The sequence below is a fragment of the Palaemon carinicauda genome, chromosome 35 (assembly GCF_036898095.1).
Source record: "Palaemon carinicauda isolate YSFRI2023 chromosome 35, ASM3689809v2, whole genome shotgun sequence".
Taxonomy (NCBI): domain Eukaryota; kingdom Metazoa; phylum Arthropoda; class Malacostraca; order Decapoda; family Palaemonidae; genus Palaemon; species Palaemon carinicauda.
In genome coordinates this window covers 733,097-805,185 of record NC_090759.1, presented here as the reverse complement: position 1 = coordinate 805,185, position 72,089 = coordinate 733,097, and the positions used below count along the sequence as shown (strand labels likewise).

Sequence of the window (72,089 nt, the reverse complement as noted above, 5' to 3'; positions counted from 1 at the left end):
ATTTTGAGACTATTCATAAAGCTTGTGTGTTAAGTAATTTTACAAATATAAAAGATTTTTTTCCGAATTTTAATATTGATTTATGTAAAGATATAGGTTTATGAATAAATAACCACAGAAAAGATATATTTGAATACATTTCTAGTAAAAATGGATTTCATGTTTTTATCGTACGAAATATACAATGAAAAAAATTTTTAAACTTATTTGTGAATTTATTTAAAAAAAAAATGAAATAAAGAATGCACCAGACGATTTCTTGGACAAATTAAGAATGTTTTTGAATATAGGAGTCTCATATAACTATTCAGATGCGCGGAAAAATTATAAACTAAATCAGTATGATGATAAATTATTTATAACACCAAACACAGTGCCATTACTTTCTTATGATATGCACGCAAATTTGTGCCTGGAAATATATGATAAATTTGGGGCCCTTTATGGAGAAGCAGTTAGTACACATATTTCAAATATATCTCATGTATTACTTGATGGACTTCCAAATGTTATTATGTTGAACGAAAAAGATCACTTAAGATTTGATAAAAATATATCTAAGATAGCAACAAATCATTTGAAGCGGAGACAATTAAATATCCATAATATGCCAAACATCGACCCACTAAAGTATCCAGTATATATATTTTCAATGCTCGATTTATGTTATTGTTCACATTATACTTCCACGATGACAACATGATAGAACTATCTAAAAAGTTAACAGAACAACAAAATTGGATAGAAAATATTTTAAAGGACAAAAAGATTATTAGTGAGATATATGTAGTTATATCTAAACCAGAGCTTTTAACAATTGAAACATATAAATACGTTATTTAATATAGATCTGAAGTTTGATTACATTATTTCAAATCATCACAAATCTTATAATTATTTAGATGATGAAGTCTTTAATATGTGTGAAAATTTTATTACAAAATATTTTCCATATTCTCAAAATTTTTTTCGAGATCAATAGTTACGATTATATAATTTTAATGAAATATCTTATAGGCCTGTATTGGCAAAGTCTTACTTTCCTTGTTCCATTGATGATATATGCAATTATTACAAACACATATATAATTATGTGATGAGTTATGAAAATCTAGAATTTTTGGGCCGTAGTTATAATCATAATAATAACACATTGAATTTATACAGTTGTAACCTGGCTCCCAATGAAAAAGGGATCAACAAATATATAACCCTTACCAGAAAAGAAGAGAATGATAGTAATAATGAGAATAAAAATAATCATTGTTCATATTTTACAAATAAAGATATAAGTAGATCGTTTTGGATAAAGAAAGAAGCAATGGCAAAAGGAGAAGGACCAATATCTAATCGTACTCCAAATAAAGGGAATGAAATAGTCCCACATTACTGATTGATTTTTTTTATTTTATTTGTTGTCATCATTGTAAAGAATCTCATTATTCAATTGATTTTAAATAATAATACAAAAATAATTATTGGTTGTTGTAAGACAATGATATATAAGTTAACCAATCTTTATATGTATCGTAGTTTTTTATTGGTTTCAAATGTTTCACTTTCCCGTCTACGCTTCTGAAGAGCATTGGTATTATGAAATGAAGTCAAACTATTTTGATAATCTTGTAATAAAATTTGTTTAAAAGTTTCTTGGCTGGTTTCCATTTCCTTGTGCTAATTTTTTTTCTTTATAATCATCTAATTGTTTTATAATTATAGCATTATTTTTCACCAATGTTTTTAAATCATTTGAAATATTATACATATTCACACTTAACCCATTAGTTCCATGGTCAAAGGGATTTGAATTATCTAAACATATATTTAAAATGTTACTTTTTACTATGAACAATTTATCATTTGATAGCAATGGTTTTTCAATGGCTTTGTTTTGTAATTCCTTTTTTGTTATTTTTGTACATACATAGGCACAATTAGATATATTTTCGTCTTTATTTAACAAACAAATCTGATTATCATTGGCTAGGCAAATTCTTTCAGGGACCTGTTTTTTATCATACAAATCAAATAAATCTGTAAATATTGATTTTCTTATAGAGGTTAAAAGCGTCTTTGGGCGAAGGGTATTATTTTTTGTTCCTAATTCTATGATATCACTATCATTATTTATCAGAAATTTATAGACCGAAAGATTTTCAGTTTTTATTTCCATAGGAGGTGAAGAATTCATAAAATCTCCAATAATAATTCGAATGCGGTTATGTATATTAAATGAATCTATTTGCCCTTCATTTATTTCTTGTTCTGATGGAATTATACAATAACAAACATCATTATAACAAACCTTTCCTTTTTTTTTATTAAGAATATCCAAATTGTATCGAATAGATTAATGTTTTGTATAGCATTTTCCCAATATTTTATTACATTAGACTGAAGTAAATATACATCAATTGGATCCATACAACCGCTAAGACATCGTATAATAGGATCTCGATCTCGATGGTTCTCAATTTCATATACATTTGGAAAACCACATCCACGTTCTTTGATAAATTTGAGAATTTCTGTTTCTCTGACCCGAAATAAAGTATTTCTGGAAGGAAGATAATCTATTACTTTTTTCTCTTGAATTTCTTTCTGAGATGGAATTTTTATGAGGTATATACTATCCTCGTCATTCAATTTATTGAATTTTGTATATATTCCCATTAACCATACAACACAAATATTTCCATTCATAATATCCTCAAAACTCAAAATGGTTTGCTCAATGTCATAAATATTTTCATGAATATTATACTCTATAGTTTTTGTTTTTTTGTGGTCATGAATATTTTGCATAATATTTGTTGAAAGTTTCTAGACTTCACTTATTATATCTTCATTCAACTCTAGGATACCGTTGTCTATTTTATAACTCACATTCATATATGAATTATTTTTACTATTTTCAGTTATATCCTTAATAAAATTTTGATATTTGTTAATATCTAAATAAGGATTCTCCTTCAGTTCTGATTCCTTTATTTGTTCAATTCTGGTTTTTAGTTAGGGCTTTGAAATAGTTTTTTCTTGTATTTCATAACAAGTCGGGCATAAAATATAAAAATATGTTTCATCGTTGTGAGTATCGTTATATCCTCCAATTATCCAAAACTGGTCTTGGTTTTTATTAAGTATAAAACTGTTATAAGCATCATTTTTATTTGGCAATATCACCATTTCTCATTTAACCAATGAAAACATTGCATCTTTTCTAATTATTGATTGAATTTAGCCAACATATCAATTTCATTTTGATATTAAAAAAAATCTTATTTTTACATATTCATATATATTAAAATGTAGAATCTTATATTCAAGATGAAAAAATCAATACTAATACAAATATAGATATCTAGAAAATATGAACTTCATGGAAAATTTAAAGAAAATTACAAATAGAATTACCAACCCAAGTTTTTTTTCAGGTACCAGTAGAAATGCACAACAATAATATTGATTTTAATAATTATATTCCATTTTCTCCAGGACCACCACTACCACAGCCAGCAATTCTTAATAGTCCCTATCCACATGATACAAATCCAAATTACCCACAACAACAACAACAACAACAACAACAATTACATTTAGTCCCTTATCAGCCACCGGGTACTGATATAGTCCCATATACTGGAAACAATAATAATAATAATAATAATGATTTGAATTCTAATTTATTTTCACCACCACAGCCAGCAATTCTTAATAATCCCTATCCACATGATACAAATCCAAATTACCCACAACAACAACAACATCAACAACAACAACAACAACAATTACATTTAGTCCCTTATCAGCCACCGGGTACCGATATGCTCCCATATACTGGAAATAATAACAATAATAATAGTTTTCAGCAGTCTCTGCTACCAATATCATCTTCATCATCATCACCACCACCACCACCAGCAAATTTTCCAACACCTTTGACTAATAATAATAATAATCAAATGGTATTACCCAACTTGTACCAACAACCCACAGAGAAAACGAAAAACAAAAAATATTGTAGCGAATGTAATATTCGAAAGCGCAGAAATTCTAATACATCCAGTAACCCATTAAGGGACATGAAAAGAAGGGGCAGTATCAGCAAAAATAAAAAAAATAGAAAGATAAGTACAAGTAGTAATGATAAAAACGAAAGAAATAGAACTAGAAGAAAAAGTACCAGTGGTCAGGAGGGCACAAAAAGCAGAAAGGCAAGTACGAGTAAAAATAAACAAAGAACACCAATGCAAAGAAGGTCGTCGGTTTCTTCGCCCAATAACCGCAAACCCGGTCGCCCTAAAGGTTCAACAAATAAAATAAAAATGAATCCTATAATCTTAACTAATCCAAATAATGATAATGAACAAATTGGAAAAGTTGAATGTGAAATTAGAGGCACTAGACAACAGAAAAATAAAGTTTTATCTTCTTACAAAAATGTTAAATTAGAGAGGCCACTAATGGACGGTCAACTTAGCGGAGACTGTTCAAAAACACTTTTACAAAGTACATTCAAATCGTAATTCAAAAGTATGTTTCTGTATTTGATTGGCGTGTAAATAACAAAACTTTAAAAAACTAGGATAAGAATATAACAGAAATATTTGGTGATATTTATTTTTATAACCAGATAATAAAAAGATGTCCCTTATAATACAGTGAATAAGTTTTTTTCCTCATTTGATATTTGTTTGATATAAAATTTTTTATTGTTTTCATAAATTATATCATTATCATTACTATTATTCCCATAATCATATATATATATATATATATATATATATATATATATATATATATATATATATATATATATATATATATATATATATATATATATATATATTTATCATTAACAATTTCAAATTTTCTGTTTAGTTTATTAAGTAAAATTTTTATAAATTCAATTTTAAATTTAGTAGGCATATTTTTGTAAAATGATTGGTGTTTCGAGAGTTCTGGGAAAATATTCCAATGATTCATTGGATTTGATGTTATAATATGAACGGGTAAAATACTCGGGGGGTATACTTTCATATCAATAGATACATAATTTATGGGAATTTTTAGGAATCTAGCCTTAAATTTTCTTATTTTATTATCATTACCCAATTTCTTATAAGATAAACAAGGACCTGTCATTTCCATATTAAATGTATTTAATGAGAAAATTTAAGACACTTGATATATATACTTCTTAAATATAATAATAAAATAGACATTAATATATAATTATTATAAAAAGCTTTATTATTATAATCTTTATGATTATTCTGGATTCATTATAACGCCCATATCAATCACCATTCCATTTTTTTTTAAATACCATATAAAAAGGGCCTATTTATCTCGGTTATAATTGCATTGTTAACAGAATCATAACAAATTACAGCAGAAACAGAAGAACTTGAAACTCCACGGACATTTACTGTTATTTCATAGCTCGTAGTTAACAGGATATTTTGACATTTAAAATCTTTGTTTTTTAAAATGTTTGAAATGTCTCGGTCTTCATCAAATAAACATGATAGATTCCACGTTGCTTCTGGGCCAGCCAACTGAAGTGTTTCTTTTAAATTCATAGAGTTATATTTTACTTTGAATGTTGGTAGAATTAATTTAGTAGAAATTTTTTCTTTTAAAGTATGATGTAATGATCCCCAATCGATTTTTTCGTTTAATTTCATTAGTTCATCAAATGAAGCAATATTTTTCGGAATAGCAACAACTAAATATTCACCATTATTAAAATGCATTTGATATATATCAGCTCCAACTTCATAAGAAATGGTACTTTTAGGCAACTTTGAATAATCCCTGCCAATTACGCTTACGGTAATTTTTTTATTTTGGTTTATGGAAAACTCTCCCCGTCCATATTCTTCAAAATGGTCTTTCCAATTATCATCCAATTTTGTAACGCCCGAAATAAAAAGTTTTACATCATTTCCTATTTTTGGATCCATAACATTATTCATGTGGGTTTTTAAAAAAAAAAAATATTGATGCGGTGTATGGCTTTTGATGAATCTGATAGGCTTGTTGTTATATAATTATCTTGATAATGGTATGCCTAATTTTTCCCCTCTCGCATATACTCCCACTGCAACTTTAACTTTAGATTCTGCTGGTGGTTGTTGGTTAATAGCATCTAATAACTTCAGATTATTAATATATTGGGCAGTAATACCATCAGCACCAATTAACATTGGCGCTAGAGTTTTAATGATACCATGAACACCGATACCAACATTTCCTTTCTTAGATCCTTTTTCTATTTTAGCAATGACTGAAAACAAAGCGGAACACAAGTTATTATGGTTTTTTATAATTCCATTTTTTTTTGTGTGATAAATTGAATAATCTCCTTTTCTGTTTTTTTTTATTATTTGTTTTGTCGGTAGGCTAACTTGTTTGCTTATACGTTGAACTAAAGTAACATTTCAAGTGTGTGCATATTTCATATATATCAAGAAATTCTTAATTTTTAAATTATATTTAAATATTCACTATAGACAAAAGATAAAATTATTATTATTATATCAAATATTATTTCCCAATATTAAAAAAGAAAGGAAAAATTAACAATGATAATATTGGTGAAAATGAAACTTATATTACGCCATGTTTTGGGGGGATATTAAATTTTTAAATAATTTATCAATTTATCTAAATGCGTCTAATGTTAAACAAATCTGCGAAAATTATAACAAACCATATGCAATGAATAATTTTAATCCAAGAACTGGGCGTATTCATATTGGAATGCCAATTACCAGACCGAGAAAAATATTGAGAGAAGATAGTTTAAAAAATTACAAATCAATAATTTTAAAGTTCTGTCGCTAAAGATTACATCATTATGGAAAAGAATCTCTAATATCACCAGAAATGATTGAAAAATATGTTGATGATCATTTGAATAATGGAATAAAACAGTACCAAACTATAGCAACTGAAATTCGCGTTCTTAATAAAAATATTATCGTCCCAACAACGGGCTAAGAAATGGCAAAACCAAAACCCAAATTTTTATGGGGAAAAAATAAGTATAAAGTATGCAACAGCACTATTTCCAATAAACCCCAATTTACGCATGGAGAAATTGCTTTGTGTATGTTAAGATTATATAAAACTTGTCCCAATAGAGATCACGTACATAAAGCTTTTTTAATATATTATTCTGGATTAAGATCAGCAGAAGCGGATTCTTTAACATTTAGAGATATAGCACAAGGATATTCAAAAGATATGATTATCATACCAGTTAGAAAAGGAAAAGGACGTCAATTGAGAAATGTTGTTTTATTCCAAGGTGCTCCAACTTTATATAACAAAAAACATTTAATTCCATATTTGGCATTGAAGATTAAAAAGTTGCTAATAAATAATCCAAATAAAGAATCTAAAGATTTTCTAGACACAAAAATATTTGCAGGTTCAAATTATCCAGCATGTAGAAAGGCATTTCGTAAATGTTTGCAGTGGGCAGTCGATAAATTATTTGTTGAACGAGACCAAGATAACTCTGACGAAGATAATAACAATATTAATGATGACGAAGAAGAAGAAGAAGAAGAAGAAGAAGAAGAAGAAGAAGAAGAAGAAGAAGAAGAAGAAGAAGAAGAAGAAGAAGAAGAAGAAGAAGAAGAAGAAGAAGAGAATAACATAAAGGGGGCGGGGTTACATTCTTTAAGACCAGATTGGTCAACGTGAACATTAACTTTATTATGTTCGATAAACAAAAATCCATATATCGCCGCAAATATGACTGCACGCTTATTGGGACATAGATCCATTAGGTTACTTAATAAACATTATTTAAATCAAGGAAATAGCCTGAATTCCGAAAAGAGCCACATTCAATTGATTTTAGAAAAATTTAAAAATTACATTACAGAAGGCACTGAAAAGATAGTGACTGACGAAAATTATTCTCTGTCTGACAAACCCATCAAATTATTATTCGGTGGACTCAAGTATGGAAATATTGTTAAAGAAATACAAAGAAATAGAAAAAGGAAAAGAATTGGAAATTTAGCAGCGCTAAGTAAAGTAAAAGACGAGTGTTTTACTCTTCGTGAACCAGAGAAAGAAAATTATTATTATGATGATAACATAAATATAATATATGATGATGATGATGATAATAAAAATATTAATAATGATATAGAATTTATGAATGAAGAAGACTATACCATTAATAATTACACCAACGATGGGTTATTATTTTTTGGTGAAGATACAGAAAATCTAATTTATATTTAGTTTAAACTATTTTCAAAAGTATTTCCATACTTGATACTGATGATAATAATATAAATATAATATAACATTACGATTCACCTTTACAATTTGATGTTTTGGGTGTAGTAGTAGTAGTAGTAAATTCGAAATGAATACTAATCCTAATCCTAATGATATATTATGGCCATTAAGTTTTAATGGCCAACGGAATGTAGATATTTCTAGTGATTGAGGATTTTATTTTCACGTGTTATATCGAGACGACAACCATTTGAAAATAAGATTATTATATCGTGTAAAAAGTAATACTGGGAGTTTCAAGGATAATATGCTCTGTCCATAGATGGCTCTGCTGGCTGTATTTTAATATTTGCAGTTCCTGATTCCATCATCCTTGGGAAAAAATTTTCACCTGCAAGAAAATATTATTAGAAATAATGGCAATATCAGCAATATCCCAGAACTAATACCCTACGATTTTGTGAAAAAACTTTATAAACTAAAAGAAAAACCTGATAAAGTAATTGTTTATACTGGATATTTTTGTACAAGAACGTGGAATGTTGTATGTTAGGAGAGTATGCATTATACAATTGAACCAAGCTGGGTTAGTAGTGGGAGGCACAAATGCACAAATTATTTTCACATGAGAAACATTGAATCTTTACCAATATTTAGGCGTTTTGGCCCAGAAGAAGAAAAAAAATTCAATATATTTGTGTATATAATTAATAATTATCGTCATTATTATTGTAAATACTGTTTATGTCATTGTTTTCATTTTACTACAATATCAGCTCATTTTCGCTTGGGTAAATTAAAGAAGTTTTGTAATTATTATTCTTGTTTCAGATATAGACATTACTTTGAAAAATTTTATTCAAACTTGGTTGATACTATAGTAACCAATAATTCCACTCATAAAGAGGACGAATAAGAAATAATTACAAATGATCGTGTTCCAAATACACAATTTTTTTTCCTCTTTTGCATATATTTTCGTGATAATGATTAATATAATGAGGAACGAATCACAAAGTACTGATATAGAATTTCATGAATGAAGAAGACTATACCATTAATAATTACACCAACGATGATTCATTATTTTCTGGTGGAGATACAGAAAAGGAAATTTATATTTAGCTTAAACTATTTTCAAAAATATTTCCATACTTGATAATCATTTCATAGAATTATTAATTGATAAGAATTTGTATTATAATTATGGTTTTATAGTACAATAATAATACTGATGATAATAATATAAATATAATATAACATCACGATTCACTGTTACAATTTGATGTTTTGGGTGTAGTAGTAGTAGTAGTAAATTCGAAATGAATACTAATCCTAATCCTAATGATAAATTATGGCCATTAAGTTTTAATGGCCAACGGAATGTAGATATTTCTAGTGATTGTGGATTTTTTTCACGTGTTATATCGAGACGACAACCATTTGAAAATAAGATTATTATATCGTGCATTTTGGCTTTTTCATATGTTTAAAAAATTTGCTTTAGGCTCCAGAACTCGGAAAGAATTTATTGATAATGATAAGATTATTGATATAGATTTAAAAGATAATTCTTTGCCTTTCCCCTACGTATTATTATTTGCCATTGATGCTATTATTCGATGGAGAGTTTATTCTAAACTGCGAGAAAATATTATTAGAAATAATGGCAATATCAGCAATATTCCAGAACTAATACCCTACGATTTTGTAAAAAAAAAATTATAAACTAAAAGAAAAATCTGATAATGTAATTGCTTATACTGGATATTTTTTTTTTTACAAAAACGTGGAATGTTGTATGTAAAGAGTGTATGCATTATACAATCGAACCAAGCTGGGTTAGTAGTGGGAGGCACAAATTCACAGATTATTTTCACATGAGACTCATTGAATCTTTACCAATATTTAAGCGTTTTGGTCCATAAGAAGAAAAAAAATTCAATATATTTGTGTATATAATTTATAATTATCGTCATTATTATTGTAAATACTGTTTACGTCCTTGATTTCATTTTACTACAGTATCACCTAATTTTCGCTTGGGTAAATTAAAGAAATTTTGTAATTATTATTCTTGTTTCAGATATGTAAATTATTTTAAAGAATTATTTTCACACTTGGTTGATACTATAGTAACCAATAATTTAACTCATGAAGAGGATGAATAAGAAATAATTACAAATGATCTTCGTCCAAATACATATTTTTTTGTTCCTTTTTTTGTATATATTTTATGAAAAAAGACTTTATTTTCCATTGTTGTTGTTGATGAACTTAGTATTTAGAATAAATTGATAATGGAAGATAAATTCCATACATATTGACCATTTAAATTTGATGGTGAACACAAAGTAAACATTTCATGTGATTCTGGATTTTTTTTCGTGTTTTGAAAAATTATTTTATATACTAATTCTGTAGAAAATTTATAAAATTGTGTATATATATATATATATATATATATATATATATATATATATATATATATATATATATATATATATATTTATCTAATTTCATAGTTGTTTCATCCTTGAAACCCCCCTTTTGCCATACAAAGCAGAATCAAAAAGAAATACTGGAAGTTTCAAGCATAATATGCGCAGTCCATAGATGGCTCTGCTGGCTGTATTTAAATATTTGTAGTTCCTGATTCCATCATCCTTGGGAAAAAAATTTCACCTACTGGTAATGAGGGAAGAGTGAGGAGGTGGATCAGCCATATTGGCCATATCCTGGTCTTGGCAAATTTATTTAGGTACCTAGTTCAGTTATATGTAATGTTATACTGGCATAATTGCATTTGATATTGATATAATGTATACCATTCATTATTGCTTATAAAGGGACTTTAGATAAATGTTACGTTAGGTTTTTGATGGAATATTTTTCGTGGTTTGCAGAATCAATAGTTTTCAAAAACAGGGAAGAGTTGAGTAGGTTCTACCACATGCAGTCACTAGTGATTGAGGATTCCACTTCAGCCATCGGAGTTCCATTGCTTTGCCATATTTAATATTTATTCAATATAAATAAAGAATCTAATATTTTTAATTTTAAAGTTTCTTTATCCAATATTGACAATAAAGTTATTGTTACTCTGCTCTCGCTGCTCTTGTTATAAAAAAATTTAATTTTTTTTTTCTTTTTTTTGAAATGGTGCCCAACGTGGGGCTCTGAATGCTGTCTCAATACTGGTGGCACTTGATTAGCATTGTAGGAGTGATGGCTTTTATTTGAACTATTGTTATTATTGATCAGTGTACTGACTACTATAATTATTTCAAAATTTCTCTTGTTGTTAGGCTGCATTGACGTTTAGAATTAACTTTCGATTTTCTATAATCATGACAGACATTAAGCTTCTTGTTATGAGTCGGAAGTACATCCGCTCTCAAGTCACTAGACAATTTAATGGAAGGCACAAATTTTCTCAGTATAATAGCTCAAAGAAGTTAAATCTTGTTGAAAAACTTAAGAATTTTAAGGAAGAACTTAAAGGGCTTGATAGCAAGTCATATCTTTGAAGTGGTCAGAGAGCGAAGACGAAAATGAAATGGAAATTGAATTTAGCTCTAGTCAGGAATATGAAGATAAAATTTCTGAAATGTTGCTGCTCTTAGAGGTTAATGTTAATCGAAGCACAATTGAAAATCTGAATGAAACTCCTCTTAGTCTTATTAAAAGTCCAGTAGCACCTTTGCCTAAATTTAAGAGCTCTGATGATGAAAGTTTGGAATTATTCTTACAGCATTTTGAGGAAACTACTGGAAAGTTTTCTTAAACAGATTATGATAGGTTGTTGTTACTTAAACAGCAGGTTTCTAGCAAGGCTTTACTTTTGATAGACTCTTTAGAAGCAGACAAACTAGGTTATTCCCATGCAAACGAACTCTTAAAAACAGCGTTTGCCTCTGTTCCAACTCAAAAGTTTAATGTGATGAAACAACTTCGAGGGCTGAAGTTAGGATATGATTCAGAACCATTTCAGTATATTAGTAATATTAAAAAATTACAGGAAGCTGTTAAGACTTTAAAAATGGATATTGATGATGTTTTGCAGTACTTTTTCCTAAGAGGAATGAACGAAACTTTCAGAAATCAATTGATGCAAATTACTAACAAATCAAAGCCCACTACCAATGAAATTGTTGATAACTTTTTTGAAGCCAATGAACGGTATGAGAATGCAACTAAAATTTGTAAATTAAGTAAAAGTAAACAGCCTTCTGCTGAAAGGCATCAAGATAAACGAGGAATGAGTGAAAGTTCAAACTTAGCAGCAGAGGTTAATGTTAAAAGCTCCAATCCTTTTACTTCCTGCACACTTTGTAGTGATAAGGTTAATGGTGACCATCTAATCCATAAGTGCCCTAATTTTGCTACTGCTAAGGAAAAGATAGCTAGGTTGAGTATTTTGAATGGTTGCACTAAATGTGCAAGAATCGAGCATTTGGATAGCTCGTGCCATTTTAGATTTTCCAGAAAGTGTATATAATAATAATAATAATAATAATTCTTTATTTCCAATATTTACATTGGGTATTCATAAAATATAAGGCTACAATTAGTAAAGTCATCTTACAAATAGTTCAAATATTTGTTATTTTAGACATACAAAAGTTGTTATAAGAATCAGCAAATCGGCTAAAACTTTGTAATTGAAATAATTCATCAGTAATAAAAGAATATCATGAAATCAGAAAGTATTTACTTAGAATATAGTGAGTAAAAATTACTCTTGCCGAATAATGAAATACATTGTCATAGACCACATAAGTTGTGTTAAAAACAAGTCATGTACAAATCATATTAAAATAACACATAGTAATCAAATATGCATACTAGATTATAAGGAAATCTTAATTTGTAAATAAAAGCCATCTTATCCATAAATATTATCTAAAACTAATTCCAACATCTATAGAAGTACAGAAGTGCCATCAAAAGCACTTTTAATAAGCCAATTAAGCATAACATTCTTACATTAATCGGGACCATTTAAAATTAGTTTCTTCAAGTTTACATTAAAAGCAGCGAGAGAGGATTTTTGTTTAATTGTGCCAGGTACTTTATTGTATAATGCTGGGCCTCGAACTCTAAACTGGCGGGAGCCTATCTCTGTTTTCGCCCTTTCTACATATAGATTTTCCTGCTGTCGAGTAGAAACCCCATTAGCCTAACTGCGTGTACTGTTGGAAAATCGTATAACCATTCAGGAGTTATTTTACGTATTGTTTTAAATACCAAATTACAGACATCTATGGTATATTTGTCTTTTATCTTTAACCATTCTAATTTTTTGAGGTAAGGGGATATGTGGTCATGTTTTTTTACATTACCAACAGCCACTCGGGCGGCAAAGTTTTGAAGTTTTTGAACCCTTTTCATTTGTGTAGAGCCAGTTACTCCCCAAATTCTTAAACAGTAGTTGATTATACTCATAGCCAGCGACTGAACAACTATTTTACGCGTAGAGGAATCAAATGAGTCTTTTACTCAATTTAAATAAATTAAAGTGCCCATCACTTTCTTATAAATTTCATCTATATGAGTTTCAAACGTCATATATCTGTCAAAATAAACCCCTAGATTTTTTACAGCTTTCATGGGTTTAATCATATTTCCATTAAAATCTATTTGTACATTATCTCCAATTTCTGATATATATTGTCGGGAACCTATAAAAATGAATTGTGTTTTTTTCTCATTAAGAAGCAAACCATTAGTTAAGAAGTAGTATTTGGCCTTCTTTAGTATGCATTTTGCCCTATGAATTAGTTCGTCTATTTCACTTACATTTCCTTCAATTAAGATCCGGGTGTCGTCGGCATATTGGATGACAAAACAGCCGGGTAGTGATTTGACCAGATCATTGACATAAATTGCAAAGAGTATTGGGCCAAGAATAGAGCCCTGGGGCACACCAAACTCTACAGATTTTTGGGACGACACAGTTTGACCCATTCTAACTGACTGGGATCTGTTATGTAGGTAATTCATAAACCAAAGTGGATCTATACTTAGTGATGTACATTTATCAAATAATATATTATGGTTCACGCTATCGAAGGCTTTTGAGAGGTCAAGTAAAAGGAGTAGTGAGACTTTCTTATTATCCATGTTATTATAAATCTTATCTGATACTTTTAATAGAGCCGTTTCAGTTGATAATTTTGGCCTAAAGCTGTGTTGACTTTGTGAGATTAGACCATTTGTCTCTAAAAAATCAGTTAATTGAATAGCAATTATTTTTTCCAGAACTTTTGACAATACCGGTAGCAAAGATATAGGACGATAATTGGAGACGTTTTCCATATCACCACTCTTAAAAACAGGAATTACGTGGGGATTTTTCCATAAGTCCGGATACTGTTTAGTGGCTATGGATGTGTTAATTATAACTGTAAGGTAAAATGCAATAATATATAACCCATCCCTAATGAAACGCAAGCTAATCCCGTCAGATCCAAAAGCATTTGTGTTTTTAAGATTTTTTATAATTAATATGACAGTATTACAATCAACAGGAGTAGGCTTAAAACTATCTAATTCTCTAACTGGAATATTACGTACTGTTTCAGTAGAGATATTATATTTCCTAATTTCCTCTTGGGTTTTTTCGAAAGTTATTTTCCCGACCTCAGCAAAAAAATCATTGAATTTTTCAGCCTTAGAGTGTACATCAGTTACTGCTGGCAATAGCATAGAGCTCTTCTCTGTTTGTTGACCATTAAATATCATATTTTTTGTTATTTTCCATGTAGCAGAGACATTGCCTTTAGCTTTCAGATATTCGCTTTTGTAAAACTGCTTACGGCTTGCCGCTAACTTTGAATTTACTCTCTTCTTCAGGTCTTTATGTTTTTCTCTCAGAAGGATGTTAAAAGTTTGATTTTTTAACTCACTTTTCAGTCTGTCTCTTTCTTTCATGTCTCGCTTTATTTCATCTGTTATCCAGGGCGCAGGGGGACGAACGATTTCTTTCGTTACAACCGGAGCACAAATGTTTAGACAAGCTGTAAAGACGTCGTTTAAAGTTCCAACTTGGTTGTTTACATTGTCAGTATTTAAAATACCATTTAATATATTTACGTTATTCATGAGGAGGTTACAAAGAAAGTCTGGAGAATAATTTCGCAAACATCTAAAAGTTTTTAAAACAGGTTTCTTTTTTGGCTTACGAATATTCAGATGAGTTAAGATTGTCTCGTGGTCTGCCACCAAGCTTGGTATAATATCAATTTTTTTGTTATCATAAGTTTAGCATTTGTTATTACGAGATCAATTAAAGACGCTGATGTAGGAGTAACTCTAGTAGGTTTGTTTACTATCTGATCGAAATTTAGTCAAGGATGGCATTTCTCCTTTCTTTGCTTGTCAGATAATCATGAAAGTTCTGATGTCAGAGATTTGGTACATAATCCTAAAAAAGCAGTTCCTAACCCTAAGCAAAACGAGAAAAGTAAATCAAAAGATGTTCAAAATAGAACACAGAATGGGTTAGTTTGTCCAGGTAGTTCCTTTCAGAGTAATGGGGGCATATATTCGATTTTACCCACATTTTCTTGTACGTTGGGCCCTAGTAAAATAAGAGGATTGAAGGATTCAGGTAGCCAAGCTAATTTCATTTCTGAGTGTGCTTTAGAAAGTCAGTGTTTCAAAGTTGTTAAAGATAATTTTAACCTAGTTGTCAATGGGTTTAATGGAGCAAAATGCTATCGTACAAAGATAGTTCAAATTTCTGTTAAGATTGGGGAGACAGCGCATTATATAGAAGCTATTTGTGTCCCAGGTATTGATATGAATTTGAATTTACCCGGCCTTGGTAAAGTTGTTGAAAGTTTTAGAAATTATGGTTATAAGCTTTCAGATGAGTTTCTTGATGAGGCTAGAGAAGACATATCAAACATTCAGTTTGTCCTGGGTGCAAATTCAGCTCATTGTCTCATGGAAAAGAAGGTTAGTTTTGGTTATAGTGGTCAGTGTGTGTACTATGAAACAAAATTTGGTATTATGTTAATAGGAAACACTGAGAAATTAATTGCAAATTTGAAATTTCTCCCTAGCCTGCATGATGATACTCATTTACTTTTTGGCTTGGTAGCTATGTTTAAGGGAGCTTCTCGTGAAACTGTAAGACGGCATGTTACTTCAGTAATACCTTTCTTAAGCCCTGTGACTAATGACAGTGAAGAAAAGGCAGATATTAACCCTAAGCGCTCGAAGCCCGGCTCCCAGCCGGCTTTCCCGAATGGTAGGTTCCGACCGAAGCCCGGCTCCCAGCCGGCACGTATTATAATTGCTTTAGGAGGCAAACTAATAATGTTTCCTTATTGTAAGAATCCCAGAATAAAACTTGGTTTTATATCTTTCAAGAAATGTTATTTTTGTGAACAAAAAACCTGTTTTATGTGTCAATTTTCTTCTTAGAAAAACTGGCTAAATGAACAGCAGATATCACGATGTTATTCGGCGCAAAAACGTGGGGAAACCAGCCAAATTTGCTGTTTGTTTCGCGTTATTCAGGGTTGACAATCCTCTCTGTCGCTATAAGCCGCTAATCCCATACCATACCCCTATAAACCCAGGTACCCAAACACTCAGATGATCATACACAGGGCAGAATAATTGTTTCGCTGAGTTGTAATTGATTAGTATCGAACGCATTGCTCAGTTAATCATGTCTCTCCGACACCGGAAGTTTCTTGAAAACGAAGAGGAAATCTTAGAATACATTTTAGGACTGACTTCTGAATCGGACCTGATGAAAACAATTCTTTTATCATCAAATGACGAAATTGGGCCGATGAAAATAACTGGAAAGAGTTTGATGAAGAGAGGCATGAATTACTTGGCCAAAAAATGATTACAAAAAGAAATATACTTAATTCTTGTATGAATCCTGCAATATGAATTTTGTCTATTTTTATTATAAGAAATAAATACGTTTTTTCGCATGTTATTTTGTTAAAAACATTATTATTATTATTATTATTATTATTATTATTATTATTATTATTATTATTATTATTATTATTATTATTATTATTATTATTATTATTATTTTTATTAGAATAAATAATTCCAAATTATTAGACCTGTATGATTTACACCTCTAAGATGAATGAAATCTTTATTGATAATTAAGAAATTATATTTGGACCACTTTGACCGAAAGAAAATGACCAAACTATAATATGTTCTTTACGTTCGACTCTGTATGATTTGTAAATTTATTCCTATGAAAAAAAGGAACATTATTATTATAGTTCTTTTTTACAGAAATCGGAAATATATACAAAGTTCCCCCACCCCCCAAAAAAAGCATTCATACTAAATATACTGTCCATTATAAACCACATATAAAAAAAAAATATGATATATAACATTACATGTATTCAGTATGTAAGGTCATATATTCCTCATTTGTAAACAAAAGGCCACGTAGTAATTTTGGGCTGGTGGTGAGAAGTGGTCACACCCTTGACCACACCAGGTACAAGGTCGGCCATTAGAAATATCCTTGGTCCTAGAAACGTCAAAAGAGAGAGAGAGAGAGAGAGAGAGAGAGAGAGAGAGAGAGAGAGAGAGAGAGAGAGAGAGAGAGAGAGAGAGAGAGAGAGGTATTAATTTTGTGAAATAGGATGTGCAAGTCCTTATTTCAAGAAATAAAAAAGTAAATTAAATAGAGAAAAGTAAAAGCTACAATGACAAATCAAATAAACAAGAAATAAAGGTGTGGTTCATAATCCTTTCTGACCTAAGACAATGTTTACAACCTTGACTCACCAAGGCAGGATTATCTCAGGTAGAGAATTATCGAAATGGGAATACCAAAGACAACAACTGAGTCCTCGTATCTCTTAGCTTGTATTTCAAGAGCCTTTCCAAAGATCCCATACAGATAATGGTAAAACGCATTTACACGTGGCTGCAAATGGATATTTATTTATGTAACTTGAATGAAATTTCTATGTGTATCAGGTACTTCCCTCCATCAATATATATATATATATATATATATATATATATATATATATATATATATATATATATATATATATACATATATATACATATATATATATATATATATATATATATATATATATATATATATATATATATATATATATATATATATATATATATATATAGATAGATATATATGATGTGATGATAGAATTCCAGCATGATTACCAAGAACAGATAATACTTGGTTTAAAAATGTAGTTTATTTTTTAAACTAACATCATGATAAATAGCCCGCAATATCAATTTTAATACGTATATCAAGGACGATATATCATAACTAAATGTTTGTAATAGTGAAATACAAGTAAAAGTTAAACAGCAGTTACATTCTACATTATTCATAGAATCTGTGGGAATATCTTTAAGAAAACTGGATCCACTTGGGTGTATTTTTGATATACGCTCATAACAAAGAGCTAAAGTCTCTATATGATATTGCAGTGGTTTTTTTTTTTTTTTGTTCTTGTGGGGGAGTATTCAGATAAATATCTATCATTTTTAAAATATCATGGTTTTCGTTTTCGGATAATAGTTTTACAATATCCATCATGTCACTATAACTATTAGCTATTTGTTTCAAAATAAAATATTTGGTTAGTTTAATTAACTCTATAGTTTCTTTTTTTTTACACAATTCGTTTGTTAGATATAAATGCAATTCTCTTTTAGACATATTTGCAAATTTTCTTTTTTTGGCCATCAAAATATCTGATGAACATAATATATTTCCCCCATCACCAAAAAAATGACCATGTACCATGCTTTGTTTAATTTGATCTTGAATTGAAGAACATTCTGTTTGTGAATGATTATCGATGGATTTTCTTTCATCGTGTAAAATTTTTAGCCTTTCGTAATTTTAAATTTTTTCTTCTTCTGATATACTGCTTAGGAAAAATTGTTTATGTAAAAATTTACATTTCGGAATATGTTCCATTACGTCATTTAAATTATCATCTATGATGCCCTGCTCTTTCTCCCTGTTTTCATAGCTATTTGAATTATTCTTCAGATATTTACTGTAACCGATTGAAAAATTATTTTCTTCGTCTTCTATATTGTACATAGGTATTGGTTTTAAGAGGACCAAAGAATCGCTCCCATTTAAACTTAATCCAATTAAAATGTATCTGTCTTCGAAAAGTTTGAGAAATGTTGGTGGCAAGCTGTAAATTTTACTTCCATTCTAAAACGCTTCAATTTTGCTTATAATTTGGTTTATTATAGATCCAGTATTTTTATTAGTTGTACAATGAATACGATTAGAAAATATTATACTTTCTTCTTTCGTCAATAATTCTATATTCAATTTATTATTATTATTATTATTATTATTATTATTATTATTATTATTATTATTATTATTATCATTATTATTATTATCATTTTTATTATTATTATTATTATTATTATTATTATTGTTTTTCTTCTACAAGTTTTCATTATATTTTTTCTTTTTGGTGGCGATAAAATTTGATATATGACTTCGTATGTTAGCGATATAATATATTTCTGGTATATGGAGCGGTATAGAAGCCACAGAAAGAGATGATATCGAACATTTTTTCCACCTGAATTCGTCCAAAATTACCAATTTACCATTATTTATATTATTATTAATAGTTCCTGTTTTATTATTTTGTTTGCTTCGATTATTTTTATTTTGGTTGGTTATACTTTTGTTATTATCCTTACCCCCCCCCCCCTTCATTAAAGCTACTGCTATTGCCAAGTAATATTATTAGCCGATAAATAATAATATCGCAGCAATAATAATGTTGGGTATAACGATATTTCTTGATGCTCCTTGGATTGTAAAAGTTTGTGGTATATTAAAATGTTTGATTATTTGAGAATCTATTTCATCATTAAAACTACCTTTGTGGTTGTCATCACTATCAAGTTTGTTTTCATCATAAGTTTGTGTTTGAGATATATTATAATTTTTTTATTATACTTATTGCCTCCTCGATTTCCATAATGTTTTCAATTATTAATAGATGTTTGATACATAAGATGACCCAAGATTTCATAGAGTCATCTAAATTTAATAAATTTGGAAATCTGATATATTTGTAATTTAAATGGTAATAAATTTGTAAAAATTCTTCAATGATAATTCTACTATTTTGAGTATTATAAGTTATAATCATTTTAATCCATTCTAATAATAACAATGAATGTGATTTGAAATCATCAGATTGTTTTAATAATAAAAAGTATATTGACACGAGGAAATGTATTGTGTGTCTCAGTTTTTCGCGATCATATAATTGCAAAACGTGTTCTAAATTATAAGGAAAGAGTGAGTCGTTTTCGAAAAGTGTGGCGTTTATAACATTATTATTATACGGGTTTGTTTTTATTGTAATTAGAAAATCTTCGTCGGTTTTGTATTCATATATTTGAAAATCATCACCAATAATGGTATTTAAAAAACATGTATTGTAAAAATCTTTTAATATACTATAATTTGGTATTTCTAATATGAATATATTCCAATGGGTTTCTTTTTGATGATTATTATAATATGTAATGTCTTTGTCATTACATATACAATTCAAAACTATTGGATAGTATGACATATTTAAATGTGGTATATCCTGAAATTTCATTACATTAAAATTAGGAAATATGCTCTTATATATTTTGAATCGGATATTAGAATTTGTTCTATCGACGAGATATCCAACGTGGGTATACAAATGCATACTTGAACTTGAACAATTTGGTAAAAACCAAGAATTTAAATTTTCTTTATTGTTGTGCCACCTAATAAGGTTAAATGTCCTTTTCCATGCATTATTCTTATTATAAACATTAGTATTTTCTTTTCTCTTCCAATCCGGAATGCCATTATCAATTTCACGTGTACTAAATATATTTTCATTTTCTATAAAACTTTGTATGATTTTTTCTTCGTGCTCTAAGGAGGAATTCAAGTTATCATTATGAAGAAATAAATTTAAGGAATAAATTTTTGTATGCTTTGATATGGGCTTAAAAATATTAAACAAATCAAAAGCACTATCCAAATCAGCAATTAAAGGACTCTCAGATATAAAGGTCCCGTCCTTGTAGCAACTATAAGGCAAATATGTACAATCTATTTCATTTACATTGAAATTAGAATCTCCATATTTTTCTGATCCGAAGGCACTATAATTGGCCGTTGGATAAAAAAAAATATGGTTTTCTATGGCTGCGTGTAACATATTATAAAGACAAATTAAATCATGATATCTCATTATCAATGAAGGAATTTCAATATGAAATCCATTACTAAAACGTTTGCCCTTTCCTAGTATATATATAGAAAAGTTAATTATACCTAAGCCTTCGGTTATTAAATATAGAACTTCATAGATTAGATTCTCGTTATATTTTTTACATTTATGTCGAATATTATGTATGAAAAAATATTCCGGCGTTCTAGTTCTATTTTTACAATATGAAAATATTCTTCCAAATTTAATAGTGTATTACTTTCAAATTTAAATTCAGAGCCCTTTAAATCAAAACCCAAACAAAAATGTTGTAAATCAAGATATTTTCTTTGAATCGAAATAGACCCGTATAAGCCACGAGGAACAAAATGGTGATCTCGTATAAATTCATGTATTTTATTTCTTAGGTTATCTATACCTAAACAATAGACACTTCCGCACATATTTTGATATATTCCAAAAAAATTTAACGGAATATATGTTTCATTGCATTTTTTTGTGTTTTTGTTTTGGATGATAATTCCGTTATACATTAAATCTGATGAAGTCATGGATTCATATAAAGAATTAGAATCATTAACTCTTGCTTTGCGTTCATTTATTTGAATATTTTGTTGTCGGTTTTGATTAATGTCATCATTACCATACTGCAAAATTAAAGTCTGGGTATACATGATAAAAGTAACAATAAAATAAAATTTTGGGGTATACTACATATATATATATATATATATATATATATATATATATATATATATATATATATATATATATATATATATATATATATATATATATATATATATATATATATATATATATATATATATATATATAATTAATTTTGAATTCATTCATTCATTTTATTTAGTTTTTTTAATATATATAAGGGATTAACGTGGTGTCCTTTGGTAATCAATGACTATATATGTACTAAAAAAGAATATACTCAGATTCATAACTAACTGTATACTGTGTAAAATATAAAATACGATTTTATCTATATAATTGTCATGAGAAGCAGCAAAAAAATGAATTATTGTTACAAAAATCAAATATATTGATAATATCATACACATTCGTATAAATGCATAAACAAATTCCATTTTTTAGATTTATAATTTATGATTCATATTTTTTATAGCTATATATAACTATATATATTTATTTACTTAATAATAGTTTCATTTGATTTAAGATTATGAAATCTTTGTATTTTGGCGATAATGACGAAGAAAGTAGATGTTTGATAAATGAAAATAACGTAATAATAAATGATGACGAGGAAAATAATCTTTGGTCAAAACAAGACTAAAAAAAATACTAAACTATACACAAAAGTCTTATGTTGAGTTTATTTTTATTAAAGAAATCAATGATTCATTTCAGGCTTCAAAAAACATTTATTATAATAATCTTAAGCGTAAAATATTTCCCCGTAAATCTTAATTTGATGATTATATTTCTTCATTTCAAAGAGGATAAAATATACTTTTTTAAACACAATTTTATGGTTATATATACACCATTAATACAAAAATTCAACAAAGTACGCTACTAGCTAACTTGCAATATAGAAATAAATAATCATGAGCATTCCTTTTTCAGATAACATTTCAACCCTTTCAGACAAAATTGAAGGTGATGAACTCGAGGAACAGGAAATTAGGATAATCGATGATGAGAGTAACAGCTATGAAGACAACAAAATTTTTGATTCTACTGATGTTTATTATAACTGGCAAAATCACCCGTTGAATTATAATACACATAAATTTTCATTTACACAAACATTAAACAATTCAAATGTGTATGTGAGAAAATCTATTTATTTGGAGGATCAATTAAATGATCCAAATGTCAACAGTTCTTTTATTTTTGATTATTTAAAAGACATTTATGCATTATTTAATAGGACCAATGAAATGAATGCGGAAAGGGCCTTTATGCTTTTAGATGTACAATTATTTAAATATAATATAGTAGGAATAAATGTTCAAAGTTACAGGGCCGTATCACTCAATCGGGGGGGTGTTATCAAAATTTTTGATAATAATAATATTGAGGATAAGGTTTATACTTTACGTATCCCGTTCCTATCCATTCTATACCATACAATAATATTAAAGAACACGTTGAAAGATTTTTAAATGAATCGAATAACTTTTTATCACATAACGAGCATTTAGAAGAAATATTTGATGCATTACCTAATGATAGTACTGTATATCCAAAAACGGAAGAAGATAAATCCCTTGGCTGGGAAAGTTATCCCGAGGATTGTTACTTTGAATTTGTTTATGATGAATTATGAGATATATATTATAGAAGATGTTTACATTTTGGTGACAATTTATGTCAAATTTTTTATTCTCAATATACGCAACATCCAAAACTCAGAATGAAATTGAATCTAGTTTTTGAAATGTTACAAAAACATAATCATCTCTATGTTTTACATAATGTGTTAATTGAACATAATATTATAAAAGTTAATTTCCCCAAAAATGAGGTTACACAGTTGTCTTTTGATTATAAAATAAATAAAAATGTAATAACAGTATATGATATTACTAATGCAAATGTAAAACTACAATATAACTTTGAACCAACGATTGTTACTTGTAGATACCGAGATTTATTTGATTAGATATTTTTTATTAGAATTAAAAAATACAAACGATGAATATTCACCGATCATTTATAATTGTTTGTCTTATCCTTTCCATTATCCTCATTATGTACTATTTAGCTGAAATATTTATAAATCCAGTGGGGATAGGACTTATGGGACCAAAATATAATATAATTATTAAGGTCATCCAATTAATATTGATATCACCTATTTTTATTGGTACAATTTACTATTTAATAAGAGACAGAAAAAATGTAGAAAAGGATTTTTATAATGATAGTTTGATGAATAAAGAGCAATTTTTCCAAACTTTCGAAAATCCTTTTACGAAAACACAGAAAACGAAAACACAATTGAAAATATATCTCGTAATGATCGAGCGTTATTAAGATAATAATTGATTAATTATAGCATGAGTATACAACGAATATTTCTAGTACAACTTTTCAATATTGGATAGAAAAATTAATTCATCACACTTATTATTAACCAATAATAGATATATTATATCATATACTGTAGTATTTCTCGTAATTATTGCTTTTATGTTCTATTTGGATTATCTTTTTAAGGTTAGAGGCAATACTAAAATTTCCGGAATGAAAAAATTAGATTTAATCATTTTTCTTTTTTTTTAATATTCTTTTGTGTTGTTGTTTTTATTTGTTTGGTGTTTTAAGAGAAAACTTAAAAATAATGATTCTTATCCTCATATCCAATTGTTTTTAGTTGATATAATAGAATTATCTTTTTTTTCTCTTTGATTCTACAATATTATTATTAATTATTATTATATTCTAGTATTATTTTTTTTTTCCAAAATTTTTAATGTTTATATACTGTATATTACAAATGGTTTAACTTTTATTATTATCAATATAATTAAAAAATTCAAGTAACAAAAATATTAAATGAAAGAAATTATTTTTTTTTTTGTATTATATTTTCACGTGGTAAATTTTTTTTTTTTAATAAATCAAATTATAGATTTGGCAATAATATTTACGTGATGCATATATAAATGGAAGGGCGGCAAAGTTGACTCGAGTATAATAGCACTGTTTTCTATCATAAACACACGTCTGTGATTTGCTACTGCCGTTATACTTTTTTGTGGAGCAATTTACAGAAAAAAAATATTAAGCCAACCAACCAACCATAAACACCCACAACCACAACGAGTTAATGGATTTGGGTCAAATCAACTTAAATGCAAAATTATGCACCTTAAAAGAAGACGAAGATGATCCTCATTATTTTTTAAAGTTACCATCATTAGATTTAAATGATTTAGAAGACGTTTTCAATATAGCAATGATTGATGTATCAGGTTCTATGTGCTCGTGTTGGAAAAATCTTATGAGTAGATGGAATAATCATATAGCTCCGAAACTTTTGGGAACTACTCACGTATACACCTTTAACAACGTTATAGAAAAAATACCACAATGTGAACTAAACTCTGAAGATTTTAGTGGGGGAATGACAAACCTTACAGGCGCCCTCTCTACAATCCAAACTGAAATATATCAATGTAGAGAAAAGAATATAAATGTTTTGTTAGTTACAGATGGACACCATACCGTATCGTATATGGATACTCCTGAATCTATTATCAAAGGCATGAAACTTCCCGAAGAAAACATGTGCAATGTTTTCATTCTTGGTATTGGTGGCAATTTTCCAGTTCAATATAGCATAGACATACGTTCAAAATTACATAATGGTCACGAGAATATACCTTCATTGTTTTGGGCTAAAAACGACCATGAGATACAGGAAGTGATAAAGAATATTGGTGATGAACTTTCTCGGAGCAATCATTCCTCCGTGGTAAGTTTGAATATACCGGGATTTTTGTTGCCGGGATCTTCAGCGCAACATGATTTCCACGAGGGCGATTGGATATATGTGCCCCACGAAATAGAAAATCTTGATCAATTTCAAATAAGATATAAAAATTGTATTGGGACTTTATGTTTAAAGCCCATAGAAGGCACGGTAGAAATTATGGAAGAAATATTTTGTCAATGGCATTCAACTCTTATTAAACTACACACACTAGATAAAACCATACCAAAAGGTGTAATAGATTTAGAAAAGAAAATATTTGAATTTTACATAAAACAAAAACCCAAAGAAGAACATAACTATTCTATTAAACAGAGGATAAAAAATAACCAAAAGAAGCACGAAGATAATATACCTTATGAAGATCGGTTTCATCAGCAAATACGTAAATTGGAAAATATTCTAACGCATGCAAAATATGAAAATGAAATACAATTAGCCAAAGATATACTGATTACATCTGTTGTTAGAAATAAATATCAAGAAAAATCTTTTCGACTTAAGGGACATACCAACGTGGATTATCATTCAGATGTTAAAGTATTTCTTCAAGTTCTCTCTCAAAATATGGAACAAATAAAGAATATTAGCATATCACCAGACGAGTGCTGCCGCATTACAAGCGGTTCTACAATAACTGATATTCAGGATGGAGATTTAAGAGAAATGATTGAAACATTTGATAAATTTGATTTTTTTAAATCATTTACTATTTCTGGAATTCCGGTATTTGCATCAACGAGAGATTCTGTATCTTTAAACCCCTGGTCATACTCAGTTAAAAATATAGTAACATCACCCTATAGTATAATGAGTCAAATAGCATTAGAATCTTATGGTTCCGCACACATGCAGGGGGATCATAAGAAGGTAAAAATTAAATATAACGACCAACGAACAGAATTTAATGCCATTATTCCAATATTTTCTTCTGAACATGCCAAAATTATTCAACCAATTGTTAATACTAAGATATATGCAAGTGCTCAACATTTGTGATTACAAAAAATCCGCATATTATTGATTTTGACATACATATAGCCTCTTTGGCTGTAGTTTGAATGAGAAGTTTATTCGAAATTCAAACCTTTCCTATCCCAGAGCACGTAAAAAATCGTATGGAAAACATTGAGGCTACAGCAGAGTTGTATATGAATAACAGGAGATTTATCGTTTATTGTAATGCGTTATTAAATATTACCACACAAGCATTAATGACTGAAAGCGCAGAGATAATTCCTTCATATAACAAAACCATAAAATGCGAATCTCTTATTAAACCAGTATTTTTCCTCTTTATGAAAACAAAAAAATCTATAATTTCAAATAACGATATAATTGGTATAATGAAATTAATACTCATTGAATATATTGGACGTTGTATTACAACTGCAGATAGATCGTCAAATAAATATTACTGTAATTTCTATATAGAATCATTGGATGAGTTGATTACAGATTTGATTAAAAAGAAAACATCAAATCTTTATAATGAATATAATTTTCAGATTATACTAGAAAAGTTTTATACTTCAGAAGAAGTTTCTAAGGCTGCTAAAAAAATTACGAACGAAAGCGGTGATTTATTGTACAACTTTGTACCAAAAGTATACATTGACAAAATTGAACAATTAAGAAATGTAGCATCTGCGGGTGATATCTCTTGGCAAACACTGAAAATTTTTTTGCGTTATATAGGTCTAAATGAACTTGAAGTTGATGATTTATTCAGCGAAGAGAATATTTTTATTTATACATGCCACGCCTTAAGACACACATCATCCCGTATTCGTATGCAGAGTCCAATAGAGGATTTTGATTGGAGCTATACGTTTGTTTATGAAAATATTAAAAATGAACTATATAAAATTATTAGCGATCAGTTTCAATTGAATTTTACAAAAACTATGGAGAAAGCGTGGATCAAGGCATATCTAAACGCACACACCAAAATAGTAGAACCAATGACGCGTCAACAAATTATATCCGAGGCACAAAAAAGGGGGATTGATGTTATGAATGATTCGTTTGTGACCGTTTATAATAATTTTCGAGAATCAGGATTACTTTCAAATGCTTGTCAAACTCGGGCTTGTCCCTATTATTTGGTCCCACGCAAAAATTACAATAATCATGCTAGTGTAGAAAGGAAAATGAGTAAGAATTTCCTTCACGGCTTACATAAAATATGTTATACATATCCAAATGATACCGGGGATGAAATTATGACAAAATTTAATTCACCAGAAATAACTATGGATAATATGAATGCTGTACGATATTTACAGAAAAAATATCAATGCTTATCGCTGGAAAGTTTAAATTAACTTACTTTTGTTTGTTTATCAGGGGCTTGAATATATAAAACCACACCCCACAACACCCTATAAAGCTAAATGTAATAATAACCCCACCCAAAATTTTGAATTTATTTTGATGACAATAATTACACATTAATCCATACATAAAAATGCAAACAATAATGGCAAATAAAGCTGTTAATTTTAATATATACAAATCATAATTTTTTCCTATAATTTTTTGCCTTAAATCTAAACTTGTAATATCGTAAGTAAGCTTTTCAATTTCTTCCTTAATCTTATTTGTGCTATTTTCTAGAATAGATTCTGTTGATATTGTATTTATTTTGTTTTTACTGCTGTCGTTTTGAAAGATTGTGAACATTGTATCCGTTATTGATAAATCGTTATAATCTTGAATGTTGATGTATTGCCCCAAACTGTTTACTTTTAATAAAAAAATATATTAAAAAAGGAGCGCCATTTCTTCATTCGGATCTATACCCGTTCTTCCAATGTCATTAATATTTTCAGGAAATGTGGTATGAAAGTTGATGATACATATGTTATAGATAAATTCTGGTGTTATGAGGGGAGATATTATATTCCTTGAATATTTTTCTTCGTCTTGTTGTTGATTGGTAATAGAAATATAAAAAAGTGGTGATAAAAATTATCCCTTTTTCTTTTCATTGTTTGATGCTAATTGTTTTAAAATTGAATCTACATTTTCCTGGCGGTAAAGTTCTAAGTAATTACGAGATAATTCGCGATTAAACCCACCCACGTTATATTGTACGAGAAAAATTTCTGGAATGATTGTTAATACACCCAAAGACGAAAATGTACTAGCTGCTGAGCTTAACATTGTTAAGGATTTGATAGCTAATTGAATCCATACTTCTGAAATTATTGTTCTTAAAATAACAGCAGTTAAACGCATACCACATTCAATTAATCCTTTCATTCCAACTCCAATTGTGTTTATGTTTTTGTAGTAATCATAACATAATTCTTGGTATAATATTTTAAAAGAAACGCCAATATAACGGGGGATGCAAGAATGCTTTCTTCGATCAAAATAGTCTCGCCCATTGAGCAAATTTTTTCTAATGCAGCATTCCCAACATCTTCCCCCACCTTTGATGATATAATAACTTTATAATGGCCTACCATTAAACCACCCACATCTCTTTCGTTTTGGGGCTTTATGAATGGTTACATTTTCGAGTCTTTTGACTATTTTATCTGCTTTGTTGGTAAAAAATCCCAGTTCAATCTTTTTTTGTTTGATCTTTTTCTCGGTGTAACCGGGGTTTAGGGAAAATTCGTTATCGTTATCATCTGTTGTGGCAGATTTAATAATATATGTAATAGGTATTGTAGATAACTGAACTATATCTGAATCAGACAATTGATTCATAACTGCATACCCAAATACGTATCCTAATACTTTCCAATGCGCCAATTTTTCACAGGTATCCGTTTCAGCATTATAATCTTTACGAAATCTTTGACAATATTCTTGGTTATATTTTATATTTTGATATTGCACATCCCACGACAAAGGTGGAGCATCCACCAATCCAGACATATCACACACCTTGGCTGGATCATTAGCACGAAGCTTTAAATAACTTTCTTTGGTTAAAAAAGATGAAGAGGGGGATGATAAATTAAAAGATAATAAATCCTTCTCTTTTTTATCTGTATTATCATCATTTATTATCCATCTTGATGATGGTAATATAGCAAATCTTTTTAGATTTGTCAATTGCATACCACAAAAACAATTTTCAATACCACTACCATCAGGGTAATGTTTCTCTATGGAAAATGTTTCAAAAAATATTTCTGGTCTTTTATTAATAGCATCTAAAGAAGAATTCTTGATTGTTTTAGTCAATTTAAAGTTTCCTGCGAGAAAATCATTAAATTCCTCGTAAATTTTATAGCAGGCTTCACTACATGTTGGTATATTGTCATTAATAATATACGATTCGAGACATGGTTTTTTATAATCGTGTTTATAACACTTGAGCATATTACAACCCAATGTAGTAAACTCTGCAACAAAATCAAAGGGATATTATTTTCTAAATTAATCTGGAAAATTTACTGGTATTGGAGTAATATCTCCCCAAGGAAAATTTCGAATAATTATATTTTTTAAATATTTGGCACCTTTACGAGACCTTAATTTTTCAAACATTTTACGCAAAAGAATTCTATCGGTGATTAATAAACCTTGTATGATATCATTGTGCGTGGGTAATGGATATTCAAATGATGGAGGGGATGTTGGTGAATTATGGAAAATTTTTCAATTACATTTATTATTTCTTATAGACAAACAAAGGTTACGACAGAATAAGTATAAATAACCATTTACTTTTTATTCTGCGAAATAAAAATTTAAAACTATTTTTCCCAATTTCCTTGTCTTTTTTGAAAATCATATCAAAATAAAACATATAGAAAACATTTCAAATTGTTGATGATATTTAAACTGGTTGTTTATTCCACTATCATATATCATTTATCTTATTCTTTCTTTATAAAAAAAAAATGATTATTGACCATAAAACGAGAACAAAAACAACGATAATAATAATACATTTGGTTATACTCTTGGTAATTATTGTCATTCTTCATATCATATTTTCAAATTTTACTAATAAAAATCAGATATCACTGCTTTATTTAGATAAAAACAATAGTCAACAAATATTACAAAAAGAAGATAAGGGAGTGGAAATATATAATGTATTACCATACACCGCAACAACAAATAAAGTGCCTTCTTGGAATATAGAAAATGAACACGAACACGAGAACGAAAAAGAAATTAATCCTCCTTTTTTCGCTTGTTCCAAAAAGGAAAATATTTCAAAAAAATCATCATCATCACTTTTTCTTAATAATAATGAAGAATGTTTAGACATAAAATTTCCTATATATGATAAAACATCTCATAATTTATTATTATTTCCTAAAATTAATCATAAATATTTAATACCCAATAGTAAAAAAATACCTTATCATAATAAATTTGGTGGATTTGGTTACTGTGGTTTGGGGAAATTATTATTTGATTGAAAAACTAGTAATAACTAGTCTTGTTTTTGTTATGCTCCAGAATATTTTTTGGAGGAGAAATGTGCGATGAACCTCACCAAAAAAATTTTAAGGAAAATAAATGTATTAAAGTTGCACATAGAACTAATATTCCTAATGAAAATATATCATCCTTTAATCCTTTTATTGATGGCATCTGTACTCATTGTATTTCTCCAGAAACTCAAGTACCCGTTGTTAACGCAACATTTCCTTTGTGTAAAGAAATTAATAGTGAGGTAGAAGAAAATGAAATTATAGTAACAAAAAATGAAAATTATTTCAAAGATCCATGCAAATATGATGCATTAAATCCTCATTTATATAACAGCCCAAACAATAAATATGTACCAGGTTATGGTTGTGTTTGTGATTTTCATAATGGCTTTGTTGAAAGGATATTAGAAAACAGCAAGAGCTCAAAAAAGAAGAAAAAGACGAAGAAGAAGCGTCAAATGTGTGCATTAAAATTGGAAAAAAAAAACACAACTTCATTTCATACAAGTACATTCTTATAAAGAAATAGAAAGTCCATTTAATATTATTTTTCCAAACAAAAAAGAAATTTTAGTAAAACAACATTCTTTGAAAAAAGCAAACAATCATGATTGGTTAAATAGAGTTATCAAACCATCAAGAGAATTTCCAATTCGTCATATGCATCACCGATATAAAAAATGGCCGGTCGTTCATAAGAAATTTTTAGTTAATCAATATACTCAAAAAGAGTTAACCCATCCAATATCTGCCCTTAGATTAGCAACGGGAAGAGGATTTGAAACCAAACACTGGTATGAAACAACTAATAATCGTTTTTTGAATAATGCAGTACTTGGGCGTCCTATAGTTTATACATTTCATAATAACAACACACCCTGGACGGGAAAAGTCTTTTTAAATCCATTGGGAGCAGTTTATCGTCAATATTATGGAGCTACTATTTTATCAAAACAAGGAGAAATTGTAAAATTACAGTTAAGGGGTTATAAACAAGAAGAGTATCCCGATAATTCTATTATCACCTTAACGCCCAATTATAAAACAGAAATGATGGATAAAAATCAAATTGTATACGTTCCTTCGATTTTTCTTACTTACAAAGTAGAAGATTAAGTAATTAATCAACTAACGCTTTTATACATTATTAAAAACCTGCAAAACAATATAACGGTATTAATTTAACAAACAAACATAGATGTTTATAATCACTATACTCTTTTTCCTATTTATAGCCAAATTTATAATAAATTGTTACTTAAACACAATTACTTGGAAAATTATTTTATGTCGGTAACAATTATAGAAAATATATACTGTATATATATATTACAGTGATATATATATATATATATATATATATATATATATATATATATATATATATATATATATATATATATATATATATATATATATATATACATATATACATATATATAAAACTAATAATTTCTATTAATATCAATAATATTATTGTCTATAGCACTTACATAATGTATGAAATAAAAGAAATCGCTGGAGATTTGTTTACGTGTCCAAAAAATGTATCATTGGCACATTGTGTTTCCCGGGATTTTTACATGGGGGGTGGAATTGCTTTAGAGTTTAAGAAAAAATTCGATAATGTTCAAAAACTTAAAGACCAAAATTGTAGTGTGGGTAATGTAGCAATATTAGATGAAAATGAACGATTCATTTACTATTTAGTAACCAAAGAAAAGTACTGGGAAAAACCTACATATATGAACTTGTCTCGTTCTTTATTGTCCATGAAAAATCATGCATTTAAAAATAACATATCTAAAATAGCGATGCCCCGTATTGGGTGTGGAATAGATGGTTTAAGCTGGCCAAAAGTTAAAAATATTCTTCATGGTATTTTTCAACTTACAGACATTGAAATAAATGTTTATTATTTATAAGATACCGAATAAAAGGATTTGCTTTATTGTTGTTATTCTGATATTACGAGAGAAATAAATGGAGGGGGGTGCATGATTAATTTATCATTTCCCTCTAATATTTTTTTGGTTTTTTCATATATATTAAAAAGATTTTTTAAAGTTTGATATTAAAATAATCCACATTATGATAAGCATAATAATTATAAAGAATAAAACAATTTTATAATATTTCATATATCTAGTTTTTTTATTTTACTTAAAAAACATAAGATGAAAGTAGCCTTCTTGTCTTGATTATTAATTACGTATACTTCTTGTGGTTAATACAATTCTCATCATGCAGGTTTTTATAAAAACCTTAACAGGCAAAACCATAACAATAGACGCAAACCAGTCTGATACTATAGAAAATATAAAGTATAAAATTCAAGATAAAGAAGGCATTCCAGCAGACCAACTATGCCTTATATTTGCAGGCAAACAATTAGAAGACAACCGGACTCTTTCTGATTACAACATTTAAAAAGAAAGCACCATACATCTCGTCTTAAGACTAAGGGGGGGGGGGGGGGGAAGCACCTCATAATAAAATAAAAGTTATTAAAACTTAATCCAAACAACATATTTTTGTACAAAATTTTCTCTGTATTTTATTATCATCCCCCCATTTGGGTAAAATCATTTGTATATAATTTTGCTTTGATAGTGATTCATTTTCTTCTTTACTAAATTTTTCGTTTAATAACTGGTACTCATATTCGGATAATTTTAACCCAATATTAATATCATTACCATAAGCTTGATTTTTATAATAATCTTTCTCTGTAAGAATATCATTATTTTTTTTTTTGACTCTTCATCTTCGTTTTTGTTTTCATTTGCGATATCCATTACTTTTTTTATGTAAATTGATTCTTTAATATTATTTTCTATTATTCTGTGAATGCATGATTGAATAATGGAGGAAAGGCGTGAATTTTCATTAATATTTTTACACTCATTTGCAAAAATATGGGCAAAATCTTTGGGGTAACTGATATATTATCAACATCAAGAAGATTTTGATTCAGCAATTCACCTTCTAGATAATCTCTTAATTTATTTTCCAATGTTTTTGTTTTTATTTTGCCTAATTTTTTCATGATACTCATTGGTAACTAATTCTATTTTAATGGTATATGTATTTAAAATAAGTTAAAGAATTCAGTATAATACTTTTACTCATTATTACTTATATACTTAATTGATTGATTATATATAATATAAAACTACCAGAAAGACATTATTTTTTTTTATTTATTTACCAGAAGATCCAAATCCTTTATTGCCCCTACAAGATTCTATTTCCCATTTTTCATTTTTGTTGCTTTCAACTAAACAGATATCAAATCCCGAAAAAAAAATTTATTTGGGCAATCCTATCCCCAATATTTATTTCAAAAGAATTATTTGGATGAGAATTATACCACCACTTTTATAGGTCCAGTATAATCCGAATCTATCATTCCTGCAACAACATCTGCATAATTATTCAGAGCTATACCAGACCTAGATTTAATCTCTCGGTGTATTTTGGAAGGAAATTTCATACATATACCAGTATCAATGGCAATTCATTGACCGACAGGAATATTTTTATTTTAAGCACTATATAAGTCATAACAAGCCGCCCCCGCTGATCCTTTAGTAGGACATTTAGCATTGTCTGAAATTAACTTAAAGCTGACTTTTAGAATATTTTCCTCCATTATAATTATTTCTTCTGGGTGTGTAGTAATATGACTATAATACCAAGAGCATTACCATTTATATGAAATATTTTTGGGCGATAATAATAATATTTATAACCTATTGTGGCAAGCCAAAACGATCGCTAATTTTTTTTTGACCAAGAAAATCTATTTCTGTCTTTTTACGCATATAAAAAATAGGACAGTCACGATTACTGCATATAACTTCTTTAATTAATGATCCTTGACACCTTTGACATTCAGTCCAAAATTGATTGAATTTTCTTTCGAGTGTAGCTTATTTTTCTATGTGGTGTGTATACAAATCTGTTTCGTGTACTTTACAATTATTACATAAAGCGTTATATTCTACATCATCGGGTACTATTTTTCTTTTTAATAAAGGAATTTTACAATTTATACAAGTTGGATGTATTTGAAAAAATTGACTTAATGGTCCTACTTTTTATTGGTAAACTCTTTTTTTGTGTATACTCTCCTATTAATATATAAGATTCAGTTTTATCACCGAGAATAGGTTCAAATATTCTAATAAGTGGCTTACTTAATTGATGTTTTAAATAATAATCATAATCTAATGGAATATTATTTTCTAATACATATATTGGATCTTCGGCCCTTTCATAAATAGGACTTTTTTTTTAATCCACATATAATAACGTATGAAATTCTATCGTCAAGTTTTGGAGTGCTACCGGCATCTCTTTTTCTTAATTTGATGGCTAGTTCATTGTGAATTTGTTTTCCTTTATATTCTTCTCCTTTTTTTGTTAATTCCTTTGTAATAACTAATTGAGAGATGTCAATCTCATTACAAAGTAATTTTGATATGGTTTGTTTGACAAAATTAAGGGCTTCTATTGGGTTTCTATCAATTAAGATTTTTTCAGACAATTATTTATGACCTTAACCACGAGTGGGCAATTGTCTCTACGAATTGTTTCTAGCCCCTTGCAATCTATTTTATCATAAGTATTAGCATTTGTATAATAAAGACCAGCATATCCTTTTTTATTAATAAGCAAGTAAGGGAAATATATTTTTTCAAAATCAAGTTTGATTGGCTTGATAAAAGACTGAGTCACATGATTCGCCGCCTCCTTGCCCAAATTTATGGCCTCTTCTAAAGTTTCAACTCCAAAATTAATCATAACACAATCGGTATCACCATATATAACTATAGCATTGTTATATTTTTCTTCAATCTTGTTTTTGGTAAGAGAAATCATCGTTCTTCAAAACGCCGTAACACTTTGTGATATATCTAAACACGGCAATTTACCAATTTGTGCGCCCGTAAAACCATAAACAGAATTAGCCAATATTTTATATGCCAGTTGTCTACCATCAAAGACTTTCTTTTTCCATGGATCTTTTTCGTTTTTTAATGCAATTTTCGCCTTCTTACGAGCAATTAAAAAGGATTCTAAAATTTCTGGAATTAATCCCTTGCGCTTATGACTTTTTACAAAATAATTATTAGAAGGTGTAATGATATAATCGTCAGCTTCCAGAGTCATTTGATTAAAATATCTTTTATCAATAAAGGTTGTATAACACAGATTTTATGCTATCATTATCGATGGATATAATGATACAAAGTCTAAAGTAACGATTGGAACGTTATAATATCCTCTTTTTGGTTCAATAACTGTAGCTCCTTCATATTCAAAACTCTCCTTTTTATCAAACACCGGTAATACTAAATTCTGTTCTTTGGCTTTTCTTAGTATTTGGGAAAAAATTTTAATCTGTTGTCCTCTATTTATAACATATGATAAAGGAATGCCCGTTACGCGTGCCATTTCTATATAATTGACTACACACATCAATTTATTCAATAATTTTAAAGGAAGAATAGAATCTTTTAAACAATATTCTGCCAGTCTTTTTCTAGTCTGATCATTACCATTTTGTAATTCAGAAATTATAGAATGATGAACATCTTCTTTTTGTTCGTTAAGAAAATGATAAGATACAGAATTTAAAGAATATGACCGAAGTTTGTGTTCTTTTAGTATTATTGTTAAAAGGTCCATTAAACACCGTCCATCTATGTTAATGATTGTGTTATTTCTTTTTCCTATTTGTTTGTTTTGGGTTATGGTATCTAATATTGTAGATTTTATTCCTTTTACCCTTCCTAAATGAGCAAATACTGGCAAGTTTAAATGCTTAGCGTGGTTAAGTAAATATGGTAAATCAAAATTATTAATATTATATCCAGTAATGATATCGGGGTCAATAAACAATAGGAATTTTGACCAATTTTCTAACATTTCTTTTTCTTCTTGAAATGAAAATATTTTAGAGCCCACAATGGGAGCACAACTATTCAAAGTAAAAACAACACTTATGAATGGCTCATTCTCTCCGTGCCGCATAACAACATTTCCAATTTGTATGACCGGATCTATTTCGGGTTCTGGAAATATTCCCCGTCTTCCCCCACACTCAATATCAAAAGATAATATTCTGAGTGGGGCAATAGACGCCCATTCTCCTTTGGGTTCATAAATAATTATTTTTTCCCACTCAAAAACGTTAACCTCTAATTGACAAGTAGTATTTTTAAAATTTGTCTCATTATTTTTTATTTCCCACTCACCAATAGGTAACTCGATCCAACAACAACCAGGCATCTGAGCATCTGTCATAAATCTAAGTGTGAAATCAACATTTGATTCGTAAACCCGAAAGTGAGTGGGATGTTTATCTATCACTAACCCATTTTCAAGAATAATCTGAGCTATAGATATTAATTTTGGTAAAGCCACAGTAACTTTAAAAAAACACAATGATGACGATGATTTTTTTTCTTGATATCCATATATACTTTGTTTAAACACCCTATCTACACTTAATACGTATTCCTTTAGTTTAATTTGATCTTTTGTTTCATTCAAGTAGATTTTTCGATTCAGAGCTCTTTTTATTTGGTCTGAATATGAAACTTGTTTTTGTGAATCTAATAAATTGACAGAAACATATATATATAAGGAAAAAATCCAAATACATTACAACAAATAGTATTCCCAATATCATTTAATCCAAATAATCTTATTATGGGTACCTGCTGCTGCTGCTGCATATTATAACCACCATATTCCTTTTTTCTTACCAGATAACCAATATAACAATCAATATCCATCTGCTGAAAACACAATTTATTTGTATTGGGAGTTGATAATGGTGCTGCTGGCCTATTCCATTCTTGGGGGAACCTATTTTTATTATCACCATTTTCAAAAAATGCCACAATTTGCTTATTTTACAACTCATTTTAAATTATATCTTATGAAAAACTATTAAACGTAATACCAATTTCATGTAAAGCCGTTTAAAAATAAACGGCTATATATATATATATATATATATATATATATATATATATATATATATATATATATATATATATATATATATATATACATATATATATATATATATATATATATATATATATATATATATATATATATGTATATATATATATATATATATATATATATATATATATATATATATATCTTTTAAATTACCAGGAAAATAAATTTAGATTAAATTTGTAAATTGGGTACCTTTTTTGTTATACTAAAAAATGGCAACATATTATGCATTCCTTTTTAATAAAAAATGTTTACAAGAAGAACAAAACAAAGATGATTATGATAGCATTACCTATTATATGTTAAAACCCAAAGACTTGGCCTCACGGATGACATATAATATAAAAAACATGGCCATCAGTTTGAAAGTATTATTATTTATTGTATAACTGATGTGATAAATTTGAAAGAATACGCTATTTTTCCTGAAGTTGACTCATCTGGTGATTATTTCATGATGAGTGTTTATGGATTTATGACCATATTTTTAAAAGAAATTTATAAAGAAGATATTTACCGAGACGTAAAAAGTATAATTGGTGTTTTCATCACCACACAAGAAATTTATGATAAGGGTAAAATAACTCCACCTTATAATGAGGTCAATTTAGATGATGAAAAAGACGAATTAAAAAATGAATTTGAACGTGGATCGTTCGGGTCGTGTTCCGAGATTACAATTTACCAATATTTGTTAAAAAAAACATCCAATAGCGATAAAAGAATTGAATGGTTTGAAAGAGGTGAAAAGGTTGATAATACAAAATAAAAATGATTTTGTTGGACGGGTGGATCACAAAGTTATACCTTATATTGATAATCAAATGTTTGATGTAAAAAAAGTATCTCTTAAAAAATAATCCTTTCGGTAGATATTTCATGATTTTCATTAAAACATAATAAAACATTATCAATGTCGATATCATTAATATCATCATTAGCACGTGTAAACATTAAATTAGAAAAATTAATACACCCGAATGAAAGCAAAGTATTAAACTGAATATTAATATTATTTATTATTTCATCTATTAAATTTGCGTTAAAAGAACATTTTGCATAAGAAATGTTAGAATAAGTATCCGAATTTAGACGACTTAACTCAAATAGCCCCTGCCTGTGTTGTTCGGTTACAGAATATTCAGAATGGGAATTATAGGAAATGATAAAGGACAGGAAAAAAAGTTTCGAATTAGTATTATTTTCTTGTTGTTTTCTAAAAATTTCTAAAAGGGACACAAATAACATATAATCATCTAACCACGTTTTAGGATCTAAAAAAATTATAACAATGAAATTATTAATATAGTTACAATTCAGGTATTTTTCCAAGTTGTATATTTCGTCTTCTAGAAATAATTGTTTATTGTTTTTTTAGAAATTTTCATATATAAACCAAGATTTTCATCTACGTCCTTTAAAATCTTTCTTTTCGTTATTACTTTTTGGTTATTTATTATTAATATCAATGTTTTTTTTTGTTTTTATAAGAAGAATTATTATTATTTCGGGGTGTGGTATGAAAATAATGATTATATGTTGTAGTGTTGATATCATTATTGTTATTTTTTGGATAACAATAACAACAAAAGGAAAACATTTTTTTAATATTAAAAAAAAAACAAAGTATGATTATTTCTGAAATATTATTGTGGGTTATATTTATAATCTATGTAGGACTTTTCTGTAATTTATTACAAAAACACTTATTTAAAAACATTTTTGATGAATTATATCCTCTTATTGGTCTTTATTTTGCATTGCCTATATCAAATCAATATTCTGATCATTCATATTATAATGTATCGGTGTTTGCTAATGAAAAGGAATGTACTCTTGATTTCATGATTCATATTATGCCACAAGATTTTTATTTCTTTTTGAATGATAATAAATTAATTTATCACCCCAAAGAAGAAGAGTTATCTGAAATGTGTGATCATGAATTTCGAAAAGCCTTTCTCATTTTATTAGACAAAAAGGACGATGATTCAACCAATGTCATATATACTCAAAATATATGTCTCAGAAAATTAGATTACTTAAAAATTTATACAAAAAAAAATTTTTTTACAAAACATTTGATAAACTACAGAATCCAGAAACGATAATAAATCTAATTTTGAATTTGATAGACAAGGGAAAAAGTTTCAGAAAAATTCTCAAACATGCCAACAGATAATAACTAATCACGAAAAAAAGAAACAAAATTGTTAACTGAGCTGAAATATTCACCTTCACATGATATGTCAAAAATAATAACCGAAAATGGAGAAACTTTTATGCAATTAGATTCTATGTACGAGTATTATGACTACAACAGTGGAACGAAAAAACAAATTGTTGATTTTGAAAAGGACGTCGAAATCATAAATTATTCTAATATTAAAATTGCCGACATTGATCATAATTTAAAGAGCAAACTACCGATTTCACCTTGTTTATTAAAATTATATTCAGGAAAAATAGTAGTTTTCATTCCTTATTGTGAATTAATTGATATTAGTCAAATTTAATTTGGAATATAATTCTAAAAATTTGATGGTAGATATAACACAATTTCCGTTTTCATTTTTAGGTAAAATACAATTGTTGGAGAAACATATGTACGAGTGGTTTTTTTCGTATAATTTTCCTGATTTTGAATGAGAAGTTTAAAATGTTCATGAAAAGGACAATATACATTTCTAGTATCATTATTAATATTATTATTATCATTTTTCGTGTTGCTGTGCATATGTAAAATATTTTTACATTTCTGGGTAGCCAACGAAAAATCATTTGTTTTGTTGTTCTTGTAATGATTATTATTATTATTATTATTATTATTATTATTATTATTATTATTATTATTTTTATTATTATTATTATTATTATTATTATTATTATTATTATTATTATTATTATTAATATTATTATTATTATTTCTTGGAAACTTTTATTTTAAGTATATAGAATTTTTCATCGTCGACATATTTTTCTTCTATTGAATAATTTCCCATTATTATGATGATGATGATGATGACGAAAAAGAAGAGTATAATAAGTATTTATTGTAATTTGCAAAACCCTTTATACTTAATCCTCAAATAACTATTAATAACTTTTTTAAAATTTTCTGATAAATTTGAAATTATTTCATCATATTTTATATTTTCCAAATCAATGTGGGTTTTATTTGTTAGAGTATTAACAATTTTGTTGTGAAAGCACTCTATTCCTTTAGGATGATATATCAATTCACCGCTCATGGCTATTGATGTATAAATTAAATCTTTGGTGTCTGATATATTGTAAGTTGATAAAACTAAGGGCACAAAAACACTTGGATTGATTATTATATATAAATTTATAAGATTATTGGCATCATCATAATTTAATAAAAAATAATAATAACGCGGGGAATTATTATCCTTGTTTTCTTGGTTGATTCTCAATTGTCCTATTATATAGAATTGTTTACCTTCTTTGTGATTGAAATATATTGTATTTATATTATTCGAAGAAAGACTATTTATTATATCTTTTTTCTTATTGTTTAATAAACTTTTCTCTTCTTCTATTATGAGGATATTTTTTTCGTTTTGATTCATAAATTCATTTATTTTATTAACAACACCTATATCTGGTCTCGTTGGGGAATAAAATATCCCGTCAATATACGCTGACATTTTTTGAATTTAATGAAAAAATGGCAGAAAAATCATATGAATACGAATTCAATACAACACCACATCATATTACTGAACGTTTTAAAAAAATATTTGAAGAAAAAACCTTCAATACAGTAATATTAGGTATAAACAGATTTTACATATGTCCTATAAATACACCAAAAGATATGTTAGAAAACAAAAACAAAGAGGATTTTTTAAATTATGGTAATATTAACAAAATCTATTATATATTAGAGGAAAATGAACGAGATACGAGTATTATAACTGTCATATTTAAAACCGACCAATATTTTATAAATTTATATTTAGTATTTAATAATAACATCATTGATTATAAAAGAAGTTATATAATCATGGGGCAAGACCCTTCCTTAAATATATCTCTAATGATTCCTTCCCTTCTCTCAAAAAATGATAATTGGAAAAGGTTATTTTATGGTGTTTTTTTTGGAGCATGGGATACAAATAAAGTAAATAAGAATACATTGCTTTTTAATACAAGAAATACAAGAGAAATAATGAAAAAGTTATATTCTGACATAGTACCTTTTCCATACATCCCTTATTTTTATCACCTGGTTTGTCACGCAGAAATGGAATATATTTTACAAAAAGATGAACCAGAAGAAGATGACCCATAAATTAATATTGTTAATAATACTCATAAAAATGGTGGAAACTGAAACCAAAAAATGTTTTTATGTATATTATATATATATATAAAGTGGATACATAAAACACTTGAGTCAGTTGGCCAACTATTTTAATAACAACCAAAAAAGAAAATATGTCAAATAAAACTCAATTATATGGATTTTGGGATTCGCGTTTGTACCCATCAACAGAATACCATCGTCTTGTTATATATTCTAAATTTCGTGATAATATTATGAATGCTTCAAGTGGAAGTACAAATTTTATCTCTTATTGAACAAATTGCAACGTGGGCAGTAACTGATGGAGGTAAAGTTACAAATGGGGAACAATATCTAGAATCAATAGACACCAACACGAAAGATACAGAAGGAAAACCAATATTTCTGTTATTTATTTCTATAGCTAAAATCATGGCACATGAAATGGCAAATATATTCATGCCCGCAGTAATTGATCATTTTTGTCAACAAATTGGTAGAGAACAAATAGATATAAATTCCTTGAACCAAAAAATTAATTTTCAGATATTATTTGATACATTTTCCCCTTTGGTTATTGCTAAAACATTAGACAACCTTTCTCATTGTTATCAAGGTTTATTATACAATTATTTTTTTAAACATTCATGGGAAGTTAGGTTTCGTATAAACAAACTTAATATAACAGAATGGTATATTAATCCCCATCGCGTATTTTATGATGTCAATTTATGTTATGAGCTAATAGAGCGATTAATGTATAAAATACGTAAATTAAAATTACCCACTATTATCGGATGTTTTGAGCCAATTTTAAATCCAATAGTATTTTGTTTAGAGTGGATGATTGATGGATTTTTTCATGTCATAGGGCCTTGTATTTTAGCTGGAACTCGTGATTGTAATTTTTTGAAAGTAAATGGGGCATTAATGCATGGCTTTATAGATGTTACTACACAGATAGATATTGATCCAAAAACAGACATCCTTTTTAGCATTTTTGGGACATTTATCAGATGCAAACTTTGAGCAGGTTATTACTAACTGGTTACCAATATTTTCCCAAACAAATCAAAATAATTTTGATCATTGCTCTGCTGTGTTAGAAATGTTGGTCGAAAATGTTATTCATGAAGGAGATTTGGCACATCTTATTTGTGAAAACAAAGAAGATATAGTTGATAGTTTTGAATATTTTTCTGAAAATAAGTGGTTGTGTATGTATTTAAATTCGAACAAAATGTCAACCGCCACCCTTGAAATGGCTAAGGTGGCCATATGGAACGAGCATTGGAGATTATTCAGCCACGTATTAGAAGATGGGAATTTTAGTCCAGGAATTATAAAACATTTAGCAGTATTTTTAAGTAATAAAGTTATTGGAATTGAGAAACTATTGAATAAATATCATATGTGGTTACCAAAAAACGCCAGTGATACCGGAAGGATTAACTTTATTGCAATATTGTATCAAAAATGAGGTTAGTAATTTTTATCAAATAATAAAACTAAGTCATATGAAAAATAAATTGAATGTTCCTGGTTTAGATGGCCTAACTCCCATTATGACTGCCTGTTGTGTTAAAAAAAACGAATTATTTTCAACTTTTATTAAAAGCTGGGGCCTCTAGTTTTCTAAAATCTTCAACATTAAATCAAACAATATTTCATAGGATTGCTACAGCAAAGGGTAATAAAAAGCTACTATCAATATTGAAAGATTGGCAAGATAGAAATCCGCTGATGATGCTTCCAGATATAGAAATTCGACAACGCGATGGAAATTTGACGGCACTACAACTAGCATTACTCTTAAAACGTAACGATGTTGCCAGACTATTATTGTCTTTGTTTCATAGCTCACCTACAAGTTTATTTGGTAATTCTAGCATGTTTAATACGGCCGACATGATGTTTCTTTATAATAATGCTACAGGATTACAAATAATCAAATCAGTATCATCATCGTTCATTCCCAATTTAACACGAATATATGGTTCATATTTGGATGGGACAATAGAACGCCCAACCAATATGGAAACGTGGCCAGTTTTTATAATTCCATGTGAATACATTTTGACAATATATGATTTTCCAATGTCCCCAAACGAAGAATCAATCCGTCATACTTTGTGGGGTTTAAGTGATAAACGAGATAGTGAATGGGTAACCAATGGGGAAATAGAAGGAAAAATAGAAAGTTGTCCAATTTGTTTAGATGACATGAAAAAGAATTTTATAACAGAATGTGGTCACAAGTTTCATCCATTTTGTTTATCTCGTTACTTTTCTTATAATAAAATTTGTCCAGTATGTAGATATGATAAAATAATAAATCTTCCTGTGTTTCGCAATCAAAATAAATATCCCGCCAAACCACCCCCACCATTGTTAAATGAAAGACTATTAGTTAACCCCCCCTCAACTAACACAATATTACCTTAGAGAATTCTTTATAATTCAGTTCATTTTTGTAATAGTTATAAATTTACCCCACCTTTTATTTCTGGACATATTTTTGAATGCTATTTCCTTGTACATCAAGAATGGGTATCTGAAACTAAATAGTTTAAATAAGAAATATATATTTGTGGTACATATATATACATACCTTGTTATATTTCAAACAAAAATATAACAATGAAGAAAGAATATGTTTACAACTTTAGCTTGGTAACTCCAGAGATTTTGGGGTTTGTTTTATTTAGTAATAATAATACATTAACGGACCTGGGAATAAAAATATTGTCAGCGTATGCGGCGCATAAATTTTCCATGAAATGTAATAATGGATATTTTTATAAAGTATCAAAATTAGAAAATGAAAAACTATTGACTGAAAAAAAATTATTAAAACAAGTAATTTTAACCTTTGATGTTATATTGGTAGAGATGAATGAAGAAGATAAAATGAATTTGATTGTTAGAGAAAATGAACAAATCATGATGGTATCACAAGAACATGAATATAGAAGGTATGTTAATGAAAACCACCCATTATTAATAAAAAAATTTAAGGGGACTTGTAATGATCTTTCGTGTATGACGTTCTTTAGTCGAGAAACAGAAATCCTATTTGATAATTATCGTTTGTGTATCAATCCAATAAAAAAAAACGTATAATATTCAATATAAGAAAATGAGAGAAAAAAAGGAAACTTTTGTACGAAATATATTGACTCGTGAAATGTTATATATAAACGATGAGGGTCCCGTGTATAAAGAACCTTATTTCATTATATTGGCAAATAATAACAGTATCATAGGTTTAGCTTCATTTCTAGAATGTAATAACTTTGCTGTAAAGACAGTTTATATTGAACAAGGCCCCATAAAATTATATCAGCGAATACAACCCGATAATTATACACAATCCTATCCATTTATTTTAGAGTACGAAGAAAGTTGTGTGAATAAACAAACTTCTGATATATTGACTTATTTTGCTATGTGTTGGAGATTAAATGCTTCTGTTTCTAAAAATGTAAACAAAATTAATAATGTATTAGATAACTGCATATCTGCATCGAGTAAACGGCACCATGTAATTAATGAAACCACAATAAAAAAATCTAACATACTCATGAAATTTAATGGTATTCCCGCTACATTAAAATTTTACGCTTATCATTTTGTTATAAACAATGCAATGATGAGTGAATCTTATGAACACTGTATACCCGATAATATAGTTTATGTATTAAAAGATTACATATTTTTAGTTGAATGTAATTTATATAAAACTAAAAATCATTGCGTCATCCCAAAACCCAAACCTATGGTTATTATTGATATTCAAACAAATGCATTTATAGCAAAAGATAGAATGAAATCTATTCACGACCTAAGAAATTACATAGCTTCTTATTTATATGATTACTTTATATTTTTTCAGGGAGAGACGTGTAAAGGGATTTCTTTATGTAGTTCTTTACAACCAAAACATCAGGCCATAAAGATGATCGATAAAAACATTTACGAAGTAAAATTAGATGCTTCTTCATCATCAAACGAAATTTCTGATATTATTAGGGAACGCCCAGATAAATATAAACTAAACAGTAGTTATATAATCAACAGGCACTCCAAAAAATGAATTGAAGTGTGTTAATTAATAAATAGATGAAGAAAAACTATTAAATAATGTATAATAAAACACACACACACACACACAGGAATTCATAAATTGTATTTGTATTGTGGTGAATTTCCAAATTCCAACAATAACTATTATTGTTTGACGAAAAAAGATTAGCAAATGTATTAACCCTGGATAGGTACGCTCCTTTGACACCCCTTTAAGGGTATACTCGGACGCGAGCGACCCCGACGCCAAAAAAAATTCCTGAAAAATCAGTTTTTGCAGTAACCTCCTTTTTTCTCTTGCCAAAAAAAAACTTCAATGAATGCTTAAAACAACTGTAAAGATAAATACTACTCATCTGCAGAAAAACTATTTATTATAAATATTTTAAAAAATTAAGTAGAAAAAAAAACCTGACATAAAAATTCATAAAAAAAAAGTTTATACATATATACACAAATCCTTTTAGGAATTAATTCTTGAATGTTTAGGACACATCTTGATGTATTTTGGATGAAGTCAGACCCATGGAGGTGAAGATCTGAAATGAGAAAAAAGGGTAACTTTTTTTGGCCAAAAAAATTTGTCCAAATTTCATGAATTTTTTTGGGTACCCAAATGAAATAGGAAGTGGCTAATTTTTTTTAGGGAATAAACATATGTTATCCTAAAATAGAAATATGTAAAAAAATCTTCATTATTTTGTAAATTACATTTATATCAGGGGCCATATCTAAAGGTCATTTTTCGAGTACTTAGAAATTTCGTAAAAAAATACATATATTTAATATATAATATGATATTTATGCAGGTAAAAATATACCAAAATATCACAAATTCTATAGGGAACCAGAATATATATAGATAGGGCAACTTACGCTTCGGATATGTCCACAAAATGGCCGCCAACCACACTGACTCAGACTCCCTAATCTGCCACTTGAAATGTAGGAAGGGTATGTCAGTTTCAAGGTGTTATTTACTAATCTAATTATTCTTGGATATGCATAAAAATTGTATGGTGGGTTGCTGGATAATTGTCGATTATTTTACGACTATAAAATTAAAATTCTGACCCAAAAAAAAAATTTTGAAGGGAAATAAAATCGAAAAAAAAAAACAAAAATGTTAAACAATATAATATTTTAGCTAAAAAAAAATTGATGATATTCAATCAAAAAAGAAGTAAACAAAATTTTCCGACAAATAAACATCTAGAGGAATCATTACTCTGTGATAGTTCCTTAGTACGTAGTAATTTTGAAAGAAATGGGAAAAAACGAAAAAATGGCAATCACAGGAAAATCGAACACATACCTATATATACGCCATATCTGGCTAAAAAAAAGATAGGCATGGGTAGCCAGATCATCTAGAAACACTTTCCAACACTATAAAATTATAAGTTTTGTGACACTACTTGCCAATTCCTTACGGTAACATGACTGAGCAAAAAATGCAAAACAAATAAAAAGGGGCACTCGCGGAAAAATGGCTAACATTCTAATATACGGCATTTCAGAAAAAAAAAATTCAGCCACGTGCTAGGCAAACCATCAAGGCACATTTTCCGACAAATAAACATCTAAATGAATCATTACTCTGTGATAGTTCCTTAGTACGTAGTAATTTTGAAAGAAATGGTGAAAAAATGAAAAAATGGCAATCACAGGAAAATCGAACACATACCTATATATACGCCATATCTGGCTAACAAAAAAGATAGGCATGGGTAGCCAGATCATCTAGAAACACTTTCCAACACTATAAAATTATAAGTTTTGCGACACTACTTGCCAATTCCTTACGGTAACATGACTAAGCAAAAAAATGCAAAACAAATAAAAAGGGGCGCTCGCGGAAAAATGGCCATTCTAATATACGGCATTTCAGAAGAAAAAAAATTTCAGCCACGTGCTAGGCAAACCATCAAGGCACATTTTCCGACAAATAAACATATAAATGAATCATTACTCTGTGATAGTTCCTTAGTACGTAGTAATTTTGAAAGAAATGGGAAAAAACGAAAAAATGGCAATCACAGGAAAATCGAACACATACTTATATATACGCCAAATCTGGCTAAAAAAAAAATAGGCATGGGTAGCCAGATCATCTAGAAACACTTTCCAACACTATAAAAATATAAGTTTTGCGACACTACTTGCCAATTCCTTACGGTAACATGACTAAGCAAAAAAATGCAAAACAAATAAAAAGGGGCACTAGCGGAAAAATGCCCAACATTCTAATATACGGCATCTCAGATAAAAAAAAAGACATGCACGTGTTAGCCCAACCATCAAGGCACACTTTCTAACACATAAACATGAAAAAAAAATCAATAATATACGGCAATTCCTTACTACGTAGTAAATTTTTACAAATTATGAAAAAAAAAATAGAAATTGGCTACCGCAGTTAATTACCCAATATACCAATAACTACGTCGTATCTGACAAAAACAAAGTCACGCATGGGTAGCCAGATCATCTAGACACACTTTCCAACACTAAAAAAGCAAAAGTTTTACGACACTATTTGGCAATATCTTACGGAAAAATTACTTGGCAAAAAAATGAAAAAAAAATGAAAAAGGGGCACTCGCGGTAAAATGCCCAACATTCTTATATACGGCATCTCAGATAAAAAAAAAGACATGCACGTGTTAGCCCAACCATCAAGGCACACTTTCTAACACATAAACATGAAAAAAAAATCAATAATATACGGCAATTCCTTACTACGTAAAATTTTTTACAAATATTGAAAAAAAACAGAAATTGGCAACCGCAGTTAAATACCCAATATACCAATAACTACGTCGTATCTGACAAAAACAAAGTCACGCATGGGTAGCCAGATCATCTAGACACACTTTCCAACACTAAACAAGCAAAAGTTTTACGACACTATTTGGCAATATCTTACGGAAAAATGACTTGGCAAAAAAATGAAAAAAAATGAAAAAGGGGCACTCGCGGTAATATGGTCCTCGTGGTGATGAACGACATTTTAACTAAAAAAAAAAACATGCACATGGTAGCCAAACAATCCACCAAGACTTTCCACAACTGATAACCTATACAAGTTGCACCATTCTACGACAATTTCATAATACGTAATAAATTTGATAATTATGCAAATTACCTTAGAAGGGTAAACTCGGTCGCGCTCGACCCCGACGCGTCTCAGAAATCGGGGAAGGAGTACAGCTACAGCAATGCACATCTTGACACTACTAGAGCGTGTAGGGGAGACACCTCCTGCAGGTCGATCACCCACAAATTCAGTCACGGGGGTGAGTCACGTGAGAAAAACCTCTTTTTTTTTGACGCTCGGGGTCGCGTACGACCCACCGTACCTATCCAGGGTTAAAGTGGGGTGTTATAAACATTTTACCACATATAAGCGGATAATCATGGCTTAAAACTTTTTTAATAGTATTAACATTCAAATTTATATAAAGGTTTAAATTATCAATATATTTTGACCGGAAAGACAATATATATGTTATTAGTCTCTTTGTACTGTACGTCATTTTTGTCGTTTAGGTAGTTTAGATCGATAATTCCTTCATATAACAAAACCATAAAATGCGAATCTCTTATTAAACCAGTATTTTTCCTCTTTATGAAAGCAAAAAATCTATAATTTCAAATAACGATATAATTGGTATAATGAAATTAATACTTATTGAATATATTGGACGTTGTATTACAACTGCAGATAGATCATCAAATAAATATTACTGTATAATTTTCAGAATATACTAGAAAAGTTTTATACTTTAGAAGAAGTTTCTAAGGCTGCTAAAAAAAATTACGAACGAAAGCGGTGATTTATTGTACAACTTTGTACCAAAAGTATACATTGACAAAATTGAACAATTAAGAAATGTAGCATCTGCGGGTGATATCTCTTGGCAAACACTGAAATTTTTTTTCGCGTTATATAGGACTAAATGAACTTGAAGTTGATGATTTATTCAGCGAAGAGAATATTTATATTTATACATGCCACGCCTTAAGACACACATCATCCCGTATTCGTATGCAGAGTCCAATAGAGGATTTTGATCGGAGCTATACACTTGTTTATGAAAATATTAAAAATTAACTATATAAATTATTAGCAATCAATTTCAATTAAATTTTACAAAAACTATGGAGGAAGCGTGGATCAAGGCATATCTAAACGCACACACCAAAATAGTAGAACCAATGACGCGTCAACGAATTATATCCAAGGCACAAAAAAGGGGGATTGATGTTACAAATGATTCGTTTGTGACCGTTTATAATAATTTTCGATTATCAGGATTACTTTCAAATGCTTGTCAAACTCGGGCTTGTCCCTATTATTTGGTCCCACGCAAAAATTACAATAATCATGCTAGTGTAGAAAGGAAAATGAGTAAAAATTTCCTTCACGGCTTACATAAAATATGTTATACATATCCAAATGATACCGGGGATGAAATTATGACAAAATTGAATTCACCAGAAATAACTATGGAAAATATGAATGCTGTAGGATATTTACAGAAAAAAGTATCAATGCTTATCTCTGGAAAGTTTAAATTAACTTACTTTTGTTTGTTTATCAGGGGCTTGAATATATAAAACCACACCCAACAACACCCTATAAAGCTAAATGTAATAACCCCACCCAAAATCTTGAATTTATTTTGATGACAATAATTACACATTAATCCATACATAAAAATGCAAACAATAATGGCAAATAAAGCTGTTAATTTTAATATATACAAATCATAATTTTTTCCTATAATTTTTTGCCTTAAATCTAAACTTGTAATATCATAAGTAAGCTTTTCAATTTCTTCCTTAATATTATTTGTGCTATTTTCTGAAATAGATTCTGGTGATATTGTATTTATTTTGTTTTTACTGCTGTCGTTTTGAAAGATTGTGAACATTGTATCCGTTATTGATAAATCGTTATAATCTTGAATGTTGATGTATTGCCCCAAATTGTTTACTTTTAATAAAAAAATATATTAAAAAAGGAGCGCCATTTCTTCATTCGGATCTATACCCGTTCTTCCAATGTCATTAATATTTTCAGGAAATGTGGTATGAAAGTTGATGATACATATGTTATAGATAAATTCTGGTGTTATGAGGGGAGATATTATATTCATTGAATATTTTTCTTCGTCTTGTTGTTGATTGGTAATAGAAATATAAGAAAGTGGTGATAAAAATTATCCCTTTTTCTTTTCATTGTTTGATGCTAATTGTTTTAAAATTGAATCTACATTTTCCTGGCGGTAAAGTTCTAAGTAATTACGAGATGATTCGCGATTATACCCACCCACGTTATATTGTACGAGAAAAATTTCTGGAATGATTGTTAATACACCCAAAGACGAAAATGTATTAGCTGCTGAGCTTAACATTGTTAAGGATTTGATAGCTAATTGAATCCATACTTTTGAAATTATTGTTCTTAAAATAACAGCAGTTAAACGCATACCACATTCAATTAATCCTTTCATTCCAACTCCAATTGTGTTTATGTTTTTTGTAGTAATCATAACATAATTCTTGGTATAATATTTTAAAAGAAACGCCAATATAACGGGGGATGCAAGAATGCTTTCTTCGATCAAAATAGTCTCGCCCATTGAGCGTATTATTTCTAATGCAGTATTCCCATCATCTTCCCCCACCTTTGATGATATAATAACTTTATAATGGCCTACCATTAAACCATCCACATCTCTTTCGTTTTGGGGCTTTATGATGGTTACATTTTCGGGTTATTTGATTATTTTATCTGCTTTGTTGGTAAAAAATCCCAGTTCAATCTTTTTTTGTTTGATCTTTTTTTTCGGTGTAACCGGGGTTTAGGGAAAATTCGTTATCGTTATCATCTGTTGTGGCAGATTTAATAATATATATAATAGGTATTGTAGATAACTGAACTATATCTGAATCAGACAATTGATTCATAACTGCATCCCCAAATACGTATCCTAAAACTTTCCTATGCGCTGATTTTTCACAGGTATCCGTTTCAGCATTATAATCTTTACGAAATCTTTGACAATATTCTTGGTTATATTTTATATTTTGATATTGCACATCCCACGACAAAGGTGGAGCATCCACCAATCCAGACATATCACACACCTTGGCTGTATCATTGGCACGAAGCTTTAAATAACTTTCTTTGGTTAAAAAAGATGAAGAGGGGAATGATAAATTAAAAGATAATAAATCCTTCTCTTTTTTATCTGTATTATCATCATTTATTATCCATCTTGATGATGTTAATAGAGCAAATCATTTTAGATTTGTCAATTGCATACCACAATAACATTTTTCAATACCACTACCATCAGGGTAATGTTTCTCTATGGAAAATGTTTCAAAAAATATTTCTGGTCTTTTATTAATAGCATCTAAAGAAGAATTCTTGATTGTTTTAGTCAATTTAAAGTTTCCTGCGAGAAAATCATTAAATTCCTCGTAAATTTTATAGCACGCTTCACTACATGTTGGTATATTGTCATTAGTAATATACGATTCGAGACAAGGTTTTTTATAATCGTGTTCATAACACTTGAGCATATTACAACCCAAAGTAGTAAACTCTGCTACAAAATCAAAGGGATATTTTTTTCTAAATTCATCTGGAAAATTTAATGGTATTGGAGTAATATCTCCCCAAGGAACATTTCGAATAATTATATTTTTAAAATATTTGCCACCTTTACGAGACCTTAATTTTTCAAACATTTTACGCAAAAGAATTCTATCGGTGATTAATAAACCTTGTATGATATCATTGTGCGTGGGTAATGGATATTCAAATGATGGAGGGGATGTTGGTGAATTATGGAACATTTTTCAATTACATTTATTATTTCTTATAGACAAACAAAGGTTACGACAGAATAAGTATAAATAACCATTTACTTTTTATTCCACGAAATAAAAATTTAAAACTATTTTTCCCAATTTTCTTGTCCTTTTTGAAAATCATATCAAAATAAAACATATAGAAAACATTTCAAATTGTTGATGATATTTAAACTGGTTGTTTATTCCACTATCATATATCATTTATCTTATTCTTTCTTTATGAAAAAAAATGATAATTGACCATAAAAAGAGAACAAAAACAACGATAATAATAATACATTTGATTATACTCTTGGTAATTATTGTCATTCTTCATATATTTTTAAATTTTACTAATAAAAATCAGATATCACTGCTTTATTTAGATAAAAACAATAGTCAACAAATATTACAAAAAGAAGATAAGGGAGTGGAAATATATAATGTATTACCATACACCGCAACAACAAATAAAGTGCCTTCTTGGAATATAGAAAATGAATACGAACACGAGAACGAAAAAGAAATTAATCCTCCTTTTTTCGCTTGTTCCAAAAAGGAAAATATTTCAAAAAAATCATCATCATCACTTTTTCTTAATAATAATGAAGAATGTTTAGACATAAAATTTCCTATATATGATAAAACATCTCATAATTTATTATTATTTCCTAAAATTAATCATAAATATTTAATACCCAATAGTAAAAAAATACCTTATCATAATAAATTTGGTGGATTTGGTTACTGTGGTTTGGGGAAATTATTATTTGATTGAAAAACTAGTAATAACTAGTCTTGTTTTTGTTATGCTCCAGAATATTTTTTGGAGGAGAAATGTGCGATGAACCTCACCAAAAAAATTTTAAGGAAAATAAATGTATTAAAGTTGCACATAGAACTAATATTCCTAATGAAAATATATCATCCTTTAATCCTTTTATTGATGGCATCTGTACTCATTGTATTTCTCCAGAAACTCAAGTACCCGTTGTTAACGCAACATTTCCTTTGTGTAAAGAAATTAATAGTGAGGTAGAAGAAAATGAAATTATAGTAACAAAAAATGAAAATTATTTCAAAGATCCATGCAAATATGATGCATTAAATCCTCATTTATATAACAGCCCAAACAATAAATATGTACCAGGTTATGGCTGTGTTTGTGATTTTCATAATGGCTTTGTTGAAAGGATATTAGAAAACAGCAAGAGCTCAAAAAAGAAGAAAAAGACGAAGAAGAAGCGTCAAATGTGTGCATTAAAATTGGAAAAAAAAAACACAACTTCATTTCATACAAGTACATTCTTATAAAGAAATAGAAAGTCCATTTAATATTATTTTTCCAAACAAAAAAGAAATTTTAGTAAAACAACATTCTTTGAAAAAAGCAAACAATCATGATTGGTTAAATAGAGTTATCAAACCATCAAGAGAATTTCCAATTCGTCATATGCATCACCGATATAAAAAATGGCCGGTCGTTCATAAGAAATTTTTAGTTAATCAATATACTCAAAAAGAGTTAACCCATCCAATATCTGCCCTTAGATTAGCAACGGGAAGAGGATTTGAAACCAAACACTGGTATGAAACAACTAATAATCGTTTTTTGAATAATGCAGTACTTGGGCGTCCTATAGTTATACATTTCATAATAACAACACACCCTGGACGGGAAAAGTCTTTTTAAATCCATTGGGAGCAGTTTATCGTCAATATTATGGAGCTACTATTTTATCAAAACAAGGAGAAATTGTAAAATTACAGTTAAGGGGTTATAAACAAGAAGAGAATCCCGATAATTCTATTATCACCTTAACGCCCAATTATAAAACAGAAATGATGGATAAAAATGAAATTGTATACGTTCCTTCGATTTTTCTTACTTACAAAGTAGAAGATTAAGTAATTAATCAACTAACGCTTTTATACATTATTAAAAACCTGCAAAACAATATAACGGTATTAATTTAACAAACAAACATAGATGTTTATAATCACTATACTCTTTTTCCTATTTATAGCCAAATTTATAATAAATTGTTACTTAAACACAATTACTTGGAAAATTATTTTATGTCGGTAACAATTATAGAAAATATATACTGTATATATATATATTACAGTGAAATATATATATATATATATATATATATATATATATATATATATATATATATATATATATATATATATACATATATACATATATATAAAACTAATAATTTCTATTAATATCAATAATATTATTGTCTATAGCACTTACATAATATATGAAATAAAAGAAATCGCTGGAGATTTGTTTACGTGTCCAAAAAACTTGTTTTTGTGAATCTAATAAATGGACAGAAACATATATATAAGGAAAAAATCCAAATACATTACAACAAATAGTATTCCCAATATCATTTAATCCAAATAATCTTATTATGGGTACCTGCTGCTGCTGCTGCATATTATAACCACCATATTCCTTTTTTCTTACCAGATAACCAATATAACAATCAATATCCATCTGCTGAAAACACAATTTATTTGTATTGGGAGTTGATAATGGTGCTGCTGGCCTATTCCATTCTTGGGGGAACCTATTTTTATTATCACCATTTTCAAAAAAATGCCACAATTTGCTTATTTTACAACTCATTTTAAATTATATCTTATGAAAAACTATTAAACGTAATACCAATTTCATGTAAAGCCGTTTAAAAATAAACGGCTTATATATATATATATATATATATATATATATATATATATATATATATATATATATATATATATATATATATATATATATATATATATCTTTTAAATTACCAGGAAAATAAATTTAGATTAAATTTGTAAATTGGGTACCTTTTTTGTTATACTAAAAAATGGCAACATATTATGCGTTCCTTTTTAATAAAAAATGTTTACAAGAAGAACAAAACAAAGATGATTATGATAGTATTACCTATTATATGTTAAAACCCAAAGACTTGGCCTCACGGATGACATATAATATAAAAAACATGGCCATCAGTTTGAAAGTATTATTATTTATTGTATAACTGATGTGATAAATTTGAAAGAATACGCTATTTTTCCTGAAGTTGACTCATCTAGTGATTATTTCATGATGAGTGTTTATGGATTTATGACCATATTTTTAAAAGAAATTTATAAAGAAGATATTTACCGAGACGTAAAAAGTATAATTGGTGTTTTCATCACCACACAAGAAATTTATGATAAGGGTAAAATACCTCCACCTTATAATGAGGTCAATTTAGATGATGAAAAAGACGAATTAAAAAATGAATTTGAACGTGGATCGTTCGGGTCGTGTTCCGAGATTACAATTTACCAATATTTGTTAAAAAAAACATCCAATAGCGATAAAAGAATTGAATGGTTTGAAAGAGGTGAAAAGGTTGATAATACAAAATAAAAATGATTTTGTTGGACGGGTGGATCACAAAGTTATACCTTATATTGATAATCAAATGTTTGATGTAAAAAAAGTATCTCTTAAAAAATAATCCTTTCGGTAGATATTTCATGATTTTCATTAAAACATAATAAAACATTATCAATGTCGTTATCATTAATATCATCATTAGCACGTGTAAACATTAAATTAGAAAAATTAATACACCCGAATGATAGCAAAGTATTAAATTGAATATTAATATTATTTATTATTTCATCTATTAAATTTGCGTTAAAAGAACATTTTGCATAAGAAATGTTAGAATAAGTATCCGAATTTAGACGACTTAACTCAAATAGCCCCTGCCTGTGTTGTTCGGTTACAGAATATTCAGAATGGGAATTATAGGAAATGATAAAGGACAGGAAAAAAAGTTTCGAATTAGTATTATTTTCTTGTTGTTTTCTAAAAATTTCTAAAAGGGACACAAATAACATATAATCATCTAACCACGTTTTAGGATCTAAAAAAATTATAACAATGAAATTATTAATATAGTTACAATTCAGGTATTTTTCCAAGTTGTATATTTCGTCTTCTAGAAATAATTGTTTATTGTTTTTTTAGAAATTTTCATATATAAACCAAGATTTTCATCTACGTCCTTTAAAATCTTTCTTTTCGTTATTACTTTTTGGTTATTTATTATTAATATCAATGTTTTTTTTTGTTTTTATAAGAAGAATTATTATTATTTCGGGGTGTGGTATGAAAATAATGATTATATGTTGTAGTGTTGATATTATTATTGTTATTTTTTGGATAACAATAACAACAAAAGGAAAACATTTTTTTAATATTAAAAAAAAACAAAGTATGATTATTTCTGAAATATTATTGTGGGTTATATTTATAATCTATGTAGGACTTTTCTGTAATTTATTACAAAAACACTTATTTAAAAACATTTTTGATGAATTATATCCTCTTATTGGTCTTTATTTTGCATTGCCTATATCAAATCAATATTCTGATCATTCATATTATAATGTATCGGTGTTTGCTAATGAAAAGGAATGTACTCTTGATTTCATGATTCATATTATGCCACAAGATTTTTATTTCTTTTTGAATGATAATAAATTAATTTATCACCCCAAAGAAGAAGAGTTATCTGAAATGTGTGATCATGAATTTCGAAAAGCCTTTCTCATTTTATTAGACAAAAAGGACGATGATTCAACCAATGTCATATATACTCAAAATATATGTCTCAGAAAATTAGATTACTTAAAAATTTATACAAAAAAAAATTTTTTTACAAAACATTTGATAAACTACAGAATCCAGAAACGATAATAAATCTAATTTTGAATTTGATAGACAAGGGAAAAAGTTTCAGAAAAATTCTCAAACATGCCAACAGATAATAACTAATCACGAAAAAAAGAAACAAAATTGTTAACTGAGCTGAAATATTCACCTTCACATGATATGTCAAAAATAATAACCGAAAATGGAGAAACTTTTATGCAATTAGATTCTATGTACGAGTATTATGACTACAACAGTGGAACGAAAAAACAAATTGTTGATTTTGAAAAGGACGTCGAAATCATAAATTATTCTAATATTAAAATTGCCGACATTGATCATAATTTAAAGAGCAAACTACCGATTTCACCTTGTTTATTAAAATTATATTCAGGAAAAATAGTAGTTTTCATTCCTTATTGTGAATTAATTGATATTAGTCAAATTTAATTTGGAATATAATTCTAAAAATTTGATGGTAGATGTAACACAATTTCCGTTTTTATTTTTAGGTAAAATACAATTGTTGGAGAAACATATGTACGAGTGGTTTTTTTCGTATAATTTTCCTGATTTTGAATGAGAAGTCTTAAAATGTTCATGAAAAGGACAATATACATTTCTAGTATCATTATTAATATTATTATTATCATTTTTCGTGTTGCTGTGCATATGTAAAATATTTTTACATTTCTGGGTAGCCAACGAAAAATCATTTGTTTTGTTGTTCTTGTAATGATTATTATTATTATTATTATTATTATTATTATTATTATTATTATTATTTTTATTATTATTATTATTATTATTATTATTATTATTATTATTATTATTATTTCTTGGAAACTTTTATTTTAAGTATATAGAATTTTTCATCGTCGACATATTTTTCTTCTATTGAATAATTTCCCATTATTATGATGATGATGATGATGACGAAAAAGAAAAAGAGTATAATAAGTATTTATTGTAATTTGCAAAACCCTTTATACTTAATCCTCAAATAACTTTTAATAACTTTTTTAAAATTTTCTGATAAATTTGAAATTATTTCATCATATTTTATATTTTCCAAATCAATGTGGGTTTTATTTGTTAGAGTATTAACAATTTTGTTGTGAAAGCACTCTATTCCTTTAGGATGATATATCAATTCACCGCTCATGGCTATTGATGTATAAATTAAATCTTTGGTGTCTGATATATTGTAAGTTGATAAAACGAAGGGCACAAAAACACTTGGATTGATTATTATATATAAATTTATAAGATTATTGGCATCATCATAATTTAATATAAAATAATAATAACGCGGGGAATTATTATCCTTGTTTTCTTGGTTGATTCTCAATTGTCCTATTATATAGAATTGTTTACCTTCTTTGTGATTGAAATATATTGTATTTATATTATTCGAAGAAAGACTATTTATTATATCTTTTTTCTTATTGTTTAATAAACTTTTCTCTTCTTCTATTATGAGGATATTTTTTTCGTTTTGATTCATAAATTCATTTATTTTATTAACAACACCTATATCTGGTCTCGTTGGGGAATAAAATATCCCGTCAATATACGCTGACATTTTTTGAATTTAATGAAAAAATGGCAGAAAAATCATATGAATACGAATTCAATACAACACCACATCATATTACTGAACGTTTTAAAAAAAAATATTTGAAGAAAAAACCTTCAATACAGTAATATTAGGTATAAACAGATTTTACATATGTCCTTTAAATACACCAAAAGATATGTTAGAAAACAAAAACAAAGAGGATTTTTTAAATTATGGTAATATTAACAAAATCTATTATATATTAGAGGAAAATGAACGAGATACGAGTATTATAACTGTCATATTTAAAACCGACCAATATTTTATAAATTTATATTTAGTATTTAATAATAACATCATTGATTATAAAAGAAGTTATATAATCATGGGGCAAGACCCTTCCTTAAATATATCTCTAATGATTCCTTCCCTTCTCTCAAAAAATGATAATTGGAAAAGGTTATTTTATGGTGTGTTTTTTGGAGCATGGGATACAAATAAAGTAAATAAGAATACATTGTTTTTTAATACAAGAAATACAAGAGAAATAATGAAAAAGTTATATTCTGACATAGTACCTTTTCCATACATCCATTATTTTTATCACCTGGTTTGTCACGCAGAAATGGAATATATTTTACAAAAAAATGAACCAGAAGAAGATGACCCATAAATTAATATTGTTAATAATACTCATAAAAATGGTGGAAACTGAAACCAAAAAATGTTTTTATGTATATTATATATATATAAAGTGGATACATAAAACACTTGAGTCAGTTGGCCAACTATTTTAATAACAACCAAAAAAGAAAATATGTCAAATAAAACTCAATTATATGGATTATGGGATTCGCGTTTGTACCCATCAACAGAATACCATCGTCTTGTTATATATGCTAAATTTCGTGATAATATTATGAATGCTTCAAGTGGATGTTCTGAATGTATCGAAAATTTGTGTTCAGTACAAATTTTATCTCTTATTGAACAAATTGCAACGTGGGCAGTAACTGATGGAGGTAAAGTTACAAATGGGGAACAATATCTAGAATCAATAGACACCAACACGAAAGATACAGAAGGAAAACCAATATTTCTGTTATTTATTTCTATAGCTAAAATCATGGCACATGAAATGGCAAATATATTCATGACCACAGTAATTGATCATTTTTGTCAACAAATTGGTAGAGAACAAATAGATATAAATTCCTTGAACCAAAAAATTAATTTTCAGATATTATTTGATACATTTTCCCCTTTGGTTATTGCTAAAACATTAGACAACCTTTCTCATTGTTATCAAGGTTTATTATACAATTATTTTTTTAAAAATTCATGGGAAGTTAGGTTTCGTATAAACAAACTTAATATAACAGAATGGTATATTAATCCCCATCGCGTATTTTATGATGTCAATTTATGTTATGAGCTAATAGAGCGATTAATGTATAATTTACGTAAATTAAAATTACCCACTATTATCGGATGTTTTGAGCCAATTTTAAATCCAATAGTATTTTGTTTAGAGTGGATGATTGATGGATTTTTTCATGTTCATAGGGCCTTGTATTTTAGCTGGAACTCGTGATTGTAATTTTTTGAAAGTAAATGGGGCATTAATGCATGGCTTTATAGATGTTACTACACAGATAGATATTGATCCAAAAACAGACATCCTTTTTAGCATTTTTGGGACATTTATCAGATGCAAACTTTGAGCAGGTTATTACTAACTGGTTACCAATATTTTCCCAAACAAATCAAAATAATTTTGATCATTGCTCTGCTGTGTTAGAAATGTTGGTCGAAAATGTTATTCATGAAGGAGATTTGGCACATCTTATTTGTGAAAACAAAGAAGATATAGTTGATAGTTTTGAATATTTTTCTGAAAATAAGTGGTTGTGTATGTATTTAAATTCGAACAAAATGTCAACCGCCACCCTTGAAATGGCTAAGGTGGCCATATGGAACGAGCATTGGAGATTATTCAGCCACGTATTAGAAGATGGGAATTTTAGTCCAGGAATTATAAAACATTTAGCAGTATTTTCAAGTAATAAAGTTATTGGAATTGAGAAACTATTGAATAAATATCATATGTGGTTACCAAAAAACGCCAGTGATACCGGAAGGATTAACTTTATTGCAATATTGTATCAAAAATGAGGTTAGTAATTTTTATCAAATAATAAAACTAAGTCATATAAAAAATAAATTGAATGTTCCTGGTTTAGATGGCCTAACTCCCATTATGACTGCCTGTTGTGTTAAAAAAAACGAATTATTTTCAACTTTTATTAAAAGCTGGGGCCTCTTGTTTTCTAAAATCTTCAACATTAAATCAAACAATATTTCATAGGATTGCTACAGCAAAGGGTAATAAAAAGCTACTATCAATATTGAAAGATTGGCAAGATAGAAATCCGCTGATGATGCTTCCAGATATAGAAATTCGACAACGCGATGGAAATTTGACGGCACTACAACTAGCATTACTCTTAAAACGTAACGATGTTGCCAGACTATTAATGTCTTTGTTTCATAGCTCACCTACGAGTTTATTTGGTAATTCTAGCATGTTTAATACGGCCGACATGATGTTTCTTTATAATAATGCTACAGGATTACAAATAATCAAATCAGTATCATCATCGTTCATTCCCAATTTAACACGAATATATGGTTCATATTTGGATGGGACAATAGAACGCCCAACCAATATGGAAACGTGGCCAGTTATTATAATTCCATGTGAATACATTTTGACAATATATGATTTTCCAATGTCCCCAAACGAAGAATCAATCCGTTATACTTTGTGGGGTTTAAGTGATAAACGAGATAGTGAATGGGTAACCAATGGGGAAATAGAAGGAAAAATAGAAAGTTGTCCAATTTGTTTAGATGACATGAAAAAGTATTTTATAACAGAATGTGGTCACAAGTTTCATCCATTTTGTTTATCTCGTTACTTTTCTTATAATAAAATTTGTCCAGTATGTAGATATGATAAAATAATAAATCTTCCTGTGTTTCGCAATCAAAATAAATATCCCGCCAAACCACCCCCACCATTATTAAATGAAAGACTATTAGTTAACCCCCCCTCAACTAACACAATATTACCTTAGAGAATTCTTTATAATTCAGTTCATTTTTGTAATAGTTATAAATTTACCCCACCTTTTATTTCTGGACATATTTTTGAATGCTATTTCCTTGTACATCAAGAACGGGTATCTGAAACTAAATAGTTTAAATAAGAAATATATATTTGTGGTACATATATATACATACCTTGTTATATTTCAAACAAAAATATAACAATGAAGAAAGAATATGTTTACAACTTTAGCTTGGTAACTCCAGAGATTTTGGGGTTTGTTTTATTTAGTAATAATAATACATTAACGGACCTGGGAATAAAAATATTGTCAGCGTATGCGGCGCATAAATTTTCCATGAAATTTAATAATGGATATTTTTATAAAGTATCAAAATTAGAAAATGAAAAACTATTGACTGAAAAAAAATGATTAAAACAAGTAATTTTAACCTTTGATGTTATATTGGTAGAGATGAATGAAGAAGATAAAATGAATTTGATTGTTAGAGAAAATGAACAAATCATGATGGTATCACAAGAACATGAATATAGAAGGTATGTTAATGAAAACCACCCATTATTAATAAAAAAATTTAAGGGGTCTTGTAATGATCTTTCGTGTATGACGTTCTTTAGTCGAGAAACAGAAATCCTATTTGATAATTATCGTTTGTGTATCAATCCAATAAAAAAAAACGTATAATATTCAATATAAGAAAATGAGAGAGAAAAAGGAAACTTTTGTACGAAATATATTGACTCGTGAAATGTTATATATAAACGATGAGGGTCCCGTGTATAAAGAACCTTATTTCATTATATTGGCAAATAATAACAGTATCATAGGTTTAGCTTCATTTCTAGAATGTAATAACTTTGCTGTAAAGACAGTTTATATTGAACAAGGCCCCATAAAATTATATCAGCGAATACAACCCGATAATTATACACAATCCTATCCATTTATTTTAGAGTACGAAGAAAGTTGTGTGAATAAACAAACTTCTGATATATTGACTTATTTTGCTATGTGTTGGAGATTAAATGCTTCTGTTTCTAAAAATGTAAACAAAATTAATAATGTATTAGATAACTGCATATCTGCATCGAGTAAACGGCACCATGTAATTAATGAAACCACAATAAAAAAATCTAACATACTCATGAAATTTAATGGTATTCCCGCTACATTAAAATTTTACGCTTATCATTTTGTTATAAACAATGCAATGATGAGTGAATCTTATGAACACTGTATACCCGATAATATAGTTTATGTATTAAAAGATTACATATTTTTAGTTGAATGTAATTTATATAAAACTAAAAATCGTTGCGTCATCCCAAAACCCAAACCTATGGTTATTATTGATATTCAAACAAATGCATTTATAGCAAAAGATAGAATGAAATCTATTCACGACCTAAGATTACATAGCTTCTTATTTATATGATTACTTTATATTTTTTCAGGGAGAGACGTGTAAAGGGATTTCTTTATGTAGTTCTTTACAACCAAAACATCAGGCCATAAAGATGATCGATAAAAACATTTACGAAGTAAAATTAGATGCTTCTTCATCATCAAACGAAATTTCTGATATTATTAGGGAACGCCCAGATAAATATAAACTAAACAGTAGTTATATAATCAACAGGCACTCCAAAAAATGAATTGAAGTGTGTTAATTAATAAATAGATGAAGAAAAACTATTAAATAATGTATAATAAAACACACACACACACACACACACACACATATATATATATATATATATATATATATATATATATATATATATATATATATATATATATATATATATATATATATATATATATATATATATATATATATATATATATATATATATATATATATATATATATATATATATATATGTATGTATATATATGTATATATATATATTATGAAATTGCATAAATGACATATATTTTAAATACTAAATGATAATAAATATCATTATTGAAATACAACAAAATCCATCGTGTTTTTACATTTGCTAGTATTAAAATTTTTAATTATAGGGTTAATTTGAATTAATCTATTAATATATTCTTTTAAATTTTTCGGTAAAAGCCAAATATTTTCGTGTGACAATTGAAGAAGGCATAGATATTCTAACGTTTGGGGCCTTTTAAACAACTCTCGTTCATTTTCATCCAGGAATTCATAAATTGTATTTGTATTGTGGTGAATTTCCAAATTCCAACAATAACTATTATTGTTTGACGAAAAAAGATTAGCAAATGTATTAACCCTGGATAGGTACGCTCCTCGGACACCCCTTTAAGGGTATACTCGGACGCGAGCGACCCCGACGCCAAAAAAAATTCCTGAAAAATCAGTTTTTGCAGTAACCTCCTTTTTTCTCTTGCCAAAAAAAAACTTCAATGAATGCTTAAAACAACTGTAAAGATAAATACTACTCATCTGCAGAAAAACTATTTATTATAAATATTTTAAAAAATTAAGTAGAAAAAAAAAACCTGACATAAAAATTCATAAAAAAAAAGTTTATACATATATACACAAATCCTTTTAGGAATTAATTCTTGAATGTTTAGGACACATCTTGATGTATTTTGGATGAAGTCAGACCCATGGAGGTGAAGATCTGAAATGAGAAAAAAGGGTAACTTTTTTTGGCCAAAAAAATTTGTCCAAATTTCATGAATTTTTTTGGGTACCCAAATGAAATAGGAAGTGGCTAATTTTTTTAGGGAATAAACATATGTTATCCTAAAATAGAAATATGTAAAAAAATCTTCATTATTTTGTAAATTACATTTATATCAGGGGCCATATCTAAAGGTCATTTTTTGAGTACTTAGAAAATTCGTAAAAAAATACATATATTTAATAAATAATATGATATTTATGCAGGTAAAAATATACCAAAATATCACAAATTCTATAGGGAACCAGAATATATATAGATAGGGCAACTTACGCTTCGGATATGTCCACAAAATGGCCGCCAACCACACTGACTCAGACTCCCTAATCTGCCACTTGAAATGTAGGAAGGGTATGTCAGTTTCAAGGTGTTATTTACTAATCTAATTATTCTTGGATATGCATAAAAATTGTATGGTGGGTTGCTGGATAATTGTCGATTATTTTACGACTATAAAATTAAAATTCTGACCCAAAAAAAAATTTTTGAAGGGAAATAAAATCGAAAAAAAAAACAAAAATGTGAAACAATATAATATTTTAGCTAAAAAAAAATTGATGATATTCAATCAAAAAAGAAGTAAACAAAATTTTCCGACAAATAAACATCTAGAGGAATCATTACTCTGTGATAGTTCCTTAGTACGTAGTAATTTCGAAAGAAATGGGAAAAAACGAAAAAATGGCAATCACAGGAAAATCGAACACATACCTATATATACGCCATATCTGGCTAAAAAAAAGATAGGCATGGGTAGCCAGATCATCTAGAAACACTTTCCAACACTATAAAATTATAAGTTTTGTGACACTACTTGCCAATTCCTTACGGTAACATGACTGAGCAAAAAATGCAAAACAAATAAAAAGGGGCACTCGCGGAAAAATGGCTAACATTCTAATATACGGCATTTCAGAAAAAAAAAAAATTCAGCCACGTGCTAGGCAAACCATCAAGGCACATTTTCCGACAAATAAACATCTAAATGAATCATTACTCTGTGATAGTTCCTTAGTACGTAGTAATTTTGAAAGAAATGGGGAAAAAATGAAAAAATGGCAATCACAGGAAAATCGAACACATACCTATATATACGCCATATCTGGCTAACAAAAAAGATAGGCATGGGTAGCCAGATCATCTAGAAACACTTTCCAATACTATAAAATTATAAGTTTTGCGACACTACTTGCCAATTCCTTACGGTAACATGACTAAGCAAAAAAATGCAAAACAAATAAAAAGGGGCGCTCGCGGAAAAATGGCCATTCTAATATACGGCATTTCAGAAGAAAAAAAATTTCAGCCACGTGCTAGGCAAACCATCAAGGCACATTTTCCGACAAATAAACATATAAATGAATCATTACTCTGTGATAGTTCCTTAGTACGTAGTAATTTTGAAAGAAATGGGAAAAAACGAAAAAATGGCAATCACAGGAAAATCGAACACATACTTATATATACGCCAAATCTGGCTAAAAAAAAAATAGGCATGGGTAGCCAGATCATCTAGAAACACTTTCCAACACTATAAAAATATAAGTTTTGCGACACTACTTGCCAATTCCTTACGGTAACATGACTAAGCAAAAAAATGCAAAACAAATAAAAAGGGGCACTCGCGGAAAAATGCCCAACATTCTAATATACGGCATCTCAGATAAAAAAAAAGACATGCACGTGTTAGCCCAACCATCAAGGCACACTTTCTAACACATAAACATGAAAAAAAAATCAATAATATACGGCAATTCCTTACTACGTAGTAAATTTTTACAAATATTGAAAAAAAAAATAGAAATTGGCTACCGCAGTTAATTACCCAATATACCAATAACTACGTCGTATCTGACAAAAACAAAGTCACGCATGGGTAGCCAGATCATCTAGACACACTTTCCAACACTAAAAAAGCAAAAGTTTTACGACACTATTTGGCAATATCTTACGGAAAAATTACTTGGCAAAAAAATTAAAAAAAAATGAAAAAGGGGCACTCGCGGTAAAATGCCCAACATTCTTATATACGGCATCTCAGATAAAAAAAAAGACATGCACGTGTTAGCCCAACCATCAAGGCACACTTTCTAACACATAAACATGAAAAAAAAATCAATAATATACGGCAATTCCTTACTACGTAAAATTTTTTACAAATATTGAAAAAAAACAGAAATTGGCAACCGCAGTTAAATACCCAATATACCAATAACTACGTCGTATCTGACAAAAACAAAGTCACGCATGGGTAGCCAGATCATCTAGACACACTTTCCAACACTAAACAAGCAAAAGTTTTACGACACTATTTGGCAATATCTTACGGAAAAATGACTTGGCAAAAAAATGAAAAAAAATGAAAAAGGGGCACTCGCAGTAATATGGTCCTCGTGGTGATGAACGACATTTTAACTAAAAAAAAAATCATGCACATGGTAGCCAAACAATCCACCAAGACTTTCCACAACTGATAACCTATACAAGTTGCACCATTCTACGACAATTTCATAATACGTAATAAATTTGATAATTATGCAAATTACCTTAGAAGGGTAAACTCGGTCGCGCTCGACCCCGACGCGTCTCAGAAATCGGGGAAGGAGTACAGCTACAGCAATGCACATCTTGACACTACTAGAGCGTGTAGGGGAGACACCTCCTGCAGGTCGATCACCCACAAATTCAGTCACGGGGGTGAGTCACGTGAGAAAAACCTCTTTTTTTTTGACGCTCGGGGTCGCGTACGACCCACCGTACCTATCCAGGGTTAAAGTGGGGTTATAAACATTTTACCACATATAAGCGGATAATCATGGCTTAAAACTTTTTTAATAGTATTAACATTCAAATTTATATAAAGGTTTAAATTATCAATATATTTTGACCGGAAAGACAATATATATGTTATTAGTCTCTTTGTACTGTACGTCATTTTTGTCGTTTAGGTAGTTTAGATCGATAATTCCTTCATATAACAAAACCATAAAATGCGAATCTCTTATTAAACCAGTATTTTTCCTCTTTATGAAAGCAAAAAAATCTATAATTTCAAATAACGATATAATTGGTATAATGAAATTAATACTTATTGAATATATTGGACGTTGTATTACAACTGCAGATAGATCGTCAAATAAATATTACTGTAATTTCTATATAGAATCATTGGATGAGTTGATTACAGATTTGATTAAAAAGAAAACATCAAATCTTTATAATGAATATAATTTTCAGAATATACTAGAAAAGTTTTATACTTTAGAAGAAGTTTCTAAGGCTGCTAAAAAAATTACGAACGAAAGCGGTGATTCATTGTACAACTTTGTACCAAAAGTATACATTGACAAAATTGAACAATTAAGAAATGTAGCATCTGCGGGTGATATCTCTTGGCAAACACTGAAATTTTTTTTCGCGTTATATAGGACTAAATGAACTTGAAGTTGATGATTTATTCAGCGAAGAGAATATTTATATTTATACATGCCACGCCTTAAGACACACATCATCCCGTATTCGTATGCAGAGTCCAATAGAGGATTTTGATCGGAGCTATACACTTGTTTATGAAAATATTAAAAATTAACTATATAAAATTATTAGCAATCAATTTCAATTAAATTTTACAAAAACTATGGAGGAAGCGTGGATCAAGGCATATCTAAACGCACACACCAAAATAGTAGAACCAATGACGCGTCAACGAATTATATCCAAGGCACAAAAAAGGGGGATTGATGTTACAAATGATTCGTTTGTGACCGTTTATAATAATTTTCGATAATCAGGATTACTTTCAAATGCTTGTCAAACTCGGGCTTGTCCCTATTATTTGGTCCCACGCAAAAATTACAATAATCATGCTAGTGTAGAAAGGAAAATGAGTAAAAATTTCCTTCACGGCTTACATAAAATATGTTATACATATCCAAATGATACCGGGGATGAAATTATGACAAAATTGAATTCACCAGAAATAACTATGGAAAATATGAATGCTGTAGGATATTTACAGAAAAAACGTATCAATGCTTATCGCTGGAAAGTTTAAATTAACTTACTTTTGTTTGTTTATCAGGGGCTTGAATATATAAAACCACACCCAACAACACCCTATAAAGCTAAATGTAATAATAACCCCACCCAAAATCTTGAATTTATTTTGATGACAATAATTACACATTAATCTATACATAAAAATGCAAACAATAATGGCAAATAAAGCTGTTAATTTTAATATATACAAATCATAATTTTTTCCTATAATTTTTTGCCTTAAATCTAAACTTGTAATATCATAAGTAAGCTTTTCAATTTCTTCCTTAATATTATTTGTGCTATTTTCTAAAATAGATTCTGGTGATATTGTATTTATTTTGTTTTTACTGCTGTCGTTTTGAAAGATTGTGAACATTGTATCCGTTATTGATAAATCGTTATAATCTTGAATGTTGATGTATTGCCCCAAATTGTTTACTTTTAATAAAAAAATATATTAAAAAAGGAGCGCCATTTCTTCATTCGGATCTATACCCGTTCTTCCAATGTCATTAATATTTTCAGGAAATGTGGTATGAAAGTTGATGATACATATGTTATAGATAAATTCTGGTGTTATGAGGGGAGATATTATATTCATTGAATATTTTTCTTCGTCTTGTTGTTGATTGGTAATAGAAATATAAGAAAGTGGTGATAAAAATTATCCCTTTTTCTTTTCATTGTTTGATGCTAATTGTTTTAAAATTGAATCTACATTTTCCTGGCGGTAAAGTTCTAAGTAATTACGAGATGATTCGCGATTATACCCACCCACGTTATATTGTACGAGAAAATTTCTGGAATGATTGTTATTACACCCAAAGACGAAAATGTATTAGCTGCTGAGCTTAACATTGTCTAGGATTTGATAGCTAATTGAATCCATACTTTTGAAATTATTGTTCTTAAAATAACAGCAGTTAAACGCATACCACATTCAATTAATCCTTTCATTCCAACTCCAATTGTGTTTATGTTTTTTGTAGTAATCATAACATAATTCTTGGTATAATATTTTAAAAGAAACGCCAATATAACGGGGGATGCAAGAATGCTTTCTTCGATCAAAATAGTCTCGCCCATTGAGCGTATTATTTCTAATGCAGCATTCCCATCATCTTCCCCCACCTTTGATGATATAATAACTTTATAATGGCCTACCATTAAACCATCCACATCTCTTTCGTTTTGGGGCTTTATGATGGTTACATTTTCGGGTCTTTTGATTATTTTATCTGCTTTGTTGGTAAAAAATCCCAGTTCAATCTTTTTTTGTTTGATCTTTTTTTTCGGTGTAACCGGGGTTTAGGGAAAATTCGTTATCGTTATCATCTGTTGTGGCAGATTTAATAATATATATAATAGGTATTGTAGATAACTGAACTATATCTGAATCAGACAATTGATTCATAACTGCATCCCCAAATACGTATCCTAATACTTTCCTATGCGCTGATTTTTCACAGGTATCCGTTTCAGCATTATAATCTTTACGAGATCTTTGACAATATTCTTGGTTATATTTTATATTTTGATATTGCACATCCCACGACAAAGGTGGAGCATCCACCAATCCAGACATATCACACACCTTGGCTGTATCATTGGCACGAAGCTTTAAATAACTTTCTTTGGTTAAAAAAGATGAAGAGGGGAATGATAAATTAAAAGATAATAAATCCTTCTCTTTTTTATCTGTATTATCATCATTTATTATCCATCTTGATGATGTTAATAGAGCAAATCATTTTAGATTTGTCAATTGCATACCACAATAACATTTTTCAATACCACTACCATCAGGGTAATGTTTCTCTATGGAAAATGTTTCAAAAAATATTTCTGGTCTTTTATTAATAGCATCTAAAGAAGAATTCTTGATTGTTTTAGTCAATTTAAAGTTTCCTGCGAGAAAATCATTAAATTCCTCGTAAATTTTATAGCAGGCTTCACTACATGTTGGTATATTGTCATTAATAATATACGATTCGAGACAAGGTTTTTTATAATCGTGTTCATAACACTTGAGCATATTACAACCCAAAGTAGTAAACTCTGCTACAAAATCAAAGGGATATTTTTTTCTAAATTCATCTGGAAAATTTAATGGTATTGGAGTAATATCTCCCCAAGGAACATTTCGAATAATTATATTTTTAAAATATTTGGCACCT

The 72,089-nt window shown here is 28.4% G+C and overlaps 1 protein-coding gene and 1 pseudogene across 1 annotated transcript; one reads left to right on the top strand and one right to left on the bottom strand.

Moving 5' to 3' along the window:
- Positions 1-25,488: 25,488 nt before the first annotated feature.
- Positions 25,489-27,024, top strand: LOC137627588 (uncharacterized). The gene has a single exon (XM_068358670.1). The coding sequence runs from the start codon at positions 25,489-25,491 to the stop codon at positions 27,022-27,024; it is 1,536 nt and encodes a 511-aa protein (XP_068214771.1).
- Positions 27,025-35,194: 8,170 nt separating this feature from the next.
- On the bottom strand, positions 35,195-62,658 carry LOC137627587 (DNA polymerase delta catalytic subunit-like; annotated as a pseudogene).
- Positions 62,659-72,089: the final 9,431 nt, after the last annotated feature.

Excerpts from the sequence above, each read along its gene's own strand:
- LOC137627588 (XM_068358670.1), top strand. The coding sequence starts at position 25,489 with ATGATTGATGTATCAGGTTCTATGTGCTCGTGTTGGAAAAATCTTATG.